Source organism: Hibiscus syriacus, unplaced genomic scaffold (genome assembly GCF_006381635.1).
Source record: "Hibiscus syriacus cultivar Baekdansim isolate YM2019G1 unplaced genomic scaffold, ASM638163v2 tig00111650_pilon, whole genome shotgun sequence".
Lineage (NCBI taxonomy): Eukaryota > Viridiplantae > Streptophyta > Magnoliopsida > Malvales > Malvaceae > Hibiscus > Hibiscus syriacus.
This window is the reverse complement of record NW_024063146.1, coordinates 2,032,273-2,104,361: the sequence shown is the minus strand read 5'-3', so window position 1 is coordinate 2,104,361 and position 72,089 is coordinate 2,032,273. Positions and strand designations below refer to the sequence as shown.

At 36.4% G+C, this 72,089-nt stretch overlaps 2 protein-coding genes and 2 pseudogenes across 2 annotated transcripts; 2 read left to right on the top strand and 2 right to left on the bottom strand.

Moving 5' to 3' along the window:
• Positions 1–19,542: 19,542 nt before the first annotated feature.
• LOC120166932 (L-type lectin-domain containing receptor kinase IX.1-like) lies at positions 19,543–26,404 on the top strand. Its single transcript, XM_039176089.1, has 4 exons — positions 19,543–19,807; positions 24,605–24,663; positions 25,693–25,757; positions 25,873–26,404. Exons 1-4 carry the CDS (start codon positions 19,543–19,545, stop codon positions 26,402–26,404), a joined length of 921 nt encoding a protein of 306 aa, XP_039032020.1.
• A 5,693-nt stretch (positions 26,405–32,097) lies between these two features.
• LOC120166963 (L-type lectin-domain containing receptor kinase IX.1-like) lies at positions 32,098–34,159 on the top strand. Its single transcript, XM_039176116.1, has one exon. It carries the CDS (start codon positions 32,116–32,118, stop codon positions 34,072–34,074), a length of 1,959 nt encoding a protein of 652 aa, XP_039032047.1. The 5' UTR covers positions 32,098–32,115; the 3' UTR covers positions 34,075–34,159.
• Positions 34,160–34,913: 754 nt separating this feature from the next.
• On the bottom strand, positions 34,914–38,614 carry LOC120166931 (annotated as a pseudogene).
• Positions 38,615–46,733: 8,119 nt separating this feature from the next.
• On the bottom strand, positions 46,734–57,311 carry LOC120166930 (annotated as a pseudogene).
• Between the last annotated feature and the right edge of the window lie 14,778 nt (positions 57,312–72,089).

Below are 72,089 nucleotides of genomic sequence, written 5' to 3'. Positions count from 1 at the left end.
AAATTATAAAAGAAATATCATGGAGGCCTTTACAGCTTGGAAAACCACTTTTTTTATCCGAGATAAAGCAGCAAAAGAAATTTTAACTCCTGATTATGAGGAATGGGGATCTGTCAGGAAAAATGAAAATATCCCTCTACCAGACCAAAATGAGGATATCTCTATGGAAGATCGCATTAAGGTGGTTCCATCAGAGATTGAAATCCTGAGAGCTGAGTTTGAAGCAGAAAGAGAAGGTTGGTCGAGAGAATTAGAGCAAATGAGATGAGATAAAGCTATGTTGGGTGTTGACATTGACTTTCATTCATCACAATGTGCAATGTTGAGAGAAAATAAAGAAAAAGTTGATGGTGAATTCAGAACGTTAAAGAAAAATTACCAGGAGCTATATAAATCCCGGAAAGCATCAGGATCGAGCCGATCAACAGTACAGATGACCAAAGAATTGAACATCGAGAAAAGTCAAGTTGAAGATTTGAAAGGAAAGAATAGCCGTCTACTCAAAAGCCTTGAGAAAGGAAAGCAGAAAATGGAAGATTTTGAGGTTGACAGAAGAGAGCAAATTATAAAACACAATGCTAAACACCGCGAGATCATGAATGAAATGCAAAGAGAAAGGGATCGAGCCAAAGATTTGGAAGAGATGAAGAATGACTTGCTTGATAAATTTGAAGGTGAGAAAAATACCATGTTCAAGGGATTTGAATATGAAATAAACCATCTGATTGCCGAACTTGAAGTTAGGAGCCAAAGGATTGAAGTGTTCGATGTTGAAAAAGAAAAATAGGAGCTGGAAAGGAAGAATTTCAACACCAAACTTGAGGTAGTGCAAGAAGTGGCTAGCAATTGGATGCAAAAATGCAGAAACAAGAATGTTCAAATCCAGAAGCTTAATCAAAGGATGCATGAAGCACGAACAAAACTTGAAGAAGATCTGGATCAGTCTAGAAACAAAAACTCAGAGTTTAATGCTTACATTTTGCAACTTGAAGAGTCATTATTTCAAGAAAAGGTTCATCTAGGACCTAGTGATCTTAAAGAAAGTAATGAGGAGAGTGCTTCACTGCGAAGACACATTAGAGATCTTGAAAAAACTCTGCACAATTGTCAAGTCAGAATCACTGAGTTAGAGCAAACTCTCGAAGGAACTAATGAACAATGGCAAAAATCAACTGATTTCTATGTAGAAAGAAGTGAAGAAAGAAGCAATATGGTATTCGAGGCCATGGTACAAATGAGCGAAGTTGCTAGATATGTTGGGGAGCTAGCTGTTGAAGCAAAAATAATTGAGCATCACGTTGATCCAGTTTCTAAGTTCGGAAAGAAGATGTCATGGCTAATGAAAGAAATTATACAGATTAATAGGAAAGCTACGCCTTATCTGTAGTTATGAACTATTATAAAGAAACTTTTGTATGCCGATGAAAGTTGTTCTATGACAGTTAACTTTTTGGGATCAATACCTTTTGCATACATGCATTTTGCATACATTCATTATTCATTGCATTATTTTCTTTATGTATAATTTTTATTATTAAGATAACATTCATTAATTAAAATTTGAAAAAAATAATATCAAAAGAATTTTCAATCGCAGTTATTCTGGCCAAAAGAGAAATACAACATCACTATGGTACTAGACAAGCTACTAAGAAAATTATAGAGGATAAAATACAACGTATTGAGGAACATCATAATAAAGAACAAGAAGAGATGAGAATGAAGTTAGAGAAAATTGAAGCCAGTATTGCAAACTCACAAGACAGCATGATGTAGAAAATAGAAGACATGTTTAAAAAGCAGGCTATCATTGGAAAAATACATGAAAATAATGTATCTTTCGACCAAGAACCTATGTATCCTCTAGGTACTACACCTATACAAAATCCACTTATATCAGATGTGAAAATAGGGGATTTTAATGCTGAGCATCTAATCCCAGATTTGAATGAGCTGAATGAGAAAGAAAAAGTAAATGAAGAATTGACCAGACAGATCAGGAGCTTAGAAGAACGAATGAAATCCGTGGAAATAACTGAATCTTTCTATGGGTTTGACGCTAGTGAGTTGAGTTTGGTTCCAGACCTATCCTCCCCATCAAGTTCAAAGTTCCCGAATTTGATAGATATGACGGTACCACATGCCCTTCATCCCATATTACTATGTTTTGTCGCAGAATGGAAGGATATGTGAAAGACGAGAAATTGTTAATTCACTGCTTTCAAGATAGTTTGACAGGACCAGCCTTAAAATGGTATACTCAACTGACCAAAGCTAACATTAGATCCTGGAAGGATCTGGCTAAGGCATTCCTAGAGCAGTACCGCCACGTGACATATATGGTCCCTGATAGATGGACTCTCTAAAATTTGGAGAAAAAGAATAACGAAACATTCAGACAGTATTCTCAGAGATGGCGTGACACAGCAGCCCAAGTTCAACCACCTCTATCAGAAAAAGAGGCCACAATAATGTTTGTCCATACGTTAAAAGCTCCTTATTTAAGTCATCTAATGGGGAATGCAACCAGAAATTTTGCAGATTTGGTCATTTATGGAGAACTCATTGAAAATGTCTTGAAAAGTGGCATAACTGAATCAAATGAGGGGTCTAGTTCCAAAAGACCTATGTACTGGAAAAAAGAGAACGAAGTCAACAATGCAAACTCTTACAACAAGGATTCTTTGAAAAGTGTTACAATAACCCATCCAAGGGTTAAGAAAGAAGAAACAAACACTAATCGAGTAGAGTCCAGAGGATCTCGAAAGGAAAATGAAATGTTATCTTTTACACCTTTACCAGTACCCTATGTTGAGATCTATGATTCGCTGTTAAAAGTAGATGTCATACGGCCCTATCCGTTGGTTCCCATGCAACCACCATTCCCTCCATGGTATGATGTAAAAGCGTATTGTGTTTACCATGAAGGAATTACGGGTCATTCTATTGAAAACTGTTTGGCATTCAAAAGAGTGGTTCAAAATTTGATCAACACTGGAAAGTTAGAATTCAATTCACCATCTACATCAAATCATCTGCTGCCAAATCATGGAGATAAAAACGTGAACGCAATTCAGGAAGAGAATATAAAGAAAGCAAAAACTGACGTTTCTGAGATTAAATCTCCTTTTGGTTGGATATTTCAACAACTTTGCTTATCCGGTATGATTCCACAAGAATTCAGGCCAAAGCATAATGAAGGCAAGAATTATTGTGAATATCATCAAGAGAAGGGACATGAAATTCAACTATGTCCTGAATTTAGGGATTTGGTGCAAAAATTGATGAATAACAAAGAGATAGAATTCTTTGAAGAAGAACCAGGGAAAATAGAAGATGACGTTTGCTCATCAGAAGATTCTAAACCTAATCAGAGAACAAGTGATCCCGTGATTATTAATGTGAAATCATCTAAAGTGATTCCCGCACCAACAAAGCCGAAAGTAGTTATCACAACTCCTTTACCATTTCCATATAAGATACCCGTAGGGTACCTTGGAATTATACTACCAATGTTTCAATGGTAGAGGATCTGTTTCTCTGGAAAAATCAAAGAGAAAATACAGAATGTGGATTCTACATCTGAAGCAGTAAGTGAAGTCAAATTCTTTACAAGAAGCGGGAGATGTTACTCTCCCGAAACATCAAATGCACCAGAACAGGTGAAAGCAAAAGGAAAAGCCATGATAATACCCCAAAAGGTATTTGATGATGAATCCCCTCTAGTATTCAATGAGACTGTAACAGAAAAACAAGCACAAGAATTTTTGAAATTCCTGAAACACAGTGAATATAGTGTGGTCGAACAACTACACAAACAACAAGCGTGAATTTCTATTCTTGATCTATTGATGAATTCAGAAGCACACAGAAATGCCTTGATGAAAATGCTTAATCAAACCTTTATCCCTGAAGATATATCCCTCAATAAGCTTGACAGAATTATGGGACATATAGCCGTTAACAATTACATAACTTTCACGGATGATGAAATACCTGAAGGCGGAATGGGGTTAGTAAAAGCTTTGAATATTACCACACATTGTCATGGTCATGTTTTTCCAGGAGTATTGATTGACAATGGATCCGTTCTTAACTTGATGCCTCTATTCACACTTCAAATAATGCCGGTGGATAAATCGCACATGAAAAGTTATCAGAATATAGTGCGAGCTTTTGATGGCACTCAAAAAGAGGTGCTTGGGAAAATGGAAATACCGTTGTTGATCGGACCAGTCGTGTACAATATTGACTTTGTGGTGATGGATATCCACCCTACATATAATTGTTTATTAGGGAGGCCATGGATTCATTTGTAGGAGCTGTTCCTTCTTCATTACATCAGAAATTGAAATTCGTTGTTGATGGACAACTAATATGCGTAGGAGCTGAAGAAGAAATCATTGCGTCTATAACAAGTGATGTTTCGTATATTGAATCCAATGATGATGCTCTTGAATGCTCTTTCCGAGCTCTTGAATTTGTCAATGCAACCTTTATTGCAGAGGAAAGCAAAATTCCACATCCCAGATTGTCTGATTGCACCAAGATGACTGTACGATAGACTTTAGGCATCGGAGCTAAAACTGGGAAAGGATTGGGAAAGAATCTTCAAGGGAGTTCAGTTCCTGTAAGTATGAAGATGAAAAAAGATCGTTTTGGGCTTGGATTTAAGCCCAATTTTCAGCAAAAGAACAAAGAGATGAAAAGAAGATGTGAAGATAGAAAGGCAAGGTTGAAAGGAGAAGAAATTCCTTGGGAACACATGTTTTTCCCGCAGTTGAAGACCACATTCAGATCAGGAGGAACAGTTAATGTAGAACAACAGCTTGTTGATGCTTTTAAAGAAGAAAAGTTGACAAAAGATCAAAGCATAGTTGAAGAAGCTATTAAAGGATTATTTATCAACATGATCATGAATGAAAACAAGACTGGCAAATACTTGGCTAAAATTCGCCCTTGTTTTCCTGGAGAAACACTCAACAATTGGATTGCTGAAGACCTCCCTGTAGTTTTTAATATTAACACAGAGTAATATTCAGAATTAATCTTTATGTTTAGCCCAAGAGTATGAAAACTTTTTGTTATCTTGTAAATGAAATTATGTTAAGTTCACCGAATACAAATATAATAAATTTTCTTTAAAATTCTTAAATGGCAATCATTCTTTACATTCTTTACATTTTTACATTCATTATTTTTCATTTATTTCATAAATTTACTATATCCTTTCGGAAATATGTCCGACTTAAATTTGCAGGTGTCACAATGTTAATAGCATGTTTATTCCTAAATTTAATCGAGAGATAAATTTAGAGCAGCCCATATGTCTGGAGGAAATCAATGAGTGTCAGGATGAACTGGAATGTGATGTTCCTACTGAATTATTAAGACTGATAGAAAAAGAAGATAAACAAATTTTACCTCACAAAGAAGAGATTGAGACTGTAAATCTGGGAACAGATGAAGAAATGAAAGAGGTGAAAATTGGTACTACTCTGACAATCCAGATAAAACAAGAATTGATAAATCTCCTTCAAGAGTTCAAAGATATCTTCGCCTGGTCTTATCAAGATATGCCTGGTTTGAGTACAGATATAGTGATGCACAAACTTCCAATCAGTCCAGAATATAAACCGGTCCAACAAAAGCTCAGACGAATGAGGCCAGAAATGTTGTTGCAGATCAAAGAAGAAGTGATGAAGCAGATTAATGCAGGTTTCCTACAGGCAGCCAAATACCCAGAATGGGTAGCCAACATTGTTCCAGTACCAAAGAAAAATGGGAAAGTTCAAATGTGTGTGGATTACAGAGATCTCAACAAAGCTAGTCCGAAAGATAGCTTTCCATTACCCCACATAGACACCTTGGTGGACAATACTGCGGGACATGCATGGTTTTCATTCATGGATGGCTTTTCAAGATATAATCAGATAAAAATGAACCCTGAAGACATAGAAAAAACAACATTTGTAACCATGTGGGGCACATTCTGCTATAAAGTAATGCCATTTGGATTGAAAAATGCAGGGGCAACGTATCAAAGAGCCATGGTAACTTTATTTCATGACATGATGCACAAAGAGATTGAAGTATATGTGGATGACATGATTGCCAAATCCCGAACCGAAGAACATATTCAAAATTTGAGAAAGCTTTTCCAAAGATTGAGGAAGTATCAATTAAAGCTCAACCCCGCTAAATGCACTTTTGGGGTAACTTCCGGGAAGCTTTTGGGATTTGTGGTCAGCAAAAAAGGAATCGAGATTGATCTAGATAAAGTAAAAGCAATTCAAGATCTTCCACCACCCAATACAAAAAAAGAGGTTTGAGGTTTTTTAGGAAGATTAAATTATATATCTCGATTCATTTCTCAATTAACTGACAAATGTGATCCAGTGTTCAAATTACTTCGAAAGAACAATCCTGAAGTCTGGAATGATGAATGTCAAGAAACTTTGGATATTATTAAGAAATATTTATCCAATGCCCCCATTTTAGAATCACCATTGCCTGATAGACCGTTAATTTTCTACTTGACAGTCTTTGAAAATTCGATGGGATGTGTACTGGGACAGCATGATGAATCTGGAAAAAGGAAAAAGCCATTTATTATCTGAGCAAGAAATTTACTGATTGTGAAATTCGATATCCACCAATACAAAAATTATGTTGTGCCTTGGTATGGCTACTCGAAGACTCAGACAATACATGTTATATCATACTACTTGGTTGATATCCAAACTTGATCCTTTAAAATTCTTAATGGAATCACCAGCTTTGACAGGCAGAATGGCTAGATGGCAGATGTTATTATCCGAGTTTGATATTGTATATGTCAAAAAAAGCGATAAAAGGAAGTGTCATAGCTGATTTTCTGGCCAGTCGTGTATCAGATGATTATCATCCTTTGAGTTTTAATTTTCCAGATGAAGATTTGTTGTTTATATCCATGAATGAAGAAGTCATAACAAATGATGAATCTTGGAAGCTTTACTTTGATGGAGCATCCAACGCCTTGGGACGAGGAATCGGGGCAGTGTTAATTTCTCCAGAAAATATTTATTATCCCTTTACAAGCAGACTGGAGTTCTTTTGCACCAATAACATGGCGGAATATGAAGCTTGTGTCATGGGATTGAAAGCAGCCATAGAAAGAAAAATTAATTGTCTCAAGATATATGGAGATTCATCGTTAGTGGTGTATCAATTACGAGGTGAATGGGAAATAAAAGATCCCAAATTGTTAGAATACCCAAATTTTACCCTCAAATTAGTGAAAGAATTTGAGAGAGTCACCTTCAATTATCTCCCTCGAGAAGAAAATCAAATGGCAGATGCTTTGGCTACATTAGCTGCTATGTTTCAGGCAACTAAGAAAATTGATATGATGCCAATCAAAATGCAAGTATATGAAATTCCTGCACATTGTTATAGTGTGGAAGAAGAGGTAGATGGTAAACCATGGTATTATGATATCCTGCAATATATCAAATATCAAAGTTATCCACAAAATGCATCTGAAATTGATAAAAGAACCTTGAGAAGAATGGATGCTGGATATTTTCTTGATGGTGAGACTATGTATAGAAGAAGCAATGATCAAAAGCTATTGAGATGTTTAAATACCAGCGAAGCCAGAAGCATCATTGAGGAAGTACACAGTGGAATATGTGGAACACATGCAAATGGTCTTTCCATGGCTAGAAAAATAATGAGATATGGATATTATTGGCCTACCATGCACACAGATTGCATTGATTATGCAAGGAAATGTCATAAATGCCAGATATATGCAGATAAGATTCATGTACCCCCATCTCATTTACATGTAATGACAACACCCTGGCCATTTTCTATGTGGGGAATAGACGTCATTGGGGCAATCACACCAAAAGCATCGAATGGACATTGTTTCATCCTTGTGTCAATTGACTATTTTACCAAGTGGGTTGAAGCTGCTTCATATGCCAATATTAAGAGGTCCACAGTCTGCAAATTCATAAAGAAAGAAATAATTTGCCGGTATGGCCTACCAGAAAGGATCATTACAGATAATGCTCTGAACCTGAACAACAAAATGATGACCGAACTTTGTGCACAGTTTAAGATCAAACATGCAAACTCAGTGGCATATCGTCCAAAGATGAATGGGGCAGTTGAAGCAGCAAATAAGAACATCAAGAGAATCAATACAAAGACCACTGAAACTTACAAATATTGGCACGAGAAGTTACCTTTTGCTTTATATGCATACTGAACTACTGTTCGAACATCTACTGGGGCAACGCCTTTTTCTTTAGTCTATGGGATGGAAGCAGTCTTACCAATTGAAGTTGAGATTCCATCGCTTCGAATTTTGAGAGAAGTAAAATTGGATGAATCTGAATGGATCCAAGCTCGATTTGATCAATTGAACCTTATTGAGGACAAAAGATTGAAAGCTATTTGCCATGGACAGATGCATCAAAAATGGATGATGAAGTCTCATGACAAGAAAGTACATCCAAGAGAATTCCAAGAGGGTGATCTAGTACTAAAAAAGATCTTGCCTATACATAAAGATTTCCGTGGGAAATGGATGCCTAATTGGGAAGGGCCATACGTTGTAAAAAAGGCCTTTTTCGGAGGAGCGTTGATCTTGGCAGAAATGGATGGAAAAATTCTGAGAAACCCAATAAACTCAGATTTGTCAAGAAATATTATGCTTGAAGAAAAAATGAAATGAAAAAAAAGAAAAAAAAGAGAAAAGAAAAAAAGAGAAGAAAATAAAAAAGGAGGGTCAAGATGAAAACCCGCAAAGGGCATCTTGCAACCAAAAGAAGGATTTGAGTTGAAAACCTGAAAGGGCGGCTCAAATGCATGTTGATATTAGGCATCTGGCAATTGAACCCTCTTAAGATTTTGATAGTTTGGAAGGAACTTCACATCTACAAGCATTCGGACAACGTTTGAGATCTTCCAGACAAAAGCTTAAATCAGTACTCTAAATTATATCAATTTGATTAATTTAGAAATACTTATGCTAATAATTTGTTGAGTCATTTGAATTTTTATCATTCCTATGCTTGCCATAACTTTGAATACAATTCTATTTATTTATTAATAAATTCTAAGTTTAGTTTCTATAAATTCAATTTATTTTTTGATATTCAATTTATTTTCGAAATTCAATTTATTCTTTTATTTTGTAAATGGATTAACATAATTTTGAAATAAGCTAAAGATTTCTGATTATCACTTTATGTTAATAATTTTAAGGGCATGGAATACAAAGTAAGTCTTATCAACGTTTGCAATCATTGTTGAAAAGCAAACAAATTATTACCATCATAGAGTTATTTAAAAGCGGAACAAGAAGAAATCTGTTCTCAATTGGCAGATTATGAATATAGCCATTTTCCATACAGCGGTACAAAAATGCTTCGAATTTACAAATTTTGGCTCTACATCGTATAAGTACTATGATGTTTTGGTCCAAACACTAACTGAAGCAACCACCACGTTATCATGGTAGAAATAAGGAGGCCCAATAGCATCTTCTGGAAGTGTTCTTTGAGATATCTGATATGGTTCAGTAAGAACTCCAAAACCAATCATTGGATTAGAAAGATGAACCACATGATTGTCTTCATCAAGAAGCTTCTTTCCAAGCTACCTCTGCTTCTTCTTTTTTAAGAAAATCATATCCCAAGTTTCACTTTTTCTTGTAATTGGGATCATTGCATAATGGCTTTCTATCTTTTACCGGAAGAAGTGTGTCAGCAGCCTTAGCCATTTGAGCAGCACATATAAAATCTGTCAACTCTGCAATTGATGAATCAGGACCATATCTCTATGACTATTGAAGATTTAGCATTTGAGTATCCCATTTTCGTCAAGTATAACAGTTTACTCTCCTCATCATAATCAGAATTCAGGATTTCCTCGGTATCAGAAGAACTATCAATATATGTGAAATCATCTTGAGAGATCACTTCATAATTAGATAAGTAGTTTATCAGAATCAACATGTTACATGCGTGTAAACTTTTCAAGAGCCTGTGCCATTGAGTTTTGTTCTCAAGGGGTTTTGTGACATTATATCTACATCTACATTTTTCAAAGATGATAGATTCTCCGATTTGAAGAAGAAAGATTTATTGGATTTCTACACAACTGAAGAAATACTAAGTTCACCAATTTGAAATCAAATAAAGATAAACTTAACATTCATGCATCATATTTAGGCATTTGCAAAAATAGGTGCATTTTCATTCATTTTATCCATGTTGAATTTTGACAGGAATTTCAAAGATTTTAGCAAAGATTCAAATCCATCATTCAATGGATCAACATTTCCAGAAGAGTTCATAATGAGAAGAACTCATCTGAAGAAGGAAGCAGAAGTTCATAATGAGAAGAACTTGTTCAACTTTTTGCTTGAATTCATCAGCATTTCCAGGTCGAGTTCATAACGAGAAGAACTCATCTGAAGAAGGAAGAATAAGTTCATAATGAGAAGAACTTGTTCAACCTTTTGCTCGAATTCATCACTCGGTGGATCAGCAGTGCCAGTTAGAGTTCATAATGAGAAGAACTTGATAACTCTATAAAAAGGACACATTTTGGTACCTTTTCACTTAAGTTATTGAATGTCTAAGAGCACATTTAAGACCATTTAGATGCATTTAGGAGCATATAGTTGCATGTGGTGGAATTATGTTTGCCGCGACATTTTAATTTGTCATCAGTGCTACCTTATGGGGAAGGTGGTGTTTGTCTAATGATGTACAGGATTTGAGAGCAAGGAAAAGAAAAAGGAAAATGCCGTGGCATAAGGAGACTGCTGAGCAGAATGAAAATACTGAGTTGGAATGGTATTTCAAGAGCACACAAAGTGAAAGAAGATATTTTTGAAGCCAGTTGTTCCCTATTTGCACGTGATCTCTGCCACGCCGCCCTGCTGCAGATCTTGTCTGCTACGACAGGATCCTGTCGGGTGCCTAGATCAGTGTTGCCACGCCGCCTTGCTGTAGATCTTGTCTGCTGCAGTAGGATCCTGTCGGGTGCTCAGTCAACCACCCAGGCTGGACCATTACCAGCTGCCCAGCAGGATCACTGTCAGCTCTGCCCGATCATCACGTGAATCAAGCATGATTTGGGGTATCTTTGGAATTTTTACACAAAACTTTAGGGTTTTTCTCCCCTATAAATATATGATGAAGCCACAATGATAAAAGACTTTAGTTCAGCCATATTTGATCTTAAAAAAGTTAGAGAGAGAAAGTCTCATCTTTCTCTATCAATCCCATTTGCCGTGGCATTTCTCCTTGACTAGCAGAAGGGAGTGGCGTTCTGAGCATCCGAGAGGAGCTAGTCCGCTGGGATCAGTCCTTGGTGGCTGAGGAAGGCATTTGGCAGTGCACGTCGAAGGCTTTCTCTTCTCCCCTTAGTCCTTGCTTTTATATTTTGTTGTTGGGTTGTAAGGAACGAATGAATCTTGCTTTGTGCTTGTTGATTTCTAGCCCCACCATGAACTAATCCTATTTGGTGGGAGTTGTGTATAAACGATAGGTTAGATGTTAATGCTACCGCAAAAAGGTATTACCGAGACATATTCTATTAGCTGAGTCAATAGGATCACTGCTCTGGCTTACGCCAATCGGTTTTGCCAGGGCATCTTTAGTCTGTCGAGTCCCTTACTAGAGATAGCATAGGGCACATCAGTAGACTCTGTCAGGCAGGGTAAGCATAGAAGAAGCACCATTCAGAGAAATAAACTTAAGTTTTCCTTGTGTCTCCCATCACTCATTTCCATTGCTGCTTGTCTTGTGAGAAGCTAAAGTCCTACATATATTAAATCTAGTATTTGCATTTTTATTTTGCCTTGACATTTCCATTTGTTTTCACGTATCACAATTTAATTTGCCACGACATATCCATCTGCTACCACACTATCACCACTCCATTTCCACTACGTCCATTCCATTTTGCCACTGCATTCTCATCTGTATATACCATAACTAACTTTACTTAGGTGACAAAGTAAAGTGCCTTGACAAACCTATTTGATTTCCCCAATTCCCTGTGGAGACGATACTCTACTTATCACTTTATTACTTATTCGATTGTGTATACTTGCACACATATCCGCATCATATTTTAGTACTCACAAACAACGGACAAGTTTTTGGCGCCGTTGCCGGGGAATTGCAACTGGAAGTTAAATTGATTTGTCATAGCATTTTTATATTACTTGTGTAAATTTTTTTTCTTTTAGTTATCTTTACTTTATATTCTCTTTAATTTTTTTAGATTTTTTCGAGTTTATGACCAGAAGCAACCCTGAAGAGCCATTGGAACCTATTGATCCTGAAATTGAAAGGCTCTTTAGACAAAGAAGATGAGCACAATGTGTCAATATGTACCAACTCGGAAATCAGGGCATTGGCCATGAGGGTGATCAACATGCCGAGGCAAATCCAAATGCTAGGAATGCAGCTAGGCCTCGGGCTATTCGTGATCATTTAAATCCAATCTTAGAGGATCTCAACCCTGGAATTGTGGCACCCGATATTCAGGCAGCCCATTTCGAGCTGAAACCTGTCATGTTCAACATGTTAAACTCTATAGGGCAGTTTGGGGGCATGCCAAATGAAGATGCCAATCAGCATATTCGTAACTTCTTGGAAGTGTGCGATTCTTTTCGTCAACAAGGGGTGCACGAAGATGTTCTGAAATTAAAGCTATTCCCATATTCCCTACGAGACAGAGCAAGGGCATTTGTTGAGTGGAGTTCCAGCGGGTTCTATAGAGTCGTGGACAGATCTGTGCAAATATTTTTTGCTGCGGTATAATCCTCCGAACATGAACACCCAACTTAGGAACGACATTGCTTCATTCCGTCAAGCTGATGACGAGTCGATGCATGAGTGCTGGGATAGATACAAAGCATTGCTTCGTAAGTGTTCAAACCATGGTTTTCAAGATTGGACACAAGTAGTGATGTTATATAATAGAGTAAACACACCCACGAGGATGATGCTAGATGCCTCGCCAAATGGGACGTTACTGGATAAATCACCAGCATAGGCATTTGACATCTTGGATAGGATTGCTACCAATGATTATCAGTTTCCCTCAACTAAGCATGGGTTTGGGCGTAAGACACATGGAGCTCTCGAGCTAGATTCTAATGATGCCGTGTCAGCCCAACTTGCTGCCATTACCAACATGCTAAAAAATTTACAAAGGCCAAGTGAGGTAAGGGAAGCGAAGGCAGCCTGTTTAGTTTGTTTATTATGCCAAGGAAATCACAATGAGAGTAATTGCCCAACCAATCAAGAATCCATCAACTTTGTTGGCAATTTTAATCGAGGCAATAACAACCCCTATTCAAACACCTATAATCTTGGATGGCGTTAGCATCCAAATTTTTCTTGAGGAAATCAAGGAAACAGCACTGCTCAACAACCAGCTCGTCAGCAGAATTTTAATGATTCCCAGGGCTATCAATCGAATATGCCATGGCATAATCAAAACAAGGGAGGGCCATCTTCATCAAATACTAGTTCTTTGGAGGCCACAATGCAAGAATTCATTGCAACAACAAAAACAATGCTGCAAGACCACTCGACCTCTATAAAAAATCAAGGAGCTCTACTCCAGAGCCATAGTTCATCGTTAAGGGCACTAGAGAGTCAAGTAGGTCAGATTGCCGCGGCATTACAAGAACGCAAACCCGGACATTTGCCAAGTGACACTGAAGTCACCAAACCTCATAGCAAAGAATAATGCAATGTGCTAACTCTTCGAAGCGGTACACAAATTAATATAGAAGATAAGTCTGGGGGAAAACCGAAGGAAGATTCACCCCCCACAACCAGTTAAGCTGATAAAGAACTGCAGGAGGAAGCACTGAAGGAAGAAGATAAATCTGAGGGTTCATCAAGTAACAAAGATGAGGGGGAAAATAAAAATGCCACGGTAACTTCTGTTCGCACCCCATCATTACAAGAAGTCAGACCCCCGCCTCCTTTTCCGCAAAGACTGAAGAAACATAACGAGGATACTCTGTTTAAAAAATTTGTTGACATTCTGGGTCAACTGCAGATCAATGTTCCTTTTCTTGAAGCAATGGAACAAATGCCCACATATGCTAAATTTCTAAAAGAAATCATCACGAAGAAGAGAAAGGTTGAGCAGTACGAAACAATTACCACGGCAAAAGAATTTTGCTATTCCTTAAGCAAGCTACCACCAAAAAGACGTGATCCGGGCAGCTTTATCATTCCATGTTCGATTGGAAACAAATTTGTTGGAAAAGCACTGTGTGACCTTGGCTCAAGTGTAAACTTGATGCCTAAGTCGATTTTCGTAAAACTGGGGATAGGAAATGCGAGACCTACTTCAATCATCTTGCAACTTGCCGATCGATCACATGTGCGTCCAGAAGGGCAAATTGAAGATGTCGTCGTGAGGGTTGACAAGTTCATTTTCCCTGTCGATTTTCTGATTCTGGACTGTGAGGTTGACGCCACAGCGCCCATTATATTGGGGAGACCTTTCCTAGCCACCGGTCGTATTCTCATCGATTGCGAGAAGGGCGAGCTAACCATACGAGTGGCCGATCAACAGATCACTGTTAATGTTTTCCGATCTCTCAAACACATGGATGATTATGAAGAATATCAGAGCATTTTTGAGGTAGACACTGAAATTACAAAAGAGGCAGATCAATTTTGCCACGATAATTTCATTCAGCTAGATATTGATGAGAGGCTCCTTGAAGAGCCGAATGACTTTTCATCCGAGGAACAGCAGGCTAGCTTCCTTAAAGCTAGCCCAGGTACGCGCTTTGAACCTTTGAATTTCGAAGAGTTTGTTCCTCCTAAGCCCTCATTATAGCATGCACCTACCCTTGAACTTAAAAATTTGCCACAACATCTTAAATATGCTTATCTGGGTAGTAATGACACTTTGCCTGTGATTATTTCCTCAGCCCTTACTCTTAACCAAGAATCTAGTTTGCTAAGTGTTTTGTCACAGCATAAGAAAGCGTTAGGGTGGACGATGGTAGATCTAAAGGGAATAAGTCCAACAATTTGCATGCACAAAATTTTACTGGATGAATGCCACGGCAAATCCATAGAGCCACAGCGAAGATTAAATCCAATCATGAAGCACGTTGTGATGAAAGAGGTTCTCAAATGGCTCGATGCTGGAGTGATATACCCTATTTCGGATAGTTCGTGGGTCAGTCCCGTCCAATGCGTGCCTAAAAAGGGAGGCATGACCGTGGTAACGAGCGAAGGAAATGACTTAATACCTACTCGCACTGTCACTGGATGGCGCATCTACATGGACTACCGCAGGCTTAACAAGGCCACCAAGAAGGATCATTTTCCTTTGCCATTCATCGATCAAATGCTGGATCGACTTGCGGGCAAGGCATACTATTGTTTCTTGGATGGTTATTCAGGGTATAATCAGATTGCCATAGCACCAGAGGACCAAGAGAAGATGACATTCACGTGCCCGTATGGCACATACGCTTTTCGAAGAATCCTTTTTGGACTCTGTAATGCCCCGACAACTTTTCAGCGTTGCATGCAAGCCATCTTTTCTGACATGGTGGAGGATTTTTTGGAAATTTTTATGGACAATTTTTCTGTTTCCGGAGACGATTTTCAAAAATGCCTCGGCAATTTGGCAAAGGTATTGAAGCGATGCGAGGAGGCTGATCTCGTACTAAACTGGGAAAAATACCACTTCATGGTGACTGAAGGCATTGTTCTAGGACATAAAATTTCTGCAAAGGGCATTGAGGTCGACAAGGCTAAGATCGAGGTGATCGAGAAGCTTCCCCCACCAAATTCTGTCAAGGGCATTCAGAGTTTCCTTGGCCACGCTGGTTTTTACAAACGATTCATCAAGGATTTTTCCACACTATCCAAGCCTTTGTGCACCTTGCTACAACAGAACCAACCCTTTGTGTTCGATCAGAAATGCCATGGCGCATTCAAAGAGCTGAAGCAGAAACTTATCTATGCACCAATTGTAGTTCCCCCAGATTGGACGGCCCCATTTGAATTAATGTGTGATGCAAGTGATTTTGCCGTGGGAGCTGTGCTTGGGTAGATTAAAGGTAAAATCTTTCATGTCATATATTATGCTAGCCGTACCTTAAATGATGCACAATTAAATTACACAACCACTGAGAAAGAATTACTTGCCGTGGTATTTGCATTTGACAAATTTAGGCCATACTTGATAGGCACCAAGGTTATAATTCACACTGATCATTCAACTATAAAATATTTAGTGAACAAGAAAGATGCCAAGCCTAGACTGATCAGGTGGATATTACTTCTGCAAGAATTCAACTTAGAGGTAATTGATAGGAAAGGTACTGAAAATCAGGTTGCAGACCACTTATCTAGGCTAGAAAATATTTCAGAATGCCATGACATTTTTGATATTAAAGAAGAATTCTCTGACGAGAAAATTTTATATGCCACGGCAATTCCGTGGTACGCTGACCTGGTTAACTTTCTTGTTAGTGGTGTTTTTCCTTATGAACTGAATAGCCAGGGCAAAAAGAGGTTTCTTTATGATGCCAAGTTCTACTTTTGGGACGAGCCGTACTTATTCAAGCAATGTGCTGATCAAATGATTCGACGGTGTGTCCCCGAAGAAGAACAAAGCGATATCTTACACCATTACCACACATCAACTTGTGGAGGGCATTTTGGAGGTTCGAGGACTGCTGCAAAGGTCCTCCAGTCAGGTTTTTATTGGCCATCATTATTTAAAGATGCCCACGCATTTTGCAAGGCGTGTGACAGATGCCAGCGCACTGGAAATATTTCCAGACGATAAGAAATGCCGCTGCAAAATATTCTGGAGATTGAGCTCTTTGATGTTTGGGGCATCGATTTCATGGGACCATTCCCATCTTCCTTTGGAGATTTATACATTTTGCTAGCAGTGGATTACGTTTCAAAGTGGGTTGAAGCAATTGCTACGCCGAGAAACGACTCAAAGACTGTGCTCAAGTTCCTTCATAAGAACATCTTCACTCGTTTTGGAGTCCCAAGAGCTATTATCAGCGATGAGGGCACTCACTTTGACAACAAGTTGATTGCCAAGGCATTACAGAAATATGGAGTGCAACATAAGATTGCCACGGCATATCATCCGCAGACGAATGGACAGGCTGAAATCTCCAATTGAGAAGTTAAGCAAATCCTGGAGAAGGTGGTTAACCCCCGAAGGAAAGACTGGTCCCCAAAGCTTGACGAAGCATTATGGGCATATAGAACAACATTCAAAATACCTTTAGGAATGTCGCCCTTTAAGATGGTATATGGAAAAGCCTGCCACCTCCCTGTTGAACTAGAGCACAAGGCGTATTGGGCAATCAAAAAGTTAAACTTTGACGAGCAAATTGCTAGGGAGAAACGATTACTTGATCTAAATGAAATAGAAGAGTTTCGAGTGCAAGCATATGAAAATGCCAAGCTCTACAAGGAAAAAACCAAAAAGTGGTACGACAGAATGCTTTTGCCACGGCAATTTCATATGGGTCAGAAAGTACTGTTGTTCAATTCTAGGCTCAAGCTCTTCCCAGGCAAATTAAAGTCACGCTGGTCTGGACCATTTGAAGTTCACCATGTTTACCCTTATGGTGCTGTTGATATCAAGAACCTGGACGATGGATCCATCTTTAAAGTCAATGGCCAGCACCTAAAGGCTTATCAAGGAGTCCCACCTGCACGTGACAAGTCGGCGTTGCTCTTGCAAGACGTTGACACTGGTCCGGCATCTTAAGGATGCCGTGGCATTTTTAACTTACATCTGTACATAAATTATTTTTGTTTTGCCTTTATTTTAATATTTCTCATTATTCAGTAATTATTTTCATTTCATATTTTTGCCAGGGAATCCCACGCACTAAGCACGTGAGGCGTGTTGACGAAGTTGAGAACACTTTGGGCGGCAAAATGAAAAGGAAAAAGGAGGGAAATTTTATTTTGACTTTTGACTTAGGAATGAATTTTTTTTTCATTTTGTTTTCTTTCCCGCCCTACCCCACCGCTTATCTATTCCCCCCCCCAAAATATTTCCATTTAACTAGCCAACCCGAAGTATCACAACCTACTGAGTCGGCCGAGGAGTCACAATCGGAGATGCCACGGCAAACTCCTTTACGTAGGAGCAGACGTCGCCTACGAAAGGCATCTCAACATCAGGAGCCCCCGCTCCCAACTGTTCAAGAAGGCCCTCGCAATCCTCCAGCTGCACCAGTTTCTGACTCCGAGCATTCCAGCCCCGCTAAGCTCCGCAAGCGCACTCGTCGTGCAACTGCTGCACCACCACCATGAAGCCAAGGTACCTTGCATTGCATTGCTTTCATAGCATGTAGTTTTCATTTTTCTTAGATTTAGTAAGCATTGGGGACAATGCTTCTCTCAAGTTTGGGGGAAGTAGGGTTCTCGCATCATTGTATGATAGTATTAGTAAAATGAATATGCCATGACAATAGTAAATATAGAATTAGTTTTCTAGAATTAATTGAGGATGCCCGATGATGAAGAATTCTTGATGGCTAGGATAGAATGTATATGACTGGTTGAGGATGATAGAACCAACTCTAGGACTTGCTTCTTTGAAACCCTTGAACACGAGTGTATGTTTTCCATGCTTGAGAAACTTAGAAATTTTTTATAAGAGAATTCTTAAATGTCGTGGCATAAAACTGTGAATGATGAAAACCCCGCATAAAAAAAAGGAAAAAAAAAGAAAAAAAAAGAAATATAAATTATAGATAAATGCCTTGGTATATCTGTAGAGGAACACTCCGCTATGTCTTGGCATATGAGTGAATGAAATTAGTCACATGATGACTCTACCTGACTAGCTCGGGGGTGAAAGATATGCTCCCTTTCATCTAGAGTGTGGGATGGTAGAGTGATGGGCTGACTCTCCTCGTAGCAGAAGTAATCAAAGAAAACAAAGGGGAGTAGTAATTTGAAAATGTCGTGGCAAATTAAGAAAGCTTGCTTAGAAAATTTTTAGGTTTGTTAAGCATGGACTAGATACAAATACGCACACACCCACACAAAGAATCTTGCCCTAGGGGACAGTACTTGATTTCTCAACTAGTCTAGCATGTTGAAGCCAAATGCTGAGGGCTGAAATTTTATCCCATAAAACTACTCTGCTTCTGAACTTGCCATGGTATTTTTGTTTTGCTTAATACTATCCATTTCTTGAGGACAAGCAATAGCTTAAGTTTGGGGGTGTGATAACTCCGTAAAAAGGACACATTTTGGGACCTTTTCATTTAAGTTATTGAATGTCTAAGAGCACATTTAGGACCATTTAGATGCATTTAGGAGCATATAGTTGCATGTGATGGAATTATGTTTACCGCGACATTTTAATTTGTCATCAGTTCTACCTTATGGGGAAGGTGTTTTTCTAATGATGTGCAGGATTTGAGAGCAAGGAAAAGAAAAAGGAAAATGCCGTGGCATAAGGAGACTGCTGAGCAGAATGAAAATACCGAGTTGGAATGGCATTTCAATAGCACACAAAGTGAAAGAAGATATTTTCGAAGCCAGTTGTTCCCTATTTGCACGTGATCTCTGCCACGCCGCCTTGCTGCAGATCTTGTCTGCTGCGGCAGGATCCTATTGGGTGCCTAGATCAGTGTTGCCACGCCGCCCTGCTGTAGATCTTGTCTGCTGCAGTAGGATCCTGTCGGGTGCTCAGTCAACCACCCAGGCTGGACCATTGCCAGCTGCCCAGCAGGATCACTGTCAGCTCTGCCCGATCATCACGTGAATCAAGCATGATTCGGGGTATCTTTGGAATTTTTACACAAACCTTTAGGGTTTTTCTCCCCTATAAATATATGATGAAGCCACAATGTTAAAAGACTTTAGTTCCAGCCACATTTGATCTTAAAAAAGTTAGATAGAGAAAGTCTCATCTTTCTCCATCAATCCCACTTGCCGTGGCATTTCTCCTTGACTAGCAGAAGGGAGTGGCGTTCTGAGCATCCGAGAGGAGCTAGTCCGCTGGGAGCAGTCCTTGGTGGCCGAGGAAGGCATTTGGCAGTGCACGTCGAAGGCTTTCTCTCCTCCCCTTAGTCCTTGCTTTTATATTTTGTTGTTGGGTTGTAAGGAACGAATGAATCTTGCTTTGTGCTTGTTGATTTCGAGCCCCACCATGAACTAATCCTATTTGGTGGGAGTTCGCATGGTTATTTAAGTTGTTATTTTAATGAATGGTTGTTGTTTCATGCTCTATTCTGTTTTGTTTATGATGCTTAAAGTCTTGAGGTTGTAGGAGCTACGAGAGTAGCCTTTCCTTAGGAGGGTTCATGAGGTTCGAGAGAATGCCTTGGCAATTTATCTTTAGTCTTCGAGAGAAGCTAGGGAGGAACTACATAAACAACGAGTTCTAGATAGTAACTAGGCCTAATCCACCTTAGAGATAAGAATAGGATTTCATTCGACTAAAAGGAGTTGTGTATAAACGATAGGTTAAATGTTAATGTTGCCGTAAAAAGGTATTACCGAGACATATTCTATTAGCTGAGTCAATAGGATCACTGCTTGGGCTTACGCCAATCGGTTTTGCCATGGCATCTTTAGTCTGTCGAGTCCCTTACTAGAGATAGCATAGGGCACATCAGTAGACTCTGTCGGGCAGGGTAAGCATAGAAGAAGCACCATTCAGAGAAATAAACTTAAGTTTTCCTTGTGTCTCCCATCACTCATTTCCATTGCTGCTTGTCTTGTGAGAAGCTAAAGTCCTACATATATTAAATCTAGTATTTGCATTTTTATTTTGCCTTGACATTTCCATTTGTTTTCACGTATCACAATTTAATTTGCCACGACATATCCATCTGCTACCACACTATCATCACTCCATTTCCACTACGTCCATTCCATTTTGCCACTGCATTCTCATCTGTATATACCATAACTAACTTTACTTAGGTGACAAAGTAAAGTGCCTTGACAAACCTATTTGATTTCCCCAATTCCCTGTGGAGACGATACTCTACTTATCACTTTATTACTTGTTCGATTGTGTATACTTGCACACATATCCGCATCATATTTTAGTACTCACAAACAGCGGACAGAACTCATCTGAAGAAGAAAGAAGAAATTCATAATGAGAAGAATTTGTTCAACTTTTTTTTAAATTTATCACTTGATGGATCAACTTTTCCAGAGAAAGTTCATAATGAGAAGAACTCATCTGAAGAAGGAAGAAGAAGTTCATAATGAGAAGAGCTTGTTCGACCTTTTGCATGACTCTATCACAGAAGGAGATATATCATCATCAGCATTTCTAGAAGGAATTCATAATTAGAAGAATTCATCTGAAGAAGAAGAAGTTCACAATGAGAAGAGCTTGTTCAACCTTTGCTAGATTACATCACAAAAGGAGATGAGTTGTCATCCCCAGTGGAAAAGTTCATAATGAGAATAACTAATCCCAAAGAAGAATTAGTTCAACATTTCCATCATAATCAAGTGAAGTCAAATGAAAAAAAACTTATTATCTTTTCGTCTTTGCTCTATTCTTGTTAACACAAGAATAAGCAAAGAGGGGCAGCTGAAGATACTCATTTTTTTTCATTTGAATATTATTATTATTATTATAATTATAATTATTATTTTTGTTTTATTATTAATAAATATTATTACATGCCCAAATACATTACGAGCCCAACCGAGATACATCAGGCCCAACAGTAACCCAGATCCAGATAGCCTAGTAAACCCTAAAACTAGATTAGGGTTTCCATTTCAATACCCTAACCGCCTCAGCATCACAGCCGTTGGATCTGAGAGATCTAACGGCCCACACGTATCCAGAACAAACCCTAGGGTGATGATACCCTAGGGACTATGCGGCCGCCGTTCGTCAACCTCTGCTACCACGCTGCCACGACGCCAACCGAAGGATCCAGAAGGCCTAGCCATAGCCGCACACGTCGACCTCAACGGTGAGTCACCACTGGAAGTTCGGTGACTCACCAAGCTTCAATCTTTTACCCAGTCCGAAGAAGATACCGACGAGGCTTATAAAAGCCGACCACCTGCAAACAAGATAATGACAGAGGGCAAGAACAGAGAGCAAAAAAAATATAGAGAAAAGGAAAAACAGAGACCAACTCACAACAACCAACAATCAACCTAGAAGAGAGAAGGAAGAGTTTACCTTACCGGAGAACCCTAAACGGCGCCTGAGAATAAAAAATACCGAAGGTATTTTCCTTAGATCTAGGAAAATCCATAACTTTTTAGGATAAAAGAAGGGTGAAATCGGGTTTAGGGTACTCGGATTTAGAGTTTGGGAAATTTTGGTATTCTCCGGCCACCAGTGACGATGGCCGACGGTGAGGTTGGCGGCGGTGCAAGGCTGCCGACCGATTACCGGCTTCCCTCCGATGAGGGAAGCTAGAGAGAGGCGAGAGAGAGTTATAAAACTCTCTCTGTTAAGAGAGAAGAGAAGAAATGAGGATGCTGGCCCTTCGGTCCAACCGCTTGGGAAATATATACCCCTTCCCAAACGGTGTCGTTTCGGGTAGGGGTATATGCGTAATTTACATACGTGGACAAACTCGTCCGCAGTCCCACAGATTTGTAATTTTCTAATTTAGTCACTAAATCAATTTATGATCCTTTTAATCTGGTTTAATAATTTTAATTTTATTTATTTTAGTCCTTTGCATAATAATATATATTTGAGGTAAATAACAGATTTAGTCCTTTAATTTTAGAAATTAATATTTTAATTCTGAACAGTATGTTTTAATTTATTTTAATTTGATGTTCAAATTTTACATAATTTTAATTTAGTCATTAACTTTAAATTATTAGTTTATTATTTTTAATTTCATTTATTTTAGTTATGGTTTTAATTTTATATGTTTATTATCAATATATTTAAAATATTATTATAAATATATATATATAAGAAATAATATATTATTTTTTTTTATATAAATTATTTTTATATAAAAAAATATAATCCTATTTTAATATTAAAGAAAATGACTGTCTTAAAGCACCTACAAGTCTGTTTTCTGATATTTTTTTAATATACTAATTTTTAAGAAATATTTTATTTATTTTTTAATATCAAAGAAAAGAGCTGTCTTAAAACACCTAGAAGCCCTTTTCTGATATTTCTAAATAAATAAATATATTATTAATATATTTTCATAAAATTATAAATTTTAAATAATAATATTATGAATTAAATATATCTTTGAAATTTTAAATTTCCAATAATAGAGACAATTTATAATTAATAAAGTACCAATTTTGGGCGTTATAAGGGTGCTAATCCTTCCCTAAACGTAATCGACCACGAATCCTGTTTTACTAAATTTTTTTGGTTATACGCAGATCAATTTTATCTTTTAAATTATGTTTTATTTAAAACTATTTTAAAAGATTATTTTTTCAGGTATTTGACATACCTAACCTCAAAAGGTCAATGGTGACTCCTAAAATATTTTTTTAATCAAAATTATTTTTATCTCCGCCCAGTAAAAATTTGTGCCCGGGCGAAAACCGGTTACGACAATAAACATACGAATTCAATATATCTTTTTCAATCTACAGTTTCTTAACATAACTAAACTTACAAATTTAATTTAAATATACCTTGAAACAACAGTAATTAAAGGGAATTACATAAAATTAAAACAGTAAAAATGGTGAATACGCAGAGGCGGAACAAAGTTAGGATTAGTGGGCCATGGCTGTCCAAAATTTAAAAATTTTGAATTTAGATCTTTAAAATTTTAAAAATTTAATTAATTCTCACAATGTTTTTAAAAATTCAGATTAAATTTTAAAATATTTTTAATTAAATCCTTTCATTATTTTTAAAAATTTTCATTAAATCTCTCTAAATTTCAAAATTTTTGGTTAGATCGTAATCTTTTTGGTAAAAATATAAACTAAACTATTCATTTTTTTCAACATTTTAATTTAAACCTCTAAACATTTTAAAATTTTAAATTAACTCCTAAAATTGTATCAACAAGTTCCGCCACCGTATATATAAAAGACTTGTTTATATAAAAGACAACTTATAAATATATGGCTCGTGCTCGTTTCTGAAAGGCCATTAAGATTCCCACACTATATTTCTGTAACGATATATATATCACAGAAGTTTCAACCACAAAAAGGAAGAAACTTTTTCCCAATTTGGTTTCAAAAAATTTAGAAATTTTCTTGCTTCTATGGTGAATTCTGCTTTCCCATTTCTGGGATTCTTCTCTCGAGTGTTTCTCAAACCATTGAACTGTTTTACAACTCCAGAATATTTAATGGAGAAGGTGGCAAACAAGGTCCATTTGGAACTGCTTGTATTATCATTGCTCTTTTTATCTGCATGTTGTGCTGAAATTATAACCAGGTTCTTGCTTTATTCTTCTATGGTTTTGCTCTCTTCTATTATGCATGTTTTCTCCTTCCAGGCCCTTCTTGGAGACGTGAAAATAGAAAGAAAGAGTGCCTGCCCTGTTGCATTTTGTCCTTGAGCAATCTAATTCTTTGTCTTTGATCAGGGACAGGAAATTACACTCAGCAATTGGCCTTGGCAGCAGCTTCTTATGCTGAAGTACAGGTATACACATCTCACCATCCTCGGCCGTCATTTATCAGGGACAGAAGGCTTTTCACTTACTCTCTATGCTAATGAATCTTTTACGAATGTATTCATAGGTACGATTCAACGATTCGAATGTTGTTCGACCATATTTTACAACGAGGAGAATAGGTTACGACAATGCCGTAGCACGACATTGAATTCATGGAATGTACAGATTGTATAGTATAAATGTGGCTGGTAACAGATTTGAGAAAGGGGAGAACACAATCATTCTCACCCAGAGCAGAAGCATGGGGACATTCAACGCAGTTATGTATGACTATATTCGATTAGAAGGGCCTAAAGTTTAATAAGTACAAGATAGAAATATAGATTCTTTCTTCTTAATGATCATAGCCAGATAGTATATTTCAAGTAAATATTTTTTTGTTTGAAGTAAATATATATTTTTTCCGTATGTGACATTAGTTTTTTATCGTTAAGGATTTTCCCACTTCTCTCTTTTACGAGATAAGATTTGAGTAAACAAGAATACTTCTCTATGTGAATGTTTATATACTTGAAGCTCACAGAAAATGAATATATATATATTCATTCATTCTTTAACACTATTGTTTTTATAACAAATTGATCACTCAACCTTTAATAATCGTTATCTCATTAACAAAAGACTGATGTGACATGTTTTTATGGCTTACTTGTCACCGTTTGGCCACGCTGGACATGATTGACCGACCATTGAAAGAGTAAACAAAAATGAAATAAGGTCGAGAAGAAGATGACAGACTCGATCGATATATCACTGTGCAACGATAGACACATAACTCAGTTAGCCACTACTTGGACAGACAAAAATTATAAGAGGAGATTCTTTGATTGTTTCATATCTCCGTATATGGTTCAATTAAACTGATAACATAAATGAGTAGGATATATTTTTTTAAAATTATAAGAAGAGATTCTTTGATTGTTTCATATCTCTGTATATGATTTAAAAATCTCTAGCTTTTAATTTGTTTTTCGTTATCATGGTTGGATTTTCAGCTGCTACAGGTCAGTATGTGGAGCGGCATACACTCCATTCTTGGGAATTCAATTCAGTTTGAATTGTAGAAAACGAAACACACGGCGAACTGTGAGAAATGTTAGAATAGTTATCGATGTCTTGGTTCCTCTGGTTGTTCTGATGGCAGGGACAGTTGTAGCATTTATAGTTGGGTGAAGGATTTCAAGTGGATCCAGACATGGTAAAAAGGAGTATGTGACTGAAGTGAAGGTCATTATCCAGTTGAGACACAGGAATCTGGTGCAACCTATTGGTTGGTGCCACGATCGAAATGAGTTCATACTCGTCTATGAATTCATGCCAAATGGTAGCCTTGATTCCCACCTCTTCCGTGACAAAGATCCACTGACTTGGTCTGTGAGGTACCGAATATCGCTTGGATTGGCATCTGCAATTCTATACCTTCATGAAGACTGGGAGCAGCGTGTGGCGCACCGAGACATTAAATCAAGCAACGTAATGCTTGCTTCCAGTTTCAATGTCAAGCTCGGTGACTTCGGGTTGGCTAAACTCATGGACCATAAGCTAGGTCCCAAAACAACAGGGTTGGCTGGAACCTTAGGCTACTTGGCTCCGGAATACATAAGTACAGATAGGGCTAGTAAGGAGTCGGATGTTTACCAACATTATGATTACTTCAAGGCAAAGAGATGGTTACCAACAGTATTTAATTCATTAATATCACTATAATGCCACAAAGTAGCTTTCTGATGCCTATAAAATTGATTCAAGTCAATTCTGGAAATGCAAATATTTATATTATACAGGAAAATAAGAAGAGTCTTGAGCTTGCATCATTCCCTTATTATATTAAGAAATTATAAATACTTCTTTTGTTTAATGTTTCTTTCTAAGCCTTTTTGACAATGAAATTTCATATTTTATAGAAGAATTGCCTTCATATTTTTTTGGTATGATTGAGGTGATGACAATATATTTTAATTACCAGGATGACTAAGCTTTTAGAATGAAATGCCACTGTTCAACTCTTTATGTTCTGGCCAAGGACTTCATCATGTGAGATGGATGAGGCTGATGCATCCCTTCTGAGATAGCTCCATGCAGTTGACTTTAATTAAGAAAATTGAGACGGTGAAGTTTTTCCTGATTTCTGACTAACATATGATTGAAACCTTTCAATTGAAAAATATTCGAATCATGTCATCATGTTAGTCATAAATCAGGAAAAACTTAGATTACCTTACAGATAATACCATTGTTCAACTCATGTTATCCTAGTATTATCATTGTTATGAACAAGCATGTCACTTTCAAGAGAAGCATTGATGCCGATATCCTTGTATATCATACTCTTTTAATTTTATTTTACTAAATCTTCCTTCTTCCGTTTGTCTCTTCACTCAACTTCAATATTCCTAGACTTCACCAACTACACACATAAAATAAGCATGATCATCTTTTAAGAGGGTCATTATTTAATTTCGGCCATCTTCATTTTGTCAAAAAATAATAGAAGAACAATTACATGAAAATTGAAAAATAACTAAAAAATATTATTTTAGAATTGCTGTTAATTTTTTATAGATGGGCAATCAAAACATAACCTTAAACATGATTTTGAAAACAAAAATTGTATGACCAAAACAGAAATAAAATAATACGTGGATCACTAAATAAAAAATTTACTTTTTTTCAATTATTTGTGGATTTTTTATTTTTTTCAATTATTATGATTTTGTATCTTTATCGTGTTGGTTGGGCCACATACGCCGAGAGGGTGACGCTTTGGAACTCCAACGCTAGTAAGATCATTGACTTCACCTCCTGTTTCATGACCAACATTGACATACGGGCTCCTCAACTTATAGCCACAAGTTGTATGATAAGGATAATATAATAATAATAATACAATATCGTAGGAATAATAAACAATATAATGCCGTAACAATAAGAATACAATAAAATATTATTGCAATATTATTTAGTAGCAATATAATGTTGTAGCAGTAATGCTATAAAACACATTGAAAAAAAATTAGAAAGATAAAGTTAGAACAAGACATGTAATCAGGCAGAGTTAGATAAACATAAGAATTTTTTTTTGAGGTATGTTAGAACAATTATTTTAGGAAAGACTCATCATCTCCTCGGTGTCTTCAGTAACGTTAGAGGCCAGTTTTCAGAAAAAATAAACGATCACAATAGTAAGTATAACAATAGTGGATAGTCGAATACGGTCTTGCCTTTCTCTATCATCAAAAAGGATAAATTTGGAAGGAATTTTTCTAAATCTTATTCTTTTTCAAAATCGTGTCTAAATTGTGTTTCAATTAGTCTTTATATATAATTGAGAGGAAATGAATTGAAAGGTTAAAATCATTTGGTGAAGAGAATTGTTAAAAATCTAATAGACATGATTGAATGAATTCAATATAAAAATAAATAAATAACAAGTCTATTCACCAAGTGACATGACATATTATTAGCATCAATATCATTAAATTAATTCCTTATTTTTTCAACAATCCTCCACATGAATGAAATTAATTGTTTAAAAACAATAACTCGATGTAGTGATAGATTCTAGATTCAATACTTGCATAGGATAGGTAAGCATCCCTTTTGAACCTTTATTCCTTTGTGAAAATATGTTTACCTTACTGGTTGTCCAGTAAACATGATATCCTTAAATTATCGTGTTATTTGTGTAAGCGACGATATACTTCACAAAAATACTTATCTGACAAAAATTTAGTTCTATAATGTCTTTAAGAGTTTAGAGAACTTTGCCCTAATAGTTTCCTTAAAGTGATTTCATTTCACTCTCACATAGATAATTTATGTTATTTGGTTCATTGGAATTATTGATAATCTATCATATCATATGATACCATAAAGTAGCTTTCTGATACCTATAAAATTATGATTCAAGTCAATTATGAAAATACATATATTTATATTATACAAAGAGAGAGAGAGAGAGTCTAGAACATGTAGTTAAACCTTAAAAAGGTGTTTCCTTGGCAGTAATGACATGAAGAAAACTTTGATTTGGATAATCAATTCTTATCTTGGAATAAGAATTATATTAAGGGATAGACTGAGGTGCAAGGTGGAGCGGGTGAGAGTTGTAGTCCCCTGAAAATTTCAAATTATCATATGTTTTAGATATTTATTTTTTATTTTCTATTGATAATTTATTTTTAACATCTAAAAATTTAATAAATTTTGTCCTCCTAACATAAAGTAATATATATATATATATATATAGAAGAATTGACTTCATTTTATTGGTATGATTGAGAGATGAAAATATATGATAAAGATATAGAAGAATTGAATTCATATTTTAGAATGAAATGCCACTCCTCATGATTTGGCCGAGGACTTCATCATGTGAGATGGATGAGGCGGATGTATCCCTTCTAAGATGGATTCTGACTAACATAGGATTGAAACATGGACGACTGAACATAGGATTCTCCTAAACATAATTAAATTTGAGTTGTGAATTGGTGTTACTGTTTCAAATTAAGGTAGGGATTTAAATTATGGTTGCAGTCGTATATCCATTTGCGTTTATCATGACTACAACAATAACGAGTGTTACTGGAGTTATAGCGTCTGTTATGTCCGCAATTGCGATAAACACAACACACCAAAAAATACAACCGCAATCACAATTTAGATCTCTGGATCAATTATCTTTACCGTGATGGATGGGCCACATATGTCGTGAGGGTGAGGCTTTGGGACTCCAACATTGGTAAGATGTCCGACTTCACCTCCCGTTTCACGGCCACCATTGACACCCAAGACTCATCAACTTATGACCATGGGTTGTATTATGTAATAAATATATGAGGTTGTAGTAAAGATAATCTAACAACAGAAATACAATACCGTAGTAAGTCACTTTATGGCATTACTTAGATCAAAAGAGACAAATGTAATACCCCCGCTAAGGGTCCTCCATATATCAGTGTACCTTGTTCCTATGGAAGAGTCCTAAAAAGTCTTTGAATCTATGGTACCGAGGGACCTCCAGAAGACGTAAAGAGAAAATTTTTGGAAGAAAGATTCCGAAGATATAAATTTCAAGAAATCATAATTTGTTGACACGATCTCTCACAGACCACATGATCTTACAGAGTCAAATCCACTGCCATATGACTGTATCCACCTAGCCCGCCAATATACAAGTAGTCATTATAACCCTATGGCTGACACACACACTAACAAATTCCTATATAATCTCTCGAGCATGAACAAGAGACGAGATGCAACCACAATGAAACCACCTCACTTAAACTCTTCTCTTCTCCACCTCTTCTTGGAGATAGAGTTCATAGACAACGACCAACGATCAATTTTTGATTAATTGTGTATTGGGATCGCTGATACATCCCAGGGTGCAGTGAAAAAAATAATTTGACGATCTCACCAGTGATCCATGTACGAAAATCGAATTCAGGAGGAAGTGATATGTGACTTATCTTGGGTTCCTTGAATAATAGCAAAATAATAATAATAATAAAAGACCCTATTCCTATATGTAATGGGGTAAGGGGGAGTGAGGGTAGTAGGCTGCCCCCAACGCCAGGTTGAGAGCAGCTTCCGTGAAAGACCTCCGTTATGAATTGCCATCAGTGAGAATCCTTAGCCCCCATGATATCGTCTCGGCCTCTACTCAGTTCACCCGATTGAGACCACATTTTTTCTTTTTCTCAAAAACTATTTCGAGAAATTTCGACAAAGAAAATTAAAAAACGGCTACTAGACCATCATATTCCTTATATGATGTTGTTACCATAACCCTTAGGATTTTTACGAATTATTAATAAAAGAAAACAATTACATTAATTATTTTCTATTAATATTCATATTAAAATTACAAAATATGTTTTGAGAAATTTCGATAAAAAGAAATTAAAAAACGGCTGCTAAACTATCATATTCCTTTTTATATTCATTCAATATATATGGGATAATTAAAATTACACATATATATATTATATATATAGTAATCTTAATTATACATTTTAATTCAAGTACAATCAAATTACACAATTATAGCTCATTAGATATTTGTTCATTCCAACCCTGAGGTGTGACCCTGTAAGTTCTTGTAACATTAGTAGTAGTTATTAGAACCATTTAAAAATTATAAACAATGAGTGACATCTAGCAATGTATCATTCTCCTAAGTACAAGAAGTCATGATTCTATATAACATCTTCGTGGCTAATTTCTTCATGTATTATATCCTTTTGTCCTTTATATTTAGAATAGACACAAGTCCTGAAACAGTCACTTGAATAGTCTATCTAATATTTCTTGATATCTAGAGTAGATTATTATAAACGAACAACTTCTGATATCTCATATCAATTTGTTCAAGCATGACCATGCATTTTTAGCCATGAAGGTATAATGTGACTAGTTACGGAGCATGTTTAATTGTATCAAAACACACAACAATATATGTTGAGATAGCAATGATCTAAAGTCTGAGGATCATACATGTAGTCAACACCAAGAATAATATTATGACCATCACATAATAATCCAAGACATATACTCGTAGCGGGTCAATCCAATATGTCGTTCTCTAAAAACATGCCCATATATCGATTTTGACATCTCTATGTTAATGACAACTCAATGTCATCAATCAACTATATGTTGGGCTTGAACGTATTATTATTGCTCATGCCCATAATAATATTTGGCTAATGATCTTTTAATAGCAATAATATTATTATTTGAACTTCATCATCTTTCAGTTTATATAAAACATATAATTATAACTGAAAAATAATAATGACAATGTATTTATTCAATTAACACGAGAAAGAAAATACATTTGTTCAATCATCTTATGATTGATCTTTGGACATACTCTAACATTGCGTCTCTTCACCTAAAATTTATATTTTTAGATAAGAAGTAAACTGTCAATAACCAACACGACCCATTTAAACCATCAAAATTTTGTTTTTTTTAGATAAGAGGGATGTATTAAGTCTCAAGAACATTAATGAATCAATTTGGGATAACACCTGCAAAAGTAAACTTCTGGCATTAGAAATATTATACTTTCGCAATGTTTTATTTTGAGGTAATGATATAATTTATGGTTGATAATCTATAAGATATGACTAGCAATTGTTTAATAAATAATTTAAGGAAAAATGGGATTGTTGTCTTTTTCAACTAAAATATTTTCTTCGTTTATGGCTGAATTCAACTCGGGAGGAAATGGCTTTATCGATTGTTCAATGTAACTTCATAAGCTAAAATCTAGCTGAACCTAGATGCGTGATTGAAAAGCAATAACACTATTAGTTTAATATTGTTTCTGGTAAGTCAATGCTTCAATATATTATTTAATGTAACATCTTTACAGATGTTCTGAAAATTCCTCATCTTGAATAGCAATGGCTAACCCTTTCTCTGGTGTGTTAAGTTTGCTTCAGCTCCTTCTCTTCACTTTCATTCTTCCTTGTGTTAGTTCTATTTCCTTTAATATAACTCGTTTCGACTCGGATGCAACCGACGTACTCTACCAGGGTTCCGCAAGGCCTAATGTTGGAGCTGTTGAATTCACTAGTCTCACTTATATGTGTCAAGTTGGTAGAGTTATCTATGCCGAAAGCGTACCGATTTGGGATTCTGAGACTAGACAAGTTACAGACTTCACCACTCATTTCTCCTTCATCATCGACACCCAAGGTCAAGCTAGATTAAACTATGCAGCAGGCCTTGCTTTCTTTCTTGCTCCTATTGGCTCCGAAATTCCACCAAATTCGGCAGGTGGATTTCTAGGCCTGTTTAACACTACGACCAGTGATTCTTCTAGGAACCAGGAAGTCCATGTTGAGTTTGATACTTTTCCCAACCCTGAATGGGATCCTTCAGTCGAGCACGTTGGGATCAACATCAACTCGATTTCTTCGGTTACGTACGCTCCCTGGAACTTTAGTTTGTACAGTGAAGTCACTGCTGACGCATGGATTTCTTATAATGCTAGTACTAGGAACTTGAGCGTCACTTGGAGTTATCAGAACTCTACTTCTCAAGGGAATTCTAGTCTTTCTCACCAAATTGACCTGTCTGAAATTCTGCCAGAAACTGCCATAGTAGGGGTTTCAGCTGCTACAAGTTACTTTATAGAGCGACATCAGCTTGTGTCATGGGAGTTTAATTCTAGTTTGGAAAGAAAGGCAACTAAGGCAAAAAACAGGAACAGGATCAGAATAACTGTTGGTCTAGCAGTTCCATTCGGTGTTCTAATAATCGGGGGATGCATAGGATTTCAGATTTTATTTTGGTTGAGGAGGAAGAGATCATATCGAAATATTGAACGGACTTCTGGCATTAACGATGACCTTGAAAAAGGGACTGGGCCAAGAAAGTTTTCTTATAGAGATCTTGCCTCAGCTACCAATAACTTCTCAGAACATAGGAAGTTGGGTGAAGGAGGATTCGGTGCAGTTTATAGGGGGTACCTGAATGATTTGGGCATGGCAGTTGCGGTTAAAAGGATTTCAAGTGGGTCCAGACAGGGTAGAAAGGAGTATGTGACTGAAGTGAAGGTCATTAGCCAGTTGAGGCACAGGAATCTGGTGCAACTAATTGGTTGGTGCCACGATCGAAATGAGTTCATGCTTGTCTATGAATTCATGCCAAATGGTAGCCTTGATTCCCACCTCTTTGGTAACAAAGCTCCTCTGACTTGGCCAGTAAGGCACCGAATATCACTTGGATTGGCATCTGCAATTCTATACCTTCATGAAGAGTGGGAGCAGTGTGTAGTGCATCGAGACATTAAATCAAGCAATGTAATGCTTGATTCCAGTTTCAATGTCAAGCTCGGTGACTTCGGGTTGGCTAAACTCATGGACCATGAGCTAGGTCCCAAAACAACAGGGTTGGCTGGAACCTTAGGCTACCTGGCTCCAGAGTACATAAGTACAGGTAGGGCTAGTAAGGAGTCAGATGTTTATAGCTTTGGGGTCGTGCTCTTAGAAATTGCAACCGGAAGGAAATCGGTTGATCCTGGAGGAAAATCTGATATGGGATTGGTTGAATGGATATGGGGTCTTTATGGGAAAGGGGAGCTACTTTTGGCTGTTGACAGGAAATTGGACAAGGATTTTGATGAAAAGCAAATGGAATGTTTGATGATTGTTGGACTGTGGTGTGCTCACCCAGATTGTAATTCGAGGCCATCAATCAGGCAAGCAATTCATGTTCTTCATTCGGAGTTACCGATGCCTAATCTGCCTGTGAAGATGCCTGTTCCTATGTATCATGTATCTTTACCATCAGTCTTCCCTGGCTCTGAGGAACCTTCAGTAACTTATTCAAATTCAAGCTTGAATGTGGGTCGTTAAACATGCTTCACCTTATGCTCTATGTAGTTCTAGTTTCTTTTTCTTTTCAATTTCCCTGTTGAAAATTTGACATTTTATGTTGATGTATAAACACCACTTGCACGGTTACTTAGAAGGATGTAGTCATAAAGATTGATTAAAATGTTTGCACTGAATGTCTTCGGTTCACATATAAAAACTTTATATTTTATGCCTATATTTCCGATCTGGTGCTGGTTCTTAATTGAGGCACATATTTGCACACATGTGCCTGAGTTGAATTAATCTTTCCGTGCGTTGGTTATCAAGGTAAAGTCATAGTTACCAACATTATTTTATTCATCAACATTACTAAAATATTTCAAAGTAGCTTTCTTATGCCTATAAAATTATGATTCAAGTCAACTCTGGAAATGCATATATTTATTTATACAGGAAGACTCTAGAGCATTTAGTTAAACCTTTAAAAAGGATAACTAATAGAATGATATTCGAATTTCAAGGTAGGCACTTGTCTATCATGAGAATAAGCTACATCATCCCTAGTTAAAATCTATGTTAGATGATCCAACGAAGTTCTCAAGATCTGGTGTGATAATACAAGCATAGTTACATTGGTTGTTAATCTGATTCTTCATGCTAAAATCAAACATGTAGAATCTGATCTTCATTTTGTTCAAGATAGGATACTTGGTAAACAACTGCAAATTAATTATATACAGATTAAACTTTAGTTTGCAGACGCATTGATCAAGGCTTTACCAGTCAACACTTCCCCATATTTCGTCAAAAATTAAGAGTCTGCTCAAGATCATACTACAAGAGGAAAACCCAATTTCCTATATTTGTACATGCACTAGCTAATCCATTAATCTGCAGGTGCTTCTAATCGGATATAGTCGTACATAACAGAATCGAATGAGCCATCGGTTCTCGTCTGTGTTAGAAAGATTAACATCTGATTTCTTGAACCTACCTGGTTGGATAGTGATATTGAGATCCAATTTGTAGTCTCCGATGAAACCATCTTCTATATAATCCATTAATCCATTAATCTGGGAACCCAAAAGATTATATAAAAAACCTGGTTAAACTTGAATTATGCGTGAGACACAAGTTATATTAACCTTTCCTTCCGTTTGCCATGATCCTGCATTTCTAGGCGCTGCCAACCCCACAAAGGCGGATCGCGCCTGCATCGGTTCGTCATCCAAGCATCTGAACCCACCGAATGAAGAGAAGATTAGTAAGAGAAGAGAAAAGAAGAGAGTTACAGATGCAATGGATGTGGGATGAATAAACAAATACCGGTCTCGCACTAGTAATTGACCGCAAACTTCTCCTCGTTCTTCAGCGCAAGGAAAATCATGTGATCAAGTGAAATTGTAAGGCCAACTTTCAATTTCTTCACTCAGCTAATGGTACACAAAAGGTGTTAAATGAGTTGTTTCCACATTACAACTTAAACCCAAACCAGATACCGGCTAACAAACCTGTCTTTTAGCGTCATTCCAGAGTGTGTTGTGGTAATCATCGTCGGAAGAAGCAGAATTAAGATAGATTAACACGGGACCAAAAACTTTTCTCCAAGCTTCCCCTTTCTTATATGTTACATCTATGTCGATCCCGGTATAGTGAGTACTAACAAACATCTAGTTCACGTAAGCAGTCAAGTTTTAGACAAGCATTTGAAGCTGAATGGAAGCTGATATGTTTGAGTTGGCATTGTAAACAGACTTACAGATAGAGCTATGGGACCAACATGAGAAGTGAGGTCCTGTTTGTTTGGACCACCGGTTCGGAATTCATTGCTAGGGGTGATTATCCAGAACCCCACCGCATCGTCATCGGATATCCACCCATGAAGCTTGTTATCTTTGTTTTCACATGAATATTGGTACTTGTCATCAACCTGTACCCGACAATTTATCACGGACTAGCTATTACATTGACAAAGGAGAGATACAGACAAAAGGAAACACATGTTTTTCAACGCCTGGAATCTCAAAAGTAAAATTTAGAAGAAAATACCTCTCCTTTGAGTTGTGGATTGGATGGATTGGTTAATAGAACAGCTTCCTTGAAGGCAAGAATCTGACTTCGAGTACTATCTCGATCTTCTCCCCTAGGCATGATCCCTCGTCTGGTGTCTGATATCGCCATGAACCCGAACCTGATTCAAAATGTCACACGAAACAATCGACGCTAATTGTTTTCTCAACTCTTGGCAATATAGGATTATGTTATGTAGTTGTCAAGGGTTCATCTTTGTTTTACTTGTCTGCATTGAGCTTGAAGACAATCCTTAATTGATACATCAGAGCATCCGGAAAATCCTCCTCGCGCTCGAAAACACCATACACGTATAGCCCCGGAACGCCTCGTCGGACTATGAACCTGGAAGAATGTTTAAACTAAGCTCAAGGGTTAAACTCAAGCTGCACATTCAAACTTGGTGAAGATTTCATACCTTTTATCAATGTTCAAGGGAACTGTCTTGCCATGATCTGTTGTAAAATTCCTGTTCTTGGTAAAGGAAAGCTCTACAAAGTCATCAGTATGTGCTACAACCTTGACATATTTTGTTTCCATCCTGCGAACAACAAGAATTAAAAAAAAATAAAGCGTAACTTACGCATTTAGTACCTAAATTATCATTCTTTGTATATTTTAGCACCTAAACTTTCAATGTTTTCAAAATCATACCTAAAGTTTACTTTTTGTTTCATTTTAATACCTCTTCGTTAAAAACTTAATGCGTTTAGTACCTAAACTATCAGTTTTGATCCGTTTTAATATCAAATTTTCAATTTTTTTCAAAACTTAATGGAAGGGTACTAAAATAAAACAAAAACTGAACTTTAGGTATAGTTTTGAAAAGATTGAAAGTATAGGTATTAAAACGGATCAAAACTGATAGTTTAGGCACTAAATGCATAGTTTACCCAAAAAGAAATTACAGATATTCAAGACATCATGTATGTATAAATGGAGGAGAACTCACTTGTCAAAGATATAATCATCCCAAACAAAATCCCAGTACCTAGAATTAGGGATGTACGTAGAATTTTACGTTAAGGAGAACCGTTACCACCCGGAAAAATCCACAAAAGAAAAGAAATCTACGCAATGGAGAAATTTTGTAGCACTAGAAGAGACCCTCTATTAGAGTCTGGGTTTCTACATTCAAGCACATTAGCCGTCCTCATGTATTTTATTCCCATCACATGACCAGATGGGCTCTGGATAGTGACTTCAACAAGTCCATTATCAACAGTAACCTGAAAAAAGGTCCATTTCATATGAAGAATCATTTTCTTGGTACAAAAAACAATCGAATGTGATGTGATCTTACTTCGTGTTCACTTCTTTCCAACCTGACATGAGTGTTACAGTCTACTTCCTGTAGGATTTTTCTGCAGATCAAACATGCAACTGTTGGGGAAAACGGGTTATTTCCCACACGAACGTAGTTTTAAAATTGACCTAAAATGTCAAGATTAAAACCACCAAAGGTTGCACAACGGATAAACCTATCAAACTATTGAATATTGAAACACAATGGAAAAGAACCAAATAAAAAACAATAAAGGAGAGAACACACCAAATTTACGAGGTTCGACGAGAATATCGTCTACTCCTCGGGCACCACACCGGATGATAACTTCACTATATCGCCAATATTACAACAAATGGAATTCTTTGGAATTCCCAAAGTGGGAGAATGAAGAATACAAGAGGAAGAGAGAACTTGTTTTTGGGATGATTTCTAATGGAAATACTTAGGCCTATTTATAGTTGAGTTTCAAGAACAATATGTTCAAAGTTTGGCCACCTACCAAAGAATTTTCCAATGTGTACAAGTTAGCCACCAAATATGAAATTCACATGTTCAAAGTTTGGCTACCAACCAAGATGAAATTTACAATAAGTTGGCCACCAACCAAGATGAAATTTCCAACTTGTCAACTTAATTTCTAGACAAATCTAACAAATCTCCACCTTGGCTTGAAATTACCAAGCCTACTCAACTTCTTCAACTCCCCAAATTTTTAGTGCCTCTAATTGCGCTCACAAGCGTCACACACCCGAAGGTGTTCATACTTTCAGGATGTTAATCAAGTTCAAACAATGATTGAACTTGATTACTGTTACCACCTTGGTCATCATATCTGCAGGATTTTCTGATGTCGCAATTTTCTGAAGTATATCTTTCCTTCTTCAAAGATCTCCCGCACAAAGTGATACCTCACGTCGATATGCTTAGTCCTTGAATGGTAGACTTGATTTTTCACTAAGTGAATAACGCTCTGACTGTCACAATAGAGACTAATGTGACTTTGAACAACTCCCAAGTCTTCCATCAACCCGTTAAGCCAAATTGCTTCCTTTACAGCCTCTGAAACTGCCATGTATTCTGCCTCTGTAGTAGACAAGGCCACCGTAGATTGCAATGTAGACTTCCAACTTACTGGGGCTTTAGCAAGAGTAAACAATACCCAGTAGTTGATCGACGCTTATCCAAATCACCAGCATAATCAGAATCAATATATCCAACCATACACTGACCAAGTGCTTCATCTTGTTCAAAAACTAAACCAACATCCACGGTTTGTTGGAGATACCGTAGAATCCATTTCACAGCTTGCCAATGTCCTTCTCCAGGTCATGCATGTACCTGCTCACAACTCCAACTGCTTGTGAAATGTCAGGACGCGTACACACCATTGCATATATCAAGCTCCCAACTGCATTAGCATATGAAACTTTTGCCATGTACAATCGTTCTTCATTAGTTTTAGGAGATAATTGAGAACTAAGTTTCAAATGAGAAGCCAATGGGATACTGACATGTTTGGTATTTTCATTCATGCTAAAACATTGTAATACCTTTCGCAGATACTGCTTCTGTGTTAAACAAAGCTTCCCTCTCTGTCTATCTCCATACCAAGAATCTTCTTGTCCTCACCTAGATCTTTCATCTCAAACTCTTGATTCAACTGAGCCTTTAATTTGTCTATCTCCTTTTGACTCTTCGAAGCGATCAACATATCGTCAACGTACAAGAGAAGATAAATGAAAGATCCATCTTTGAGCTTTTGCAAATACACACAATGATCATATTTGCTTCTAGTATACTTTTGCCTCCTCATAAAGCTATCAAATCGCTTGTACCACTGCCTCGGAGATTGCTTCAATCCATATAGTGATTTGTTCAGCTTGCAAACCCATTTCTCACAACCACCATCTTTGTATCTTTCTGGCTGTGTCATATAGATCTCCTCTTCTAAATCACCGTGCAAGAAAGCCGTCTTTACATCAAGTTGAGCTAGCTCCAAATTCAACTGTGCTACCAAGGCCAACAATATTCTAATGGAGAAATGCTTCACAATAGGGGAAAATACTTCATTGTAGTCGATTCCCTCCTTTTGAACGTAGCCTTTAGCTACCAACCGTGCCTTGTAGCGAACATCTTTCTTGTTATGAGATCCATCTTTCTTTATAAATACCCACTTGTATCCAATGGCTCTTTTACCTTTCGGTAATTGTGCCAGTTTCCAAGTGTCGTTCTTTTGGAGAGATTACATTTCTTCATCCATGGCACTTTTTCACTTATCACTTTCCAAGCTTTGTATTGCTTCTTGGTAAGTGATAGGGATATCATCATCAACAACTGGAAGAGCATAGGCCACCATATCAATAAATCGAGCAGGTCTACGAATTTCTCTCCTTGGCCTTGTAACTGCAAGTGTTTCTGGTGTCTCCAATGGTTCTTGGGTTTAAACCTCTTCATCTTCTGATTCTTCTATTGGAGTTGAAGAATCAGCTGCATCAACTTCTGGGATCATCATCTGCTAAAACTCCACCTGTTTTGGAGTATGCTCCACCTGCTGCGGAGTACTACTTGTCTGGAAAGCTTCACTTGTTACCTTCTTTACTAGGGCAGATTCATCAAAGGTAACATCTCTGCTACAAATTATCTTCTTGGTGTCTAAACACCAAAGGCGGAATCCCTTCACTCCATGGGTGATTCCCATAAAGAAAGGCTTCTTTGCTCTCGGATCAAGCTTGGATTCCTTCACATGATAATAAGCAGTGGATCCAAATACATGTAAGGAATCATAATCAGTAGCAGGTTTTCCAGACCATACCTCCAATGGTGTTTTTCCTCCTATCGCTGATGACGGCAGACGATTAATGAGATGGCCAGCATATGTCACAGCCTCAGCCCAAAATGCCTTGCCTAACCCAGCATTAGACAACATACATCAAACTTTCTCCAATAGTGTTCGATTCATATGCTCTGCCACCCCATTCTGTTGTTTTGTATGTCTAACAGTGAAGTGTCAAACAATACCATACTCATGGCAAACGTCAAAGAATGGGTCACTTTTATATTCCCCTCCATTGTCCGTCCTAAGACGTTTGATCTTTCTACCAGTCTGGTTCTCGATCATATTTTTCCATTTCAGGAAAATTTGAAGCACTTCATCTTTAGACTTCATCGGATACACCCAAACTCTTCTGGAAAAGTCATCTACAAAAGTTATAAAATAATGGTTTCCTCCCAAAGACGATGTCTTTGAAGGACCCCATACATCTGAGTGAATATAATCTACAATACCTTTTGTATTATGTATAGTGGTGCCAAACTTCACTCTCTTCTGCTTTCCCAGAACACAATGCTCGCAAAAGTTCAATTTGCAAGCCTTTGCACCTTTCAACAATCCTTTCTTTGCCAGAATTTGCAAGGATTTCTCTCCAGCATGTCCCAACCGCATATGCCACAACTGGGTTGCGTCCAAATCATCACCTCCAGAAGCTGCTGCAATTGCTCCAATAATTGTACTACCTTGGTAGTAATACAAATTATTTTTCTTGATGCTCTTCATCATCACAAGTGCGCCATATGTGACTTTTAAAACTCCATCTCTCATAGTAACTACTGAGCCTTTGGATTCTAAGGCTCCCAACGAGATGAGATTTTTCTTCAAACTGGGCACGTATCGGACATCCGTCAGAACTCTTGTTGATCCATCTTAATTCTTCAATCGAATTGAACCTATCCCAACAGTTTTACAGGCATTGTCATTGCCCATATAAACAACTCCTGCATTTAGTTCCACTAAATCGGAGAACCACTCCCGATTAGGGGACATATGATAGGTGCAACTCGAATCTAATATCCACTCATCAGAATGAAATGTTATTGATGAAGTAACCAATGATATGTCAGAGTCATGTGCATCATGCTCTGCAACACATGCATCTGGAGCAGCTTTTCCTTCTTCTTCAGCTTCGGACAATCTTTCTTCCAATGGCCTTTCTCATGACAAAAGGCACATTCATCTTTTCCCAGTCTGGACTTCGACTTTGATCTCCCTCTCCACTTTGGCTTTGACTTTTCGAGCGACCTCTTGCCACCATGGCCTCTGCTGCTTCGTACTTGCTCTCCTTCTTGGTTTTCTTCCTAAGTTCATAACTATACAAAGCATCAGTTACATCTTTAAGGGTAACATTATCCTTACCATGAAGTAACGTTGTCTCAAGGTGCTCAAATTCATCTAGAAGAGATGACAACAACATCAAAGCCAAATCTTCATCTTTGAAGGTTTCATCCATGCCCAATAAGTCTTCCACTAGCTCATTGAACGTAGTGATGCGTTCATTCATACTGGTGCCTGGTTGATAATCAAATCTGAACAATCTTTTCTTCATGTGGAGACAATTCTGAGAGTTTTTCTTCAGGAATTTTTCCTCCAAAGCTTTCCACATCTTACTTGCAGAAGTCTTGTTCTTGTAGCCATACTTCTGCTCTATGGAAAGACAAGATCGAATCGTACTGCACGCCAAACGATTGATTGTTCCTCATTCTTTCTCCTCCATATATTCGGGATTTTCTTCCTCAATGGCGATGTCTAGACCTTGTTGGAATAAAGCGTCTAACACCTCGCCTTGCCACATGCCAAAATGATCGGATCCATCGAACAACTCCACCGAGAAATTTGCATTTGACATCACCCTCCTCACCAGTCCAGATGAAGAGCTTGATGTCTCAACTGATCCGTATTTTGGCATTTTAATTCTAACGAACAATATTCAATATCACGAACTGTATCTTTTCAGCAACGGAACCACCATGATAACATCAACCGAAGCTCTGATGCCAATTGTTGGGGAAAACGGGTTATTTCCCACACGAACGTAGTTTTAAAATTGACCTAAAATGTCAAGATTAAAACCACCAAAGGTTGCACAGCGGATAAACCTGTCAAACTATTGAATATTGAAACACAATGGAAAAGAACCGAATAAAAAACAATAAAGGAGGGAACACACCAAATTTACGAGGTTCGACGAGAATATCGTCTACTCCTCGGGCACCACACCGGATGATAACTTCACTATATCGCCAATATTACAACAAATGGAATTCTTTGGAATTCCCAAAGTGGGAGAATGAAGAATACAAGAGGAAGAGAGAACTTGTTTTTGGGATGATTTCTAATGGAAATACTTAGGCCTATTTATAGTTGAGTTTCAAGAATAATATGTTCAAAGTTTGGCCACCTACCAAAGAATTTTCCAATGTGTACAAGTTAGCCACCAAATATGATATTCACATGTTCAAAGTTTGGCCACCAACCAAGATGAAATTTCCAATAAGTTGGCCACCAACCAAGATGAAATTTCCAACTTGTCAACTTAATTTCTAGACAAATCTAACAGCAACAATATATGTTTAATCAGTAGAATTAGAATTCATGAACGAACTCAATATTATCCTTGGCATTTGAAAATTTTGATACCAAAAAAGGACAAAAAATAAACCATGCAGGATCACATGCTGGTGTAAGCAAAAGAGAAGGTCCAAATTAAAAGCACCGCAATAGGGACAATGGGGGGAATGGGACTGGAGGGATAATACCAACTCTTGTTAGAATTTGGGGTCACGGGTCAATATTCAACCATCCCCTATGCTTTAGGTTCAGTGTGAAAAAAAGTCAGTGTCCCATATCCATTGGCCTAAATAAAAAAACTGCCAGGGACGTTCGTATGATTTTATGTTAAAAGTCGAACAATATATTAAAAATTTAGGGATACGAATTGCACCCTCGGTCCATCCCTGATCAAAGACAAAGAATTAGATTGCTCAAGGACAAAATGCAACAGGGCAGACACTCTTTCTTTCTATTTTCATGTCTCCAAGAAGGGCATGGAAGGAGAAAACATGTAGAATAGAAGAGAGCAAAACCATGGAAGAATAAAGCAAGAACCTGATTAGAATTTCAGCAAAACATGCAGATAAAAAGAGCAATGATAATACAAGCAGTTCCAAATGGCCCTTGTTTGCCACCTTCTTCATTAAATATTCTGGAGCTGTAAAACAGTTCAATGGTTTGAGAAATACTCAAGAGAAGAATCCCAGAAATGGGAAAGCAGAATTCACCATAGAAGCAAGAAAATTTCTAAATTTTTTGAAACCAAATTGGAAAAGAGTTTCTTCCTTTTTTTGGTTGAAACGTCTGTGATATATACATCGTTAGAGAAATATAGTGTGGGAATCTTAATGGCCTTTCAGAAACGAACACGAGCCATAGATTTATAACCTGTCTTTATATAAACAAGTCTTCTCGTGACAAAGCACAAACTCCTGATTTTTACGTATTGGCAGAACTTGGTGATAGAATTTTATGAGTCAATTTAAAATTTTAAAATTTTAAAATGTTAAGAGGTTTAAATTAAAATTTTGAAAAAATGAATAGTTTAGTTTATATTTTTACAAAAAAAAAAATCAGGGTCTAACTAAAACTTTTGAAATTTTGAGAGATTTAATGAAAATTTTAAAAAATTACATAAGGGATTTAATTAAAAACATTTTAAAATTTTAAAATTTAAGCTGAATTTCTAAAAAAAATGTGAGGAATAAATTAAATTTTTAAAGATCTAAATTATAAATTATAAATTTTTAAATTTTGGGCAGCCATGCCCACTAATCCCAAGTATTTTCCGCCTCTGCGTATTCACCATTTTTACTGTTTTTATTTTGTCCCCCTTTAATTACTGTTGTTTCACGGTTATTTAAATTTGTGCAAATTTAGTTAATTGAATTTATGACAACAATTGGTACGTTTTTTACAAGAGTATTTGACAGCTTTACGTAAAAGTTAAAGTACTATCATTGAAAAGTAAACAAGTCATTTAGAAATTTTATAATAAAAATATGTATAGCTTTTGATTAAATAATTATTTTGATATTTTTTATTATATTTTAATTTTTAATATTTTATTTTAAGATAAAAAATTTTAAAATTTGACTAAATGATACTACATAAAGGTCATAGGTTTGATTAGTTGTATTTACAAGATGTGTGATCGTTGTTAAATAATTAAGAAAATTTTGAACATATAATATATTGTAGTCACCCTATACTATTAAAAAAGGGTAAATTACGTATTTAATACTTAAACTATCAGTTTTGATATGGTTTAGCACCTAAATTTTTAATTTTTTCAAAACCATACCTAAAATTTAGTTTTTATTTATTTTAATTACCCGCCATTAAGTTTTGAAAAAAATGAAAGTCTAACTACCAAAACATGTTTAGTAACTAAATCATAATTAAGTTTTGGGGGAAAAATTGAAAATTTAGGTACCAAAACGGATGAAAACTAATAGTTTATGTACTAAACGCGTTAAGTTTTTAACGACGGGGTATTAAAATAAACAAAAAATAAACTTTAGGTATGATTTTAAAAAAATTGAATGTTTAGGTACTAAAATAGATCAAAACTGATAGTTTAGGTACTAAATACGTGATTTACCCTAAAATAATCATTTTGGCACATATTTATTCTTTTTGGAGCATTTTGACTAATAACATTTCATTTTAGGACAAAAGGACCCCTAACATTCGACAGAATAATCACTGTCCCTTATTCTTTTTTTTAGCATTTTAGCCCTCAACGTTTTATTTTAGCTTAAAAATGCTCATATTTCGAGACATTAATCGTATGTTAACTAATGTTTATCATCTATAGAATGAGCTTTTTTCCCCAAAGTGAAACGTTGGGGGCTAAAATGCTAAAAAAGAATAGAGACTAATATAAATATTTTGGTAAACGTTAGGGGCTATTTATGTCATTATGCCTTTAAAAATATGTTAGGTTAACTATACCTCTTGGTCACTAAAATTGAATAAGTTTTTCATTTTAGTCACTAAGTTTATTAAAAAAATCATAAAATGATTATTATGCCGTTAACTCATGTTAAGTTAATTATGTGATACATTAATAAAAGGGTAAATTACACATGTAAAATCTATACTATCAATTTTGGTCCGTTTTAGTACCTAAACTTTTAATTTTTTCAAAACCATGCCTAAAGTTTACTTTTTGTTTCGTTTTGATACTCGTCGTTAAAAGCTTGATGCGTTTAGTACCTAAACTATTATTTTTTATCAGTTTTAGACCTAAATTTTCAAAAAACAAAATTCAAAACTTAAGTATGATTTAGGTACTAAATGTGTTTTAGTACTTAGACTTTCATTTTTTTTTCAAAACTTCATAGTGGGGTACTAAAATGAAACAAAAACTAAACTTTTGGTATGGTTTTAAAAATAATTAAAAGTTTAGGCACTAAAACGGATTAAAACTGATAGTTTAGGTACTAAATGCATAGTTTACCCTTAATAAAAAGGATTAATATCGGATTTGTCCCCTAAATTATAACTAAAGCTTCAATTTAATCATTTAACATGTTCTTTAACATGAAATTAAAAGATCTAAGAAACTGGCGCAATCTAATGGAAAATCAAAGAGACAAGAAATTAGACAACAAACCCAGAGGATCAAACGAATCATCTCCAGCATCTCAATCTGTTCTTCCAGAGTATGCAAATACATTTCACAGTTTCAACATGGAATTTGCAATTAAAACCACACATACACACACAATTTGACGTCATAGCCCAATTGTGAAAATAGAAATTTGTATGCAGAAAAGAAGAAGATTGAATATTTTCTTTAAAATCTCAGATAACATCTTTCTGTACATCTTTTTTCTGTTATATAACTTCCTTTTTTAAAATACTAATTATTGTTATTGTTTTTTAGTAAATTACATGTTTAGCATCTAAACTATCAATTTTAATTCGTTTTAGTATCTAAATTTTCATTTTTTTTTCAAAACTATAACTAGTATTTAGTTTTTGTTTTATTTTAGTACCCCGCCGTTAAAATCTTAACGGACGTGCTCGTCAGCGGTCGCGTCTACAATCGTCGGCCGCTGAAGTCCAAACTTTCCAGTTCATACTTTTTCAACCCCTCTAAACGCAATTCTAGCCTCCGTTTCATCGGGAAACGCCTCAATCTCCCCAAATCGACGGTGGACTTTTCGATTTCTTCATCCTCTAATCTCCATGTCCACCGTCCGGTGGGCTAAAATTAGACTATATTAGTCGACTCATAATTCTCTAGTGGTCCACCGTTCAAATTGGTTGTTCGTCCACTGGAGTTATGCCCCATCAGTCAGTTTGTTAAGTTTTTTTATGACGGGTACTAAAATGAAACAAAAACTAAACGTTAGATATGATTTTGAAAAAAATAAAAGTTTAAATACTAAAATGAACAAAAACTGATAGTTTAGATGCTAAACGCATAGTTTATCCTTGTTTTTTTCACGGATTGTCGTTCCTAACCGTTGTTGCTCCATCAATTTGTTCCTTGGATTTGAGCTCATCATTTACTTCTGTTGCAGGTCCATGTTTGTAGCTTGGATCAATTGAAGGATTGCACCTACTGTCCTGCCCATCTAGATGCCTACACCTTTCTTTTTCTTCTCTAGACTTCGATTCATTTCGTGTTTCTATTTCATCAAAATTAATATTTAAGTTAAACTATATTATCTAAGTGATTAATAAATTTTTGTTATTTCTTAAAGTTTCGGGTTCGAATACTGTGTATGTATGGGTGTATAAACATTTATTTTCAAATGATTAAGAGTTTTTGAACATATATTATCTTATATTAATCACATACTAATAAAAAAAAGTTAAACTATATCACCACTTTAAAAATTGTGTCAAAATATGTCTGGGGATGATTAAACTTGAGATCTTTATAAAAGTAATTCAATGTTTATCCACTAAACCATGTATATATGCTTCCGGTCAAGTAATTCAATGTTTATAAAAGTAATTCGTAAGTAGTTTTAAAACTCATTAACGTGAAATTGTATCAGATTTTGTCAAAGTTTTTTTCTACAAACCGATATTGTTTTGGTATGTCGTCCACGTCAACAATCGGCATTCTAGTGATCCTTCCGGTCACAAGATTAATCTTGCTAAAACCAATATTTATTTTTCCAAGAATGTTGATGAATCATCTCGATAGGACAGTACTTGTGGCTTTCGTTTCACACAAGTTGATGATTTAGTGAAGTATTTGCGGGGTCACTTACTCCATAAACGAGTCACTCTTGCAACATATCAGTATATTACCCAGAAAGTCGGAGATAAATCAACTGGGTGGAAAGCTAGAAACCTATCTTTAGCCAGCCGCGTCACGCAGGCTAAATCCATGTTACTGCAGCACTACCTTCTTACGCTATGCAACATATCATTTACCTAAAGGAACTTTTGCGGATTTTGAGTGTCTAATCCAAAATTTTATTTGGGGCGTGTTGAAGGTTCTCCTGGTACGCATATTGTTAAATGGAAGGAGATTTGTCGACCTACAGGATTAGGTAGACTCGGGTGCAAAAGCTTCAAGGCCAAAACGAGGCATTTACGATGGAAGTTGCATTTCGTTTGATCTCTCAAAAAGATCAGTTGTGAATGCAACCTGCGGTAGCCTATCACTTATCCTATTAACATGGATGATTGGGACTTATGTTTGGAGCAGTCATTTGGTGTTTTGCGCGATCACCATGCTGTTTGGATAAGAGGTTTCTCGAAAGCAATCGGGTGTTGTCACTGCAAGAAATAAGATCTTTAATGGCCATTTAATTGTCACATTGAAGAATCTCATCACAAAAAGTAAGTTATTTGTGACGAAAATTATTATTGTCACTCTTGAAATGAGTAATTGTGACATTTTTCTGTTGGTCACTCATTAGGTAATAATTGTGACGATTTTAAAGCACATCACAAGTAACTCATCACTAATAGTGTTTATTGTGACAAAAGCAAGTTGTCATTATCAATTAGTCACTAATAAAATGCTTTAATTGATGTTAAATTATTTTTCTCGCGAAAATTATAAGTGTGGCAATATATTAAGTAGTTGTTATTTTCATAATTTTAAAGAAAACAATTTGTCATTAGTTTTAGTTGGTGATTTGTCAAGATAATTGTTTTTGTCACGATGGAAGTGAATAATTGTGTCCTATTTCTATTTGGTCACTATAAACTTTGACAATGCCATTTAATCTTCAATTATAATTAGTTTTTCTTAAAAAATTGATTAGTTTTATATGTAACTTATGATCTTTATTTAGATATATATGAATTTTATAAATACCAGCTAATTATTAGTATTTCGTTTTTTTAATTTAGGACTTCCATAATAAGGGGTTAAAACGTTTGTCAAATATTTTTATTTTTATTTATTTTATTAAATATAATTTAAGGACACTTTATTATTTTAGGTTTAAATATTAATATTTATATGCCTATATTTTGAAATAAACCTAATTATTTTTTATATTTTTCTTTCACGAACGTGTTTCATATGAGAAATCATAAAAAAATTAATTATATTATTTTTATAATAATTAATATTATAATTAATATACTTTCATGAAATAAATAAAATTAATTCCAACAATAGTTTACCCTAAATATTATTTTTTGTCAAAAATAAATATTTATTTATTAGCATAGTTGTTAGGCTTGCACTTTTCATATGAAGGTTCTAGGTTCGATCATCTTAAAATTCATGTATAGTTTTGTTTTATCAAAAAATAACATGTGAAACCAACAATCAATTGGTCTAAAGTGACGAGACACTAGATCCCTTAAGCAAATTGGGTTGGGAGGGCTCGCCCTAATTGGCGACAATGATTGCAATACAAGTTCCTAAAGAAGATGGCTACAACTAAAAAATGTAATATCCTACTATAACTGATTTCATAATTAATTTTTAATTAATCAATTTAATTATGAAGTTGTGATAAAATATTTGTTACTAATAAGAATAATATTGTGTTTAAATTTTTGTCACTATTATTAATATTTATGTGACAAAAAATGTAATTAAAGAAAACATATATAATTCCTATCCTAATTCCTATCCTGTATTTATACATTTACTACTAAAATTAATTAAACTTTAGGTTATTCTAATTGGATATAGTCATACATGACTGCGTTGAATGTCCCCATTCTTCTGCTCTGAGTTATAAATATTGTGTTATCTGTTGCGGAAGACGGCTATCGGGTAGAGTAAAAACGCAACTGATAATTTGAGAAAATAAAAATTGAAGATAAAAGAGACACAAAATTTACGTGGAAAACCCCTAAATAATATAGGGTAAAAACCACGGGCAACGATAGAAGAATTTCACTATGAGAAAATAGGAATTACAACTTCTCTCGATCTACCAAGGAGAAAACAATAATAATTCTCTCTTGATAAAAAGGAGAAAACAACTCTCAAGAAACTCTCTAAATTCTCTCTAGTATTGGAAGAAAGCTAGAATGCTTTGGGATGGTTTTTGAAGCTAAATGAGCTAGGGTATTTATAGTTGAAACTTAAGGACCAATATTGTAAATACCTTAAAAGTAAAGTGACTAAATTGGGTATTTTACCCTTTTACATTTTCAACAAATCTACAGACCAACCATCCCAATTTGACTAATTAATTCGGTGCATATAATATGCACACTTTCCACCGAAAGTTCAGAAAACAATTGTAAAATTGCTGACTTTCAACAATCTCCCACTTGAAGATTAGATTGGAACAATCATATCTTCACACCATTCTTTCTACCTTTTACCTTCATGTTGCTTATGTCTCTGATAGGCCACAGGAGGATCGACACCAAGTAAATTTATCAGCATTGATCGCCTTCGTCATGAATCTGCTATGTTGTCTTTGGTATGAATCTTCTGCATATCTACGTCCCTTCTTCCACCTTTTCACGAATGAAATGGTACTGAACTCGTATGTGCTTTGTCCTTGAATGAAATGCTGGATTCCTTGCTAGATGCAAGGCGCTTTGACTATCACAAACAGAGAGACATACTCTTAATTGTGCCCAAGCTCCTCCAATAGCATCTTCAACCAAATTGCTTCTTTACTGGCTTGTGTAGCTGCTACATATTCTGCCTCTGTTGTGGATGTAGCCACAACTGACTGTAATTTTGAAACCCAACTTACAGTTCCACCATCAACTTTGAACACATATCCTATAGTAGATTTGCTTTTATCCAAATCCCCTGCATAGTCAGAATCTACATACCCATTTATTAGTAAGTTTGATCCTCCGTAACATAATGCAACATTTGAGGTCTCTTTGATGTATCTCAGGATCCTCTTTACTGTATTCCAATGCTCTTTTCCTGGATTCGCCATGTACCAACTAACCACTCCCACTGCTTGTGCAATGTCTGGTCTTGTGCATATCATAGCGAACATTAACTTCCCACTGATGATGCATACGACACTCGAGACATCTCCATCATCTCTTCTTCGCTGCTAGGACTCATACTGGAGGATAATTTGAAGTTAATAGGAAGAGGGGTAGAAATTGGCTTACAATCTTGCATTCTGAATCGTGACAAGATCTTCTTCAAGTAATTCTTTTGTGAAAGCCAAATATTCCTATTACTTTTGTCTCGGTGAATTTGCATCCCTAGAATCTTGTTTGCTGATCCCAAGTCCTTCATTTCAAATTCCCTAGCCAGTTGTGCCTTAAATTCTTCAATATGATCTTTGTTGGGTCCTGCAACCAACATGTCATCCACATACAACATCAATATAACAAAATTGTTATCACCAGACCTCTTGAAATAAGCACAAGGGTCTGCATTAAGTCTATTGTATCCAAGGTACATAATGAATGAATCAAATCTATTATACCAACACCTCGGCGCCTGCTTTAGACCGTACAAAGATTTGTTCAACCTGCAAACCATGTTCTTCTTTTCTTTTTCTTCAAAACCTTCAGGCTGGAGCATGTAAATATCTTCTTCTAGATTTCCATGAAGAAAAGCTGTTTTAGCATCTAGTTGCTCTAGATGTAAGTTCAATGTAGCACACATTGCCAAAACTACTCGAACTGTTGTTAGTCGAACCACAGGAGAAAAGATTTCATTAAAATCAAGACCTTCTTTTTGAGTATATCCTTTGACCACCAGTCTTGCACGATACCTCTCCACTTGATCGTTACCATTTCGATTGATTTTGAAGACCCATTTGTTACCAATTGGCTTCCTTTCTTGTGGTAGTGGCACAAGGTCCCATGTATTATATTTTTGAAGGGCTTCAATTTCTTTTTGCATCGTCATCATCCACAGTGAAGCATCTGAGTTGTTTATTGCCTCCTGGTATGTTGATGGCTCACCGTCCTCTGTTAAAAGACAATATGCAATATTACCTTCTATAACATAATCTGAGTGCCAATTGGGACGTATTCTCACACGATTTGATTGACGAATTGTTGGAGCTTCAAAAATTTCTGGTTCTTGTTCATCATGAGCTGGTTCTGCTTCAGAAGAATCTCCTTGTTCAACCTCCTTTTCCACACGTATCTGAGTAGTCTCTGACTTTTCAGCGCTATCATCGTCTTCTTTTCTTTGTAGTTTATCTTCTACAAATATAACATCCTTGCTGATGATCACTTTGCGGGAAGTGGGATCCCACATGCGATACCCCTTTACTCCATCAGCATACCCTAAGAATTTGTATTTCCTGGATTTTTGATCCAGCTTTGAGATTTCTTAGGAGTTGTACATCACGTACACAATACTTCCAAATACATAGAGGTTTGAATAATCAGTTGGTTTACCAGTCCACATCTCCATTGGTGTTTTTTAGCTCTATTGCAGTTGATGGAGCTCGATTCACCAAATAACAGGCGGTATTGACTGCTTCTGCCCATAATGATTTTTCTAGGCCTGCATCCCTCAACATTGCTCTTGTTCTATCTAACAAGGTTTTGTTCATCCACTCTGCCACTCTATTTTGTTGAGGAGTGTTCACCACTGTGAACTGTCTTTTGATGCCTTATTTCATGCAAAAGTCATCAAATTCTTCGCTTGTGTATTCTCCTCCATTATCTGTTCTGAAACACTTGATCTTATTTCCAGAATCAAGTTCCACCCGCGCTTTGAAGTTTTTGAAAGTTGAAAACACAACTGACTTCTTCTTAATAGGGTACACCCAACATCTCCTGGAGTAGTCATCAATAAATGAGACAAAATATTTTGCTCTGCCTAGGGATGTAACTGGTGCTTGCCATACGTCAGAATGAACCAATTCTAGAACATTTTTGCCTATAGAATTTGACGTTTTGAATTTCAACCGATGCTGCTTACTTGTTATGCAATGCTCACACAAAGTAAGCGTTACCTTTGTTAAGCCTGGAAGTAGCTTTTGCTGCACAAGGAATTTCATTCCTTGTTCTGACATGTGTCCAAGTTTTTGATGCCATAGCATTGCAGAATCTGAACTACATGAGGCAACAGAGGCTTCTGCTTCTAGCAAAGTCTTTCCCTTCAGCATATACAAGTTTGCTGCTATCTTTTCGCCTTTCAGCACCACAAGCACTCCACGGAACACCTTCATGATTCCTTTCCGTGTTTCAATCTTGCTTGCATTATTATCCAACAATCCGTAGGATAATAAATTTTTCTTCAGGCCTTTCATGTGCCGCACATCTCGAACAACTTTAATTGTTCCATCATACATCTTCAATTTGATGGTTCCCACGCCAACGATCTCCAAGGCATGATCATTGCAACTATACACAGATCCTCCTGAGACAGGTTCATAATGATGGAACCATTCTCTTCTTGAGGTCATGTGATATGTTGCTCCCGAATTAATGAGCCATATATATGCAAATCTTTTTCTGCCTTCCACGGTGGTTGACGCTTTACAGCATAGAGCATCTCCATCATCTGAAGTGTTTGTGGTATTGCCTTGTGGATTGGAGTTTTTATTTAGACTCCAACAATCCTTCTTCAAGTGACCCTTCTTTCCCCAGTTGTAGCATTTTAAATTCTTCTTACTTCTCGACTTTGATCTACTATGTTTGTAACTGCTGCTTTGGCCACGTTCTGTTGATCTCCCTCTCATCGTTGTCAATGCTTCTGCTTGTTGCAGATTTACTTGTCTGTCTTCCTTGTTCTTGCGTCGATTTTCTTCTTGTAGAACAGCAGCTGCAACGTCTTCGAAGACTGGACTGGTGACATTATTGTTTGTCAAGTTGATGATGAGTTGATCATACGAATCCGGTAGACTTTGAAGTAGAAGTTCAACACGTTCTTGTTCTCCTATTGTACATCTTAAGGATGTAAGTTGAGAAAATAACGTGTTCAATGTGTTTAAGTGCTCCGTCACTGAAGTAGATTCTGACATCCGGAGAGTATACAATTTCCTCTTAAGGAAAATTTTATTGTGCAACGATGTGGCCTCGTACAATTTGGTGAGATGATCTCATATCTCCTTAGCTGTCTTTTTCTCCTCGATGCTTGACAATACTTCATCTGCTAATGCTAGATGAAAGTTTGCCAAAGCATTCCCGTCCATCTCGTTCCATTTGTTGTCATGTATGAAATCCACCGGCCTTTCACTTATACCTGCTAGACAACCGTCTTTCCTCAGGATGGCCTTCATCTTCAATTTCCACAATGAGAAATTTCTCCCATTGAATTTTTCAATATCAAATTTCGTTGCCATAGCTTCTTTTACGGATAGCTCCCACTATTTCACTATCATGAATAGTTCTTTGGAACCTTCAAAGAATAGGTAATAACTTCTTACTTTCTTATGTTGGAGGATCCACCTTTTGGTGGCAACCACAAAGACAATAAGCAGATATTACACACTCTAATCTGGCTCGGATACCAATTGTTGCGGAAAACGGCTATCGGATAGAGAAAAAACGCAACTGATAATTTGAGAAAATAAAAATTGAAGATAAAAGAGACAAAAAATTTACGTGGAAAACCCCTAAATAATATAGGGTAAAAACCACGGGCAACAATAGAAGAATTTCACTATGAGAAAATAGGAATTACAACTTCTCTCGATATACCAATGAGAAAACAATGATAATTCTCTCTTGATAAAAAGGAGAAAACAACTCTCAAGAAACTCTCTCTAGTATTGGAAGAAAGCTAGAATGCTTTGAGATGGTTTTGAAGCTAAATGAGCTAGGGTATTTATAGTTGAAACTTAAGGATTAATCTTGTAAATACCCTAAAAGTAAAGTGACTAAATTGGGTATTTTACCCTTTTACATTTTCAACTAAATCTGCAGCCCAACCATCCCAATTTGACTAATTAATTCGGTGCATTTAATATGCACACTTTCCACCGAAAGTTCAGAAATCAATTGTAAAATTGCTTACTTTCAACATTCTCCCCTTTCTCAAATCTGTTACCAGCCACATTTATACTATACAATCTGTACATTCCATGAATTCCATGTCGTGCTACCGCATTGTCGTAACCTATTCTCCTCGTTGTAAAATATGGTCGAACAACATTCGGATCGTTGAATCGGACCTATGAATACATTTGTAAAAGATTCACTAGCATAGAGAGTAAGTGAAAAGCCTAGGCTACATTCTGTCCCTGATAAATGAGGACCAAGGATGGTGAGATTTATACCTGTACTTCAGCATAAGAAGCTGCTGCCAAGGCCAACTGAAGAGTGTAAGTTCCTGTCTCATTTACATCCTGGAGATTGTACTTAATCTTCCATGTGGTCGGCCGGAGAGTATTGTTCCCTATGTTCCTGTAAATAGAAAATATTAGATCCTAGACACTCTACACCCTGAATATATGTTGAGGAATTTATGGAGTTGAAATTGGCACCTGGGAACATGAGCAAAGAACCAATCCTGAGAATAGTTACTAGTGCCGATCGTATAGACAAGATCGCTGTCACGGTAAATCTCCGAGTAGCAATCCCATAATCCGTATTGTCTATACCTGTCCATTGGAAAAACATACTCTTAAGTTGAAGAAATATGTTTGGAAATCTTTAGGCTGAATGGTATGCATGAGCAAGAGGTTAAATAGAGATTACTTGTCCATTTCATCAAGGCACAATGAGTTAACAAGCAACGGGTCAGGGTATGAAGAACTCGGCTGCTGTGCGGTCAGGAATCCCAATTTCCCACAACGTAGGAACATTCCTTGGAGGATCATATATTAGAGTACCCAAGCTAATCTTGTTTCCTGCACAGGCAATTAGGGAAAAAAGATTATGTGATTTCATGAACCAAATGGTCCAAAGAAGTAAAATAACATGGAAATAAATTTGACCTGGTCGGATAGTGATGTTGAGATCTAATTTGTAGTCTCCAATGAAACCATGGACCCATGCATACAAGTTATACAACCCCTGTCGGACATTTTTTATATGGAAAACGGCCATCGTTATCGGCTTGAGTCCAAAATTGATAACCCTGAAAACAGAAATGAACATGACAGAAACCAGAGCTGTGGATATTCACATACGTCTATAGTTATGACTTAAGATGTGCCTTGGTTAACAATATTCACCTTCCCGTCGTGTTGCCATGATCCTGCATCTCCAGGCGCAGCCAACACCACAAAGGCAGATTTCGCCGTCACTAATTCCTTATTATTGTACCTGTCTCGCACTAGTAACTGACCGCTAACTTCGCCTCGCTGCTCAGCATGAGGAAAATCTTCCGATTGAGTGAAATTGTAAGGCCAGCTTTTGATTTCTTCACTCAACTAATGGTGCACAAATAAGTGACAAATGAGTTAGTTGCTCAATAGTCAATACCATAAATTTAAGATTACCCGATCTTGCTAGTAATGAGAAAACCTGTCTTTGAGCGTCATTCCACAGTGTCTTGCGGTGATTTTTACTGGAAGAAGCAGAATTAAGATAAATAAAAGCAGGACCGAAAACCTTTTTCCAATGCCCGCCTTTCTTATTTTGTGTCAAAATCTTTCCCGGCATAGTGAGCGGTAACCATCATCTACACCATGAAAACAATGAAAATATCAGACAATCCTTTCTAGCTAAATGAAAATTATTACAAGTTTTTATAATTTATGCATGTATGTATGGTATGTTGGCTTATAAATTGACTTGCACAGAGAGATGTGGCACCAGGATGAGAAGCGAGGCCCTGCTTGTGAGGGCCACCGGCTCTGAACTCAGAGCTTGGTGTGATTATCCAGAAACCAACGGCATCATCATCAGATATCCATCCATGAAGCTTATTATCTTTGTTCTCAATCGAATATTGGTACTTGTCATCAACCTACAACCCACAATTATCAAGGGACTTCAATAATAGTACTATACAATGAAGCTCAGTTTAGTTCTTTCGTGAAATGAAAAAGAAAGAAAAGAAAAAGAAATACCTCTCCTTTAAGTTGAGGATCAGATGGATTCGTCAATACGACGGCTTCTTTGAAGGCAAGAGTCTGGGAGCGGATACTACTTCGATCATATGTACTAGGCATGATTCTTTGTCTGCTGTCTCATAGTGCCATGAACCGAAACCTAAACCAAAATGTCACATGAACCTTTAACATCACTTATTATGGAAAAAAGGATCTCATACATACATGTAGCTATTAAGGAATTCATCTTTGTTTTACCTGTCTTCCCTGAGCTTGAAAACAATCCTTATGTGGTCCATGCTAGCATCCGGAAAATCTTCTTCCCTCTCGAAAATACCATACATGTAGAGTCCCGGAATGCCTCGTCGTACTAAGAACCTGGAAGAAATAAAATATACAAGCTGCACAGTCATCTTAGAAGAATATTGAGGGTTGTTTGAAAGCAATTGCACACCTTTTGTCAATGTTTAAGGGAACATGCTTGTGATAATCGGTTGTGGAATTCCATCTTTTGGTGAAGGAAAGCTCTACTAACTCATCAGTTCGTGCAATAACCTTGAAATGTTCTGTGATTAATCTGCAGTAGCATCAATATTATCAAATTAAAAAAGTTGAATAGAGAGGGTGAAGAAGAAGAGAGAAGGAGGAGAACATACTTGTCCATGGGACAGTGATCCGTAAAAATGTCCCAGTACCCGTAAATATATTTCCATTTTATACGGTTAAAAAATTGAAAAACAAACGAGGGAGACGACAACAGTTGCATGTTAATTAAAAATAATCCATACCCTCTATCGTCGTTGCGGTGTCTCCAGTAAAAAACATTATCCATTCCATTATATCTTATTCCTGTCAAAAGACCAGACGGATTCTCTGTTGACGAAAACGGGTAAAGAAAACGAAAGAACACGAGAATTTTACGAGGTTCGGCAATGTGCTTACGTCCTCGGTGCCTAGGCGGCGCTAGAAGTTTTATTCAATGATCTTTTAGGTCTAGGTTACATCTCTATTTATAATAGAAAACCCTGGTACATAATTACAAAATCAACCCTGTACCGTACCGCGGGGGCTGCGCCCCCACACCCCCAACCCACATAATTCGTAACCCCACAACGAGACTTTTTATGAGCCATACATAACAAATCTCCACCTTGGCGAATATCCTGCCCCTTGGAAACTTCAATGTGGGTTGGGTTACCTTGCTTCTTTAACAACTCGAAACATTCAACAAGTCCAAGCAATGCTTGAACTTGTCTGTCGTAACTGGCTTGGTGAACATATCAGCGGCATTCTCATCAGTATGTACCTTCTGAAACAAAACCTCTCCAGATGCAAACCAACTCTCTGATCTTGTGGAACCTTACATCAATATGTTTAGTTCTAGCACGATACACCTGATTCTTAGCCAAGTGAATAGCACTTTGATTATCACAAAGCAACTGAACTCCACCTTGTTGAACACCCAACTCCTTCACTAAACCAGTAAGCCATAAAGCTTCTTTGCAGCTTCAGCCGCTGCCATGTATTCAGCTTCAGTTGTAGATAGTGCCACGACAGATTGAACAGTAGACTTCCAGCAAATAGGCCCTCCACCAAGAGTAAACACATACCCTGTCGTAGATCTTCTATTATCCAAGTCACCTGCATAATCTGAATCCACATATCCTACAACCAAAGGATTATCCCGCTGACTCCCAAAAACAATTCCATGTCCCACAATACCCTTTAAGTACCGAAAGATCCACTTGACTGCATCCCAATGTTGCTTACCAGGTTTAGACATGTACTTACAAACTTGACTAACAGCATGAGCTAAATCAGGACGAGTACATACCATCGCATACATCAAGCAGCCAACAGCATTAGAATACGGAACCTTTGCCATATTTTCAGCTTCCTTATCTGTCTTAGGGCACTGTTCTGATGAGAGCTTAAAGTGATTCGCCAATGGAGTGCTAACTGGTTTCGCGCTGCTCATCGCAAACCTTTCTAGCATTTTCTCAACATAACCCGTTGAGATAACCGCAGTTTCCTTGAGTCTCTGTCCCTGCAAATTTCCATTCCAAGAATTTTCTTTGCAGCACCTAAATCTTTCATATCAAATTCCTGACTCAATAAAGTTTTCAAACCGATAACATCATCCATGTTCTTCGCAGCAATCAACATATCATCAACATACAGTAATAGAAAAATAAAAGAACCATCATCAAGGCTCTTAACATAGACACAACAATCATACTCACATCGGTTATAGCCAATCTTGATCATATAGGAGTCAAACCGTTTATACCACTGTCTCGGAGACTGTTTTAACCCGTACAAAGATTTCTTCAATCTGCAAACTAAATGCTCGTTTCCAGGTTGAGTGAAACCTTCAGGTTGCCGCATGTAGATCTGCTCCTCTAAATCACCATGCAAAAAAGCAGTTTTAACATCCATCTGCTCTAAATGCAAATCCCAACTAGCCACCAATGCAAGTACTGCTCGGATTGAAGTGTGCCTGACCACAGGAGAAAAGATTTCATCATAATCAACTCCTTTCTGCTGTGAAAAACCCTTCGCTACCAAACGAGCCTTGAACTTCTCCCCCTCTTTTTCTGTTACTGCTGGTTTCTTCTTATACACCCATTTGCAACCAATCGGCTTCTTACCCTCAGGAAGGGGAACTAACTCCCATGTGCGATTGTGATTCAAAGACTCCATCTCCTCAACCATGGCTGCCATCCACTTGTCGTTTTCCTGACTAGTAACGGCATCATGAAAAGTAACTGGATCATCACTGCTAACAGTAAGTGCAAAAGATACCAAGTCTTCAAAACCCAATCTGTTCGGAGGCTTTATATTCGTCCGTCTCACCCTGTCTCTAGCGAGACTATAATCCTGCAAATCATCCGTAGTGGAACCACCAGAAGTCGGTTGAGAAGTTTCTGGTTTCTCAACTGGAAACTGCTCGAAATCTACCACTGTCGTGTCTTGCTTCTGCTGCAACATAGACTGTTCATCAAAAACGACATCTCTACTAATCACAACTTTCTTCGCAACTGGATCCCAGAACTTGAATCCTTTGACACCTTTCTTGTAACCCAGAAAAATGCACTCCTTCGATTTTGCATCAAGTTTGGATCTCTCATCAGCAGGTACATGCACATAAGCAGGACAACCAAAAATCCGTAAGTTATCAAAACTAACATCATGACCAGTCCATACCTCTTCTGCAACTTTCCCAGTCAGCGATGCCCTTGGCGATTTGTTGATAAGGTAACATGCCATGTTAACAGCCTCAGCCCAGAAGTGTTTGGGAAGCCCCGCATTCAACCGCAAACATCTGGCTCTTTCATTCAACGACCTGTTCATTCGTTCCGCAACACCATTCTGTTGTGGTGTCTTGCGCACTGTAAAATGCCTCATAATCCCATGCTCCTTACAGAATTGTAGGAACCGTGAATCTGTGTACTCCGTACCATTATCAGACCGCAAACACTTGATTTTTCGTCCTGTTTGGTTTTCTACCTCAGCTTTCCACAGCTTGAACTTCTCAAAAACTTCAGATTTCTGTTTCAAAAAATACACCCAAACTTTCCGTGAAAAATCATCAATAAAAGTAACATAGTACCTAGATCCACCCAAAGACGATGTCGTGGAAGGCCCCCATACATCAGAATGCACATAATCAAGAATCCCTTGAGTTGTGTGCTTCGCAGTCTTGAAACGGACTTTAGTCTGTTTACCAAGAACACAATACTTGCAAAAATCGAGCTTACAGCTTTTGACACCATGCAACAAGTTTCTCTTGTGTAATTCTGCCATACCACGTTCACTAAGATGAGCAAGGCGCATATGCCACAATTTTGTCGTATCATCACAGGACTCAACAGAGTGAACTCCACCTGCAACGGTACTCCCTAACAATCTGTAGATATTCCCTGCAGTCATCTTGCCTTTCATCACAGTCAATGCTCCTTTAACAATCCGAATGGTTTCCCTATCCTCGTCAGCCTTAGGGATAAAACCATTCTTGTGCAAAGTGCCCAAGGAAATCAAATTCTTCTTCAAGTCTGGGATATGTCGAACACCACTCAACGTCCGAACGGAGCCATCGTGCATCTTAATTCTGACATCACCAATACCAACAATATTGCAACATCGATCATCACCCAAATAAACCGAACCAGAATTAACCGGCCTGTATGTCGAAAACCATTCCCTATTTGGCGTGATGTGATAAGAACATCCAGAATCAAGAATCCAAGCATCCGTCAATTGTGTCGTTGAAATAGAAAGCATATCACCCTCACTGCAATCAGAAGTATCATCCTCGACCACGTTCACAGACTTGGATGAGCCATCACACTTCTCATCGGTCTGCTTTTTCAACTTCGGACAGTCTCGCTTCATATGTCCCGCCTCCTTGCACTTGTAACAGTGAATCGTCTTCTTATCCCTGGATTTGGATCTGGAATTCCGCTTCCCGGACCCTGCCTTCTCTGGCTTCCGTCCACGATCTCGATTACCCTTGACATATAAGCTATCGGCTTGAGAGCTTTCCCCTGCATTCTGTTTCCGCTGGTTGTGAGCCAACAAGGCTGCAGTAATCTCCTCAACGTTGATAGTCTCTTTCCCATATGTAAGAGTAGTCACCATGTGTTCGTAAGAGGAAGGCAACGAACACAACAGAATCATCGCTCTGTCTTCATCCTCAATTTTCACATCAAGCCGAGCCAGATCAAAACGATTTGATTGAAGACATTCACGTGTTGCGCCAAATCGTGATCGTCCTGCATCTTCAGCCCATACAGCCGCTGCTTCAGATACAGTTTTGTCGTTAAGGATTTGGACATAAACTGACTTTCCAACTTCCTCCAAATTTCGTCTGGAGACGATAGATGCATGACGTGATACATGACCTCGTCCGCCAAGCATAATCGTATGGTTCCTGCCGCTCGCTGCTGCAATTCTTCCCAATCTTCCTCATCCATCGACGCCAGCTTTGTAGGTCGCAAAGCCTTCAAGATCCCTTGCTGCGCCAATAGATCCTTCACCCTCGTTTGCCATAATCCGAAGTTACCCTGACCATCGAATTTCGCGACTTCGAATTTTGCTCCTGACATCTGATACCAATTGTTGACGAAAACGGGTAAAGAAAACGAAAGAACACGAGAATTTTACGAGGTTCGGCAATGTGCTTACGTCCTCGGTGCCTAGGCGGCGCTAGAAGTTTTATTCAATGATCTTTTAGGTCTAGGTTACATCTCTATTTATAATAGAAAACCCTGGTACATAATTACAAAATCAACCCTGTACCGTACCGCGGGGGCTGCGCCCCCACACCCCCAACCCACATAATTCGTAACCCCACAACGAGACTTTTTATGAGCCATACATAACATTCTCGATAGTGACTTCAACAATTCCATTACGAATCATCACCTGCAAACCAAAAAAAAAAAGGTTCAGTTTCCTTATTATATTCTCATAAGATAAACTAAAACTCAAAAATTTACCAGAGAAGGAATGTGATCTTACATGATTATCAGTTACGCGCAATCGAACATGATGATGTTTATTTTCTCTGCCATTAAAGATTTTTCTGCAATTCAAACATAAAGGAATATGCATACTTTACGTTAGCTTGATCCCACAATATAATGTTAAACATAATATAATATATTATTAAACAGAAAAAGAGAACCTGTTTGCTGGGATTTCAGCACAGCAAGCGCATAGGAGTGAAATTACAATGATTAATCTAAGCCATAGCCCATAAAGCAGAAGGTGTGAAGCTGTTGCTGTTTGACACTATTTTTAGTTTATTTAGTTTTCTGTAAAAAGTTACAACGATGGACCAATATTAGTAAAATATTATTTTATCACTATATTATAACATATTAGATTTTTTTTTACAAAATTAATTTATTTTTTAGTGTATTAAAGAAGTTTTTATTCTCTATTTTATTACATTAACTAACTAAATGAGACGTTAATGAATTAGTCTTTTAAATTGTATTGAAATTTATTTAACATAACCATTTAGATAATAAAAAATAAAAACTTAATTGAACTGTATTTTAAATACTAGATGTTATAGTTTGATTCGAATTTGATGTGACACAAAATTTTAAAGATATAAAGTATAGAAGTAATTGAGGAAAGTAAAAAATCTAGTTTGATTATAAATTTATTAATAATAGAAAACCTACTTAAGATAGATTTTTACTAAATAGTTTGATTTATAACCAAGTAACTATTCTTATAAATAGATACTAGGGATTATGATTCAAACTTCTTCTAAAATTCTTCGTGTATTCTTCCTTTTTTGACATTAGTGAAATTTATTCTTTTTTGTATATGGTTTTTTTGAAATATACTTTTTATGTTAAATCTTGGTGTTCTTTATCTTTTGATATTTTTTTCAAATGTTATCACCGTGCTTAAATTATTACAAATTGGTAGAGCTTATCGAGTCTGATCTTTTGTTTTTCTCAGTAGGTTGATTTTATGAAATCAAAAGTTTCTCATATGGTTGTATGTCTCATTAAAAACATTCCTAAACATAAGTGGAGGAAAAGAATAGATACAATCAATATAAAAACCAAACATACAACTAACCATAGTTCCCAACACCGTAATTATGTGATTTCAGGAGTAAGATATCAACCATCAACAACATCTATAATTATTCGACAATACCTACAAAATAATACATTAAACAAAAAATATTCTACATCATCTGTAACACCTACAAACAATGTTACTTGAAAAGATTATCATCAAGCTTTAAAGAATTATTGTCTCAAGTCTCGACATCCTATTATTTGCCAACCATTGCACCATTGCAGAGTAGGACCTCGAAGCATGGATGAACTGCACCTTTTCGATATATTTTAACTGTCCTTCAATTTCAAAAGATGCGGACCACCATTCCAACGGGCGATGTGATACACGCATGACCATAAACCTATTCATCATCTTTATACTTCCATTCATTCCAATGATGGAAGTCCAGGTTTCTTTCTTACTTTATTACATCATTACTTTAATTATATCATTCATTCACATTCTTTATCATGTATGCATATCTATGATAATGACTTTGTTATATATCTCATATCTTATCATAATATGTTTATCTATGGCTATAATTTGATAATTCAAACATTACATATGTTTTGCATATAACATAATATTTATGATGTCTTGTTTGTCACACATCTTTACTTAGCTTTATATTATGTTTTGCATATGTTTTATATTCATTTAATATGTTTGTATGTCAATTATATGTCATGGCAGCATGTTTCATTCATTTATTAGCTTATGACATATTATTCTAGCTCATGTTACATTTACCTTAGCTCATTAGCTTTGCATCCTTGTTTCTTTAGCTCATTGCATTCATTTATAGCTCACAAGTATGAATACATAGGTGGCATCATGCATTTAGCCTTCTACAAGCTCACTTGTTTAATGTTTGAATGTTTGAATGATTCATATATGTGCATCACAAAGGAACACATCTTATGGCAGCTCGGGGAGACATTTGGCAAAGCATGACAGCTCATAATTAGCTCACAATACCTATGGCAGCTCATAGCTCTCAAATGGAAGTTCACATTAGCTGGAGGAGCTAGCAAGGAGCTAAACTCAGCTGGGAAGCACTTTGGAGCAAGTTACTGAAAAGTAGATTGAAGGTAGCTGAAGAGTAGCTGAAAAGCTTACAAGACCATAACTAGCTAGATTGAGTTCATCAAGCTACAACTCACCTAACTAGCTACTTAAATTACTCCTAGTCATCCTATGGCCGAGACCATACCTTAGGCTAACATGAAGACCATGTTATCATCCTATGGCCGAGACTACACCTAAGGTTTAATGGAGACACCATGTGCTTACCTTGTGACATAAGAACCATATGCTTTGCATGTGCAATGCTTAGGCGCCAAGATGAAAAGGTGTCTCTCTATCCGGCAAAGCATTATAATCACCCAAGGAATGGCGCCAAGATGAAGAGTTGTAAGTATTATTCGGCCAAGTCACATTCCTTCACCATTTGGTCGAAACATCCTCATTCTTTGCACCTAATGTAATTAATTAAATTGTGTCTTTATGAAAGGAAACTAGTGTGGTCGAATGTTCATGTATCTTTTGATCTTGTTTCTTTTCATAAACTATAAATAGGCTAAATGCATGAGGTTAACACCTTCAATAAATCATCTTGATACATGAGGTTCTATCTCTTTATAGATAGTAGGTCCAAGTACTATTCACCACCCTTTTTAAAAGCATATTAAGGACGAGTCTTTGCTCTTTAGCATTGGTTCTCCTTAGAGTCTTTCTAAAGATACTATCTTCTCCATTTATCCATTCTTTCTATAGCCCATCACCATCCCAAAAATACTTAACTATTCTTCCGCTTATCGTATCTTATTTCTAGCTCACCCAATTACCTTTACATTTACTACCTTTAACCATTTTTTTGTAATCTTCACTTGCTACGGGTGCTTGCTTCCTTTCATAGCTCCTACAATCAAGTTGTCGCCATTCACTAAGTCCATAGAGGTGTGCCCCAACCTATATCATGCAGTAATCAAAGCATTGGTGGAAGAAGTAACAACAACAACAATAACAACAATGAAGCCCTTACAAAAAAATAAAAAGAAAAGAAGTGCAGTGACAACAAAAAGAAAATCAAGAAAAAGAAGTCTCCAAATCATTCAAGAAGTTCCAAAAGAAAAATACAAAAAAAAAGCATTACAAGGCAAGGGTGAACACGTATTCTACTTCATCTTCTTCATAGAATTCAAGTTGCCATTTGAAGAACTTGATTGGGGTGATTTAGAGGGTTGTAAGTACTTCAACAGTAAGTAACCCATTTTTTTTTCTTTTCTTTCTATTTCTAAGCCTCATTTTCTATTATTATTTTGCTTCCCATACCTAACATTTCTTTCAGTCAACGCACACAAAGTGACTCTACTTGAACAAGTTTTGAATAAGTAATTCAAAGAACTTTGTAAAAGCAGAATCGAGTGGAAAAAGGCTTGAGTGAACTGAGAGCAGAAAAGAACCTGCAAAAACCATAAAGTCCTAGAGTGCAAACACGAGTAATTGTGTGACATTTAAAAGTTTTATTTGGAGTGTTCATAGTGAGGCTTTGTGAGAGCATTCTGGTAAGGTCCTTTTACACATTCTTTTTTTACTACTAATCATGTCTCAACATTCCAATGATGAAAGGCATGGAGGTGTCCTAAATCTTCATGTTCAAGAAACCATGCGTAATATGGTAATATTTTTAAGGATTGAACTTGAACCAATCCATGAATGGATGGTTAGAATTGAATATTCATGAGGAACCGTTCCAATTGCAGCACCCAGAGGACAACCATAAGCAAGGCGTGATGATGAAGAACAAGAACACAAGGATGATGAAGAACAAGTTTCACAAGTATCTGGAATAAACCATGGAATATGCCCTATGAATGATGACAATCTCAACAACATTCGTGCTATTATTCCTCTATTCCAAGGAAAGACTGACCCAGAAGCATATCTAGATTGGGAAACCAAGGTAGAACATGTTTTTGGTTGTTATAATTACACTGATAAAAAGAAATTGAGGATGATACCAATGGAGTTTGTTGACTATGCCTTGATTTGGTATGATCAATTGGTTAATTCAAGAAGAATAAATGGAGAAAACCCCATCAACAATTGGAATAAAATAAAAACAATTCTCGCAAGAGGTTCATACCTATTCATTATCATCGTGACTATTCCATAAGTTACAAAACCTTAAGTAGGGGAATCGAAGCATTGAAGACTAAGATAAAGAGATGGATATTTCTATGGTTAGAGACAACATTGATGAAGATTGAGAGGCTACCATGGCAAGATTTCTATCAGGTTTGAATCCAGACATTGCTAACCTTGTTGAATTGCAATACTATGTTGAAATTGATGAAATGGTACAGTTGCAATGAAAATTGAAAGGTAATTAAGGAGGAGAAAAAAAAAACAAAAGTGGAAAAACTTCAACTTCAAGATGAAGTCAATGAAGCAATTCCAAGAAACCATCTTCATTTCCAGCCAAAGAAAGTAATGAAGCAGTGAAGACTAAATCATTCAACGTGGAGAACAAAAAGAATAAGCAAGTTATGAATTCATAAAGATCTAGAGACATTAAGTGTTTCAAATGCTTGGGAAGGGGTCAGTTGCTAATCAATGCCTAAATAAAAATGCTATGTTACTCTTGGATAATGGTGTGGTTACTTCTGATCTTGAAGACAACGAGGCTAAATATGGAAGAGAAGAAATCGTTGAAGAGGAAAATGAAAAAATTGAATCTGCCAATGGAGAGCTTTTGGTGATAAAAAAGACACTAACCCTTCAAATGGCTAAGGATGATAAACAAAGTGAAAACATTTTCCGTACCCGTTGCAAGGGACAAGATAAAGTTTTCTTATGATAATTAACGGTGGTAGTCGTACCAATGTGGCAAGCCCTATCATGGTGTACAAGTTGGGGTTGAAGACATTAATGCATCCAAATCCGTACAAATTGCAGTGGCTTCTTGAAAATTTATAAATATGATGCTTGTGGTCATAATACATGCATGTTGTATGTCTTTGGGAGAAAAGCATGTTGGATGCTTTAAATTAAGCTAAACATTTAGTTGTGAAGTGTTCTCATCGAATTGTTTGAACATGTAAAAACTTAAAAATTTTGTATTAAATTCTACTAAAAGAATTAGGAAGATCTCTTTATATCGTTGTAACTGGGGTTCATTCTAGTTTTGTTTAAAATAAACATATATTGTTATTGATATGTGCATTAAAATATATGAATATTTAAGTAATGAAAGGTCAAAAATCTAGGTAGCATAATCCTTAGAAAACAATTTTAGCAGTAAATTTGAAAAAGTACCAAAAAGTTTATAGTAAATATTAGGAAGTAACCTTATATAATTATAATTTTTTAAGTGAGCAAAAGTCAGAAGAGAAGGTAACATACTATTTTGAAAAAAGTAAGGACTATGACTTCTAAAATTCACCACAAATAGTACAAGTTAAATTAGAAGCTTTAATTATATGGTTGGAAAAGTTAGTGATTCTAGTTTCTTATAAAACAAATGGAACATGATTTGGAATGGTAAATTATTAATTACACATTTTTCTTTCAAGATAGTGCAAGCTTTCATATTTGAAGGATTGATATTTTAGTCATGATTTAAGATTTTATAAAGTTTAAATGACCAAACTATACTCAAACATAATATACCTTGCAAGTTTGAAATAAGCATAAGACTTTGAATAACATTGTGTTATACTCATGATTAGTTGGTTGATGCTTTGTTTGTGCACAACCTTTAGGCTCTAAACGTCCATGAGTGGGACTCGGGAAAATAATTCGAACACCCTAGATTATTTAACTAGTGGAATGTGTGGTGATTGAGAAAAAAATTCAAACACTCGAGATTTGTTTGATTATCGACCACGAGTGGCGCATGACTATTCGGATACCCGATTATATGAGTACATGTGCATCCTAGCAAATTTGACAAGTTTGATATGCAATTGATATGTTTATGAAATTTTGATGACATGTGATTTATTTTTTATTACACATGCCATGCTTCTATATATGTTTGATTTGCATGCTCGTATTTGTGAATTTCTTGAAGTATGGTAGATTAGTTTTGTACCTCTAAGCTTGAAAAGCTCAACGTTTGAATTATTTTTATTTTCAAATTAGTAGACTTTTTTTCATATTTGAGGATCATCATCAACGAGGGACTTTCAACATCCCGTATTCAGAGTACAACAAGAGCATAAAAGTAATGAAAATACAATGATTAATCTAAGCCATAAAGAAGAATGTGTGAAGATGTTGTTGTTTGCCTTGGCCACATTCTCCATTATTATTTAGGGTAAACTAATCAAATGGTCGCTACTGTTTGAGTAAGTTTTCGTTTTCACCACTGATGTTTCAGAAGTCACAAATCGGTAATTAACGTTATCGTTTGTTATAAATTGGTCACTCGACGTTAACAACCATTAACTGGTGTGACGAAAAACACATGTGGACTGTTATTTGCTTACCTGGATGGTTAACCGTCATAGTGGAGAACTGTTGGAATACCTTTAACCGATTTTTTACCACATTATTAAATGAAAATTTAATTAATAAATACATTAACTGGGAAATCAAGGTTTAATAAAACAAAAAGGTTTAACCTCTTTCAAATCTTTAAACCTTTTATTCTTCCATTCATTCACGAGAGAAGTAGATTCATAGAGGGTTTAAGAGAAAAGGGGGAATCGTGAGGAAGATAAGGGGAAATGTGAGGAAACAAAGAGAGAATAACATAGAAAGTTAGCAATTAAGAGGAAAAACAAGCAATACTTGGATCTAAGAGGGGTTCGAAGTGATTGGGTTTAAGAAAAATTTTAGGGTTTGAAGTGAAGATGGTACTACAATGGATGTTACGACAAAAGGGGACAATGTAATGCTTTACGGTAAGTTTTCTTTTAAGTTTGAGAGAAAATGTAAAAACCTAAGTTTTTGACATAAAAATGAATGGGTTTTCTTTGAAATAATGTTGTTGATTATTTTGTTATATTTTTACAACTTTACTAATTTTCTTTTGAAAGAAATCCTATGTGGTAATTCAACATTTAACTGTTAGGTTTTCACATGTATGTTAATATGATTTTCTGAAATGGTTTTCTTGACAGAATAGTTGATGAAATAATAATATGAAATCATTTTTTGAAATAATTTTATTAATTCTTTTGTTATATGTTTACAACTTTACTTGCGATTTTTCCCTTTATATGACCACTTTCCATGTTGATATGAACTAATATCATTTGCCATGTTTTCTGTTGATATGAACATTTGATGTGATCCCGGTTATGCACCTTACATCATTTTCTGCAATCTCCCTGAGATCGTTTGATCGAGGCAAGTTGTTTACATTCGAGAATCTTCAAGAAGATTATTTGAACTAATTTCAAGGCAAGTTTAGATTTTCTGAAATCCTTTTTCAATCCAAAAGGAGAACCTCCACCATCATACTCAAGGCTAGGACATGAAGAAGGAACAACAAAGTTTAAGGGAGGGTTTTATCTTTTACTTGGATATATTTTCATGAGAATTTAAAAGTTTGCATAACATTGATTGCATTTAATAAAAGTTCTACTCATTTAAGCATGCATTGCATTTAAAGCATCTAGTTCATTTAGGAAAGTAGTTTATTTATGTATTTAGATCATTTAGCAAGCTACTTCATTCATGCATCTAGTTCATTTAATAAAGTTATTTTATTAATTAAACTGGTCCATTCATAAAACTAGTTCATTTATTAAACTAACTCTTAATTGTTTCATGAATGTTTACAATTAAAGATTGAATAAAGTTCACCTTTGCGTCTAGGTGCATGAGAGAGGTTGAACGGTTTCATCAGATACAAGAATATTAGTCAGAATGTCTTCCAATTATGGATACAGTACAAATGTTCTTGGTTCCAGAAATCAATTGGGAATTATTCCTCTAACTCTTATCTTTCCAATGCCTTTTGAATCACCTTAATTCGATATCGGAAGCTTGAGATATGGTCGATTTATTAAAGACAGTGTAGGCTGGAACTTTGTTACGGGAATTTTATGCATGGATGATTTGGATGAGTTTGAGCCAATGGAGAGTCTTTTCAACTTCATCCAAGTGGAAAGCAATTGAAGGACTCTTAATTCACCTATTCAAGGGATTCAAACTGATTGTTATCATCTAAATTCAAGGGCTATTCATTTTCTTCAAGGGAGCATGCAATGAAGGGTGATTTAATTCACTTATTAAGACAATTTTCAACATGGAATAGCAAGAGTCTTCCATCCATTGTACGAAATTAAGGCCAAATTCAACTTCAAATTGTCTAGATTCATCCCCAAAATGATCTAGAATATTCAGCCAACCTTTAAGATAAGAAGACAAAGCATTCAAGTGTATTTTATTGCTAAAATGATGAAAATGTTTTCATCTTTTGAGTTTTTTTTATATGCTTCTTAGAAATACTATAAATAGGCACCTTTGGGAACATTTTTAGACACATTTGAATATATATAAAACATCTTTGAGAGGTTGCTTTCATTATTGTTCTTTTGTAGAACTTTATCGGCTTCAAGATAGTCTTGTAGTCTTCATCTATTTCCTTTTATTATAGCGTTGGTTCCTAGCTCATCTATAGCTAGTGGGTCACGTTCCATCTACTTCCACTTCGAGATTGGCTTATAAATTGACTTGAACAGAGAGATGTGGCACCAGAATGAGAAGCGAGGCCCTGCTTATGAAGGCCACCGGCTCTGAACTCAGAGCTTGGTGTGATTATCCAGAAACCAACGACATCATCATCGGATATCCATCCATTAAGCTTATTATCTTTGTTCTCAATCGAATATTGGTACTTTTCATCAGCCTACAAACCACAATTATCAAGGGACTTCAATAACAGTACTATACAATGAAGCTCAGTTTAGTTCTTTCGTGAAATGAAAAAGAAAAAAAAAGAAAAAGAAATACCTCTCCTTTAAGTTGAGGATCATATGGATTCGTCAATACGACGGCTTCTTTGAAGGCAAGAGTCTGGGAGTGGATACTACTTCGATCATATGAACTAGGCATGATTCTTTGTCTGCTGTCTCATAGTGCCATGAACCGAAACCTAAACCAAAATGTCACATGAACCTTTAACATCACTTATTATGGAAAAAATGGATCTCATACATACATGTAGCTATTAAGGATTTCATCTTTGTTTTACCTATCTTCTTTGGGCTTGAAAACAATCCTTATGTGGTCCATGCTAGCATCCAGAAAATCTTCTTCCCGCTTGAAAATACCATACATGTAGAGTCCCAGAATGCCTCGTCGTACTAAGAACCTGGAAGAAATAAAATATACAAGTTGCACAGTCATCTTAGAAGAATATTAAGGGTTGTTTGAAAGCAATTGCACACCTTTTGTCAATGTTTAAGGGAACATGCTTGTGATAATCGGTTGTGGAATTCCATCTTTTGGTGAAGGAAAAGCTCTAATAACTCATCAGTTCATGTAATAACCTTGAAATGTTCTATGATTAAGCTGCAGTAGCATCAATATTATCAAATTAAAAAAAGTTGAATAGAGAGGGTGAAGAAGAAAGAGGAGAAGGAGGAGAACTTACTTGTCCATGGGACAGTGACCCGTAAAAATGTCCCAGTACCTGTAAATATATTTCCATTTTATACAGTTAAAAAATTGAAAAACAAACGAGGGAGACGATAACAGTTGCATGTTAATTAAAAATAATCCATACCCTCTATCGTCGTGGCAGTGTCTCCAGTCAAAAACATTATCCATTCCATTATATCTTATTCCAGTCAAAAGACCAGACGGATTCTCGATAGTGACTTCAACAATTCCATTACGAATCATCACCTGC

Excerpts from the sequence above, each read along its gene's own strand:
- LOC120166963 (XM_039176116.1), top strand. The coding sequence starts at position 32,116 with ATGGCTAACCCTTTCTCTGGTGTGTTAAGTTTGCTTCAGCTCCTTCTC.
- LOC120166932 (XM_039176089.1), top strand. The coding sequence starts at position 19,543 with ATGAAAATACCGAGTTGGAATGGCATTTCAATAGCACACAAAGTGAAA. Across the intron at positions 24,664-25,692 it reads CTTCTTATGCTGAAGTACAG|CTGCTACAGGTCAGTATGTG; the intron begins GTATACACATCT and ends TTGGATTTTCAG. Across the intron at positions 25,758-25,872 it reads AATTCAATTCAGTTTGAATT|GATTTCAAGTGGATCCAGAC; the intron begins GTAGAAAACGAA and ends AGTTGGGTGAAG.